The sequence below is a fragment of the Hyaena hyaena genome, unplaced genomic scaffold, assembly GCF_003009895.1.
Source record: "Hyaena hyaena isolate Hyena2069 unplaced genomic scaffold, ASM300989v1 scaffold_563, whole genome shotgun sequence".
In the NCBI taxonomy this organism is placed as follows: domain Eukaryota; kingdom Metazoa; phylum Chordata; class Mammalia; order Carnivora; family Hyaenidae; genus Hyaena; species Hyaena hyaena.
In genome coordinates, this window is record NW_024081197.1 from 1,203,495 (window position 1) to 1,274,543 (window position 71,049).

The 71,049-nt window shown below is 35.5% G+C and overlaps 1 protein-coding gene across 3 annotated transcripts; it reads right to left on the reverse strand.

Moving 5' to 3' along the window:
- Window positions 1-3,565: 3,565 nt before the first annotated feature.
- Window positions 3,566-58,936, reverse strand: HSPA4L (heat shock protein family A (Hsp70) member 4 like). 3 transcript variants are annotated; one of them, XM_039256232.1, is made up of 20 exons: window positions 58,812-58,936; window positions 57,409-57,606; window positions 45,402-45,459; window positions 43,185-43,325; window positions 41,590-41,712; window positions 38,234-38,333; window positions 37,746-37,879; window positions 34,918-35,162; window positions 34,690-34,766; window positions 33,915-34,066; window positions 33,351-33,457; window positions 30,535-30,668; window positions 28,498-28,697; window positions 22,765-22,863; window positions 21,123-21,260; window positions 17,800-17,925; window positions 17,398-17,505; window positions 15,145-15,264; window positions 11,113-11,274; window positions 3,566-9,127 (listed from the first exon to the last, which is right to left on the reverse strand). In XM_039256232.1, exons 2-20 carry the CDS (start codon window positions 57,513-57,515, stop codon window positions 8,936-8,938), a joined length of 2,523 nt encoding a protein of 840 aa, XP_039112163.1. In that variant the 5' UTR covers window positions 57,516-57,606; window positions 58,812-58,936; the 3' UTR covers window positions 3,566-8,935. The 3 variants fall into 3 exon arrangements, with proteins under 3 accessions (XP_039112163.1, XP_039112164.1, XP_039112162.1); XM_039256233.1 differs by lacking the exon at window positions 58,812-58,936 and adding an exon at window positions 58,253-58,307; XM_039256231.1 differs by lacking the exon at window positions 58,812-58,936 and adding an exon at window positions 58,140-58,234.
- Window positions 58,937-71,049: the final 12,113 nt, after the last annotated feature.

The window sequence follows — 71,049 nt, forward strand, 5'->3', positions numbered from 1 at the left end:
AAGTTTGACTACTTCTTTGCCAATTCTGATGCCTTTTATTTCCTTTTGGTGTCTGTTGGCTGAAGCTAGGACTTCCAGCACTATGTTAAACAACAGTGGTGAGAGTGGACATCACTGTCGTGTTCCTGATCTCAGGGGGAAAGCTCTCAGTTTTTCCCCGTTGAGGATGTTGTTAGCTGAGGGCTTCTCATAGATGGCTTTTATGATGTTTAAGTTCCTTCTATCCTGACTTTCTCTAGGGTCTTTATTAGGAAGGGATGCTGTATCTTGTCAAATGCGTTTTCTGCATCTATCGACAGGATCATATGGTTTTTATCTTTTCTTTTGTTAATGCGATATATCACATTGATTGGTTTGCGAATATTGAACCAACCCTATAACCCAGGAATGAATTCCACTTGATCATGGTGGATAATTCTTTTTATGTGCTGTTGGATTCGATTTGCAAGGATCTTGTTGAGAATTTTTGCATCCGTCTTCATCAAGGATATTGGCCTGTAGTTCTCTTCTTTTGCTGGGTCTCTTTCTGGTTTGGGAATCAAAGTGATGCTAGCTTTATAGAATGAGTTTGGAAGTTTTCCTTCCATTTCTATTTTTTGGAATAGCTTGACTTCTCAAGCTATTATGGGTATTAACTCTGATTTAAACGTCTGGTAGAATTCCCCAGGGAAGCCATCTGTCCCAGGGCTGTTATTTGTTGGGAGATTTTTGATAACTGATTCAATTTCTTCACTAGTTATGGGTCTGTTCAGATTTTCTCTTTTTTCCCGTGTGAATTTTGGTAGTGTATGTGTGTTTAGGAAGTTGTCCATTTCTTCTAGGTTGTCCAGTTTGTTGGCATATAATTTTTCCGAGTATTCCCTGATAATTGCTTGTATTTCTGAGGAATTGGTTGTAATAAGTCCATTTTCATTCATGATTTTGTCTATTTGAGTGCTCTTTTCTTTTTGAGAAGCCTGGCTAGAGTTTGTCAATTTTATTTCTTTAAAAAACCAACTCTTGATTTCGTTGATCTGTTCAAGGTTGTTTTTTTGTTTTTGATTCTATATTGTTATTTCTCTTCTTCTGCTAGGCTTGGGGTGTTCTTGCTGCTCTGCTTCTAGTTCCTTTAGGTGCACGCTGTTAGATTTTGCATTTGCACTTTTTCTAGCTTCTTGAAATAGGCCTGGATTGCAATGTGCTTTCCTCTTAGGACTGCCTTTGCCACATCCCAGAGAGTTTGGATTGTTGTATTTTCATTTTTATTTGTTTCCATATATTTTTAAATTTCTTCTCTAATTGCCTGATTGGCATATTCATTCTTTAGTAGGATTTTTCTTTAACCTCCATGTTTTAGGAGGTTTTCCAGACTTTTTCCTGCCATTGATTTCTAGTTTCATAGCATTGTGATCTGAAAGTGTGAATGGTAGGATTTCAATTCTTTTATATTTATTGAGGGCTGCTTTATGACCCAGTATGTGACCTGTTTGGAGAATGTACCATGTGCACTTGAGAAAAAAGTGAATTCCATAGCCTCAGGAAGAGGAACATATTTAGAGTTCTAAATATGGCTGTCAGATCCATTTGGCCCAGTGTGTCATCAGGTCCGTTGTTTCTTTAGTGATTTTCTGTCTAGTTGATCTATCTATTGCTGTAAGTGGAGTATTAAAGTCCCCTGCACTTAGCATATTCTTATCAATAAGGTTGTTTATGTCTGTGATTGCTCTTTGTATTTGGGTGCTACCAAATTCGGTGCATAGACATGTATAATTGTTAGCTCCTCCTGATGGATAGACCCTGTAATTATTATATAATGCCCTTCATCTTATTACTGCCTTTAAACTCCAGTTTGTCCAATATAAGTATGGCTACTCCAGCTTTCTTTTGACTTCGGTAGCATGATAGGTATTTCTCCATCCCGTCAGTAGATGAGGTCCTCAGTTCTAAAATGAAGTCTTTTGTAGCCAGGAAATAGATGGATCTTGTTTTTTTTGTTGTTGTTCTTTTTTAATCCCTTCTGATACCCTATGTCTTTTGATTGGAGCATTTAGTCCATTTACATTCAGGGGTATTATTGAAAAAATGTGGGCTTAGTCATTGTATTCTCTGTAGGATTTATGCCTGTAGTGGTGTCTCTGGTACCTTGTGTTCCTTGCAACATTTCCCTCAGAGTCCCCCTTAGGATTTATTGGTTTATTGGTGATGAATTCCTTCAATTTTTTTGTTTGGGAAAACATTTCTTTCCTTCTATTCTGAATGACAGGTTTGCTGGAAAGAGGATTCTTGGCTGCATATTTTTTTTTTTGTTCATCACATTGAAGATTTCTTGCCATTCCTTTCTGGTCTGCCACGTTTCAGTAGGTAGGTCTGTGTAACTACTCTGATAGGTCTCCCTTTGCATGTTAGGGCCCTTTTATCCCTAGCTGCTTTCAGAATTCCCTCTTTGTCCTTATATTTTGCCAGTTTCACTATGATATATTGTGCAGAATATCTACTCAGATTACATCTGAGGGGAATGCTCTGTGCCTCTTGTATTTCAATGTCTGTTTCCTTCCCCAGATTGGGGAAGTTTTGGGCTATAAGTTGTTCAAGTAACAGGGTTCATTTTCTTAACTACAAATTGTTTCCTTCCGAATTTACTTTTAATTTAACTTAATCCTTGCTATCTCTAAAACCAGTACACCAATCCTTTAGGTTTACACTGCTTTAGCACCACAATGAACAAATAGGAAACCAATGTAGTAATTTGGCAATGCTGTTGGACACTAGTTCAAACTGCTTTCTGGCATTTGCAGACTCTGTGAACCATCTTGAACATTTTTTTTTCTTTTACATTTAAAAAGGGAGAATTGTAAAGGATAAAATCAGAGGTACTTAAAATCAAGACATACTTTCTTCACCTCTGGAAGGCTAAGTCTTTTCCTGTTTAATTACTAGTGACTTTGGTTATATTAAAAACAAAAAAACAAAAACCCAAAGCAAACCAGAAAACCAAACCTAAATCCTATCCAATTCTCCCAGATTCAGGATAAGATGAATAGGAATGAAATGCCAATTGTTAAACCTTCTAGACTTGACTTAACAAGTATTTGAAGTTTCGTATAAAGTGCATGGGGATATAAACATTTTTCTGGACAGAGGGTCTGTTAGCCTTTGAATGCTTTTAAGTTGTTCTATCCCTAAGCACCAGATGCTCTAGACCAGGGGAACTCAATCATTTTCTTACCCTAACACCCTAAACGACTTGACACATTTTTGTCAGTAGTAGCAATTCTCAAACAGAGGAATTTTAAGTGACTCACTTGGGCATAGAACCCCTCTATGCCTGTTGAAAATTTCTAAAATCTTTAAATTCATTTATTCATGTTTTCTCTTTCAGTATACAGTTAAGTTATTCTCTGACAACACATGCAACATTAACAAAATATTTCCAAAATTAACAGCATCTGAAGGTTTGAAAAATTTGCCCATTTAAAGACCCTCATTAAAGTTTTACAGATGTCTCTGATGACTTGTCCAGAAACCACCATCAAGTCACTGAAGTTCAATATGTGAAAATTAAACCTCAGGTGTGCAAAACACATGGTTCAAGGAGCAAGTAAATGTATTTATTATAATTACATGACTTGACAAGGTGCACTGTCATCCAAAAATGAATTGCATTTATTATCAATTGCTATTTGTTCACTAGTATGAAGATGCCAACTTACATACACAGCAAGTATTTTATATACTTTGATCCTGCCATCTGTAAAACATTATTATGGATGTTTGTGAATCAAATTCATATATATTCATATACCAAATATATATTCCTAGAATGTTACCAGTGTAACATCACAAAACCATTCTCAGGTTGGCTCATTGAAACGGAGGGTCTGTTACATGCAAAAATCAGTTGATTATTTTTATAGACACATCACACTTGGTTATGGTTTCTGCATTGCACTGTTACTCTTTGTACTGAAAATAAACTTGGAAATTAATGTAGTAGTTTTCGTAAAAAACAAAATTATTAGCTAGTAAGAACTGAATCACCAGAAATTGTTGTACACTAATGACTAGAGTCACAGTCACCATAGAAATTATTTTAATAATAGTTGAAGAAAAGAAAAAATGACTTGGATGCCATATTGTTAGAAGTAAAACAATTTGATAATTTCATTAAAAAACTGTTTTTATATACTGTAGTATTAAACAATGGCTTCATCCTACCAAGTATAAAAGGTAACCACTTTTAATGTGAGTCTCCTTCCAAGACATTAAGCCATAGAATTTTACTTCAGGGAAAATAATACAGCACTTTAAAGCATTTCCTAGATTTCCCTACCCTCTAATGACATTTTAACACCTTATTCTGGATGGATCCATATGATTTCAAAAGCATTTTGACTCAAGGTCTTGGAAGCACAGAATTTAGGAAATTCTAAAAAAAAAAAAAACAACAAGGAAAATGCACAGCACATGTATGTAAATCAGAAAGCAACAAACAATGGAAGGTTGCTAACCCTTTAACAACTATTTTTGAATTTTTGACCCTTATTTTGTCACAGTGATATTTATATTAAAAATAAGGAATTTTGGGTTTCTTCATACATAATAATTCACAAAACTGACCTTTTTTCGTCTAGAACTACTTAAAAATATTCTAAGGCAATAATACAAAAGAATCTAGAAGCCATTATTAGATTTTAGAGATACTACATAAGGAAACTTAACACGGCTTTCCAGGTATGAATTTAAGAGTCCAAAAATTCTTCACTGTAAGATTTGGTATTCAGAAGGGGATAAAGGTAATGAAATTAGCTATCAAAGTGATAGGATAGCAGTGTAATTATTTTTACAAATCCGCAAAATGAAAGACGTAAAGAATAAAAAAATCCAAAATATGATGGAGAAAACTAGGATTATTTAAGAGCCTAAAGCTGGATGAGAGAATAAATAAATCTAGATGCATCAGAAAGAATAGGGTCATTTCCAGTTTTAGTTGAATTTCCCTTATCTTTGTACAGGATGGGTCATTTTTAGATTTTCTATATACTTCCTTAATAATCATCCTATAGCTTAGGACAGTAAAATATTCCAAAGCAAAGATTATACTATTAATTTTTGTTATGGTTATGGATTTCGACCTGCTTGACGGACTGAATCAAATGTTCATGATTCAATTTTTTTGATTTGAACATTCCAAGTCTTTAATAATGTATTTTAATAGACATACTTTTTCTTTTAATACTTACTCTAACAATATGCTAGAGGTAGCCTTAGGGATCTGGAAGATGGAAGACCCATTATCACCTAATAGGTACTGACCACTGTGCCACAGACGTTTAAGTTTTCTTCTTCTGAAGTTGCTTCATTTTAACATTCTAAAAAACAATTCCAGGTGCCCTTTAAGGTGTGAAGCAAATACCCTTGAATCAGCAAGAAAAAAACTTAGAACATCTGGCTGTAGTATAAACCCAAGACTGTTTTTTAGGAAACACAGGAGTATATGGAAGAACATTAATTAGTGCATTTAAAATTACAGATGTGAAAGCCAAATAGCAGAAGTTTTTTTGTTCTAGTTAAGAGTTTGGTCTTTGTATTATTAATTTCTGGTACTTTTTTATTGAAAGAAAAGATTATGTGCTTCCTGGAAACTTTTAAATTGGTAAAACCTTGAGAAAAAGTAATTTTAAACCTGCTTTTCTTTTTTGATCAAAAAGTCTGTCTTCTGAAATTGATGGCTTTAAGAAGATTAGTTTGCTAAATGGTAGTTAATAAAACATTGTAAAGTAAGGACATATTAGAATCACATTTTAAGCATCCCTAAATACCTATGATATAGAACTTTAATCAGTGCCATCAGATATTAAATACTGATACAATTAATAATGTCTGTCATTAATTTTATAGAATCAGATATCACAAGGCCAAATTCCATTTCAAACTTTCAAAGTCTGACCACAAAATATTAATTTAGAATTTTAAGTATTTGGTTGTAAAATTCTAAAAGGTGAGAAAGGTGAAGTTATATTTGTCTTGTCACTTAAGAATCACTTCTATGATACTTAAGATCAATGCCAAGGTTTCAACCAAATATCAGCTATTAAAAACAAACAAAAAAAAAATCCTAATGGGAATTCTTATAGGTTTATTACAACTCAAATTTATGAATACAGAGGTTGGGTCAAACTGAAGTCAGCTAATTTGATCACTGTATTTGAAAGCCCATTGTCTTGATAACTTTTCAAAACAGTTCAAGATGTGCTAACTTGGACACAATATTTTAATATATTAAAAATTGAGCCCCAAATTCACTTTAATATAGCTATCTAGAAAATAATCATAAGCCAAGAAACTCTGAGAAATCTTTATTTCCTAAGAAAAGTCTAATTAATTACACTCTTTTAGACTGAGATTATCTGTTTATTCCAAAAGCCCAATTCTTTGGTTTGCTGTTTCTAGTTGTTTTAAACTTAATAATTCTCTATACTGTTAAAGGAATTAAAGCATCACCAACTTTGTTATGTAAGCAGTCTTTTGTTTTTATAATCACAATTGGCTATCAGAGGTGGATTCTGAAACCAAGTGATTTATACTTTTTCACAGAGTGAAAGTATATTTGAATCATTCTGTTTTCTACACACTTACTTCATACTTGATTATAGGAAAACATTCTAATTTTCTGTCTTTTCTAAATAACTTCTAAAATAGTGGCTTTTTATTTTGAAAAAAAAAATTTTTGGTCTAGTATTGCATATGTTTTTGTGCAGATTAAACTGAGCCATACCTTCTACCCAAAACTATTAAGGAGAACATATTTTTCCTTATTAACATATTTGATAAATCATACACAGCTTCTGAAAATATTTAAGCTGGATGAGTAGGAAAGCATACATCTTATCTTTGGATGGATTTAACTTATCAGGTGAAGTGTACTATAATGCAAGAATTGGAACATTATGTATCTGACTAAAACACAACTACATAAACCGATTTAAGAAGAAATGGAAGATGTCAGATATATTAGATAATTCAGATGCAGAAAGGGTTATTTCCACATTTGTTTACAAGTTTGGGAGCTATATAGCTCTTAGCAAAGTGGGTGGAGATTTATTTGTTAACTCAAGAAAAAGCTATGAATTCCCTAATGTGTACTGTAGAAATACTTCTTCATAACTTTGATACTGTTCCTGAAATGAACCTATATATTCCACCTATAAATGAAAAGTAACTGATGCTTTAAAAAGAAAGTAACTATTAGTGGATATTTAATTAGTTCACTTTAAGAGTATTAAGACAAAGGATAAGTTTAAAGACTAGAAGACATTAAAAATATATTGGGTCTATATGATTCTTTTAATGCAAAAATGGGACATCTCCCTCAAAAGGATGAATAAAAATCCCTGCAAAATGCACTGCTCCATATGCTCCCCTTTCAGTGCAGACTACATTGTAGAAACAAAATCTCTCTTAAGAGAACTACTTGTGAGAAATGAGGACTATCCCTAAAGATATTAAACTCTCAATTTTTACTATGTAAGAAAAAGTCATTATTAATTCTTCTTAATATAAAGGTTTAGCTTTGGGAAAAAGTGAGCCTTTCAAAACTTTACCTTAGGTCATTAATCTAGTTGATTGGCATGAAACACAAGTGCCCATGCATGGTCTATGCATCTCGTAGGTTTGAAAAGTCATCTCATACTGCTCCCACACTTAAATGGTTTCAAGCCTCTGGACAGAACTGAACAACGTGAAAAAGTCTGGTGATGAAGCACTAATTGAGTCTTAAAATATCGTAATTTCACAGTCCCTTGTCCCATATGATATATAGAAGAAGCACCAAGACTGGAGCCAAGATCTGAATAGATAATGTAACAGCAGGAACTATAATTTAATCACATATTACACTTATGTAACATTCTATATTTTGCCTGTTGATATGTGTAACATAGTTAAGTTTATTACAAGCATTATTTCCTAAGACTTATGGTATAAGTACTTTTCAAGTATTACCGCTTATTTAATAGTGTTTATCTATTTCTTAATATTACGTAAATCAGTGATAAATGTCTATAATGTAATACATTGTGCCATTTCTCCCAACGCTGTGTTCAGATATTAACAAAATCAATTAAGAAAACCAAAACAACTATTAAAACTGAAACAAAGCTATCAACATCACAGATGAATGTCTGAGTTGGTCAACAGCATTTGCGCCTTAACATGAAGGTATTTTCATCAAAAATGCTTTTTTATCTTTAGACTAGTATTACGTTAGCAGCAGCTGGTCTTCAGGACAAGTAGATCAGAAGTTCCAAGTGAAAATGACACTGAATTACTCTGAGGAAACATCAATCCACATTACTAATAAAAGATGCAAACTGCTGGTGTCACCTTAACATAAAAATTGTGTGTTTCCCTTTCAACATGTGATTTAGTTCATTTATGTGATGACAACACTTTGGAGTTCTCATGGCACACCAGAAAAATTATGTTTTAATATTTAAATTATAACTACAATAACGAGAAAAAAGTCAGTGCCTCAGTGGCTCTAAACCACATCAATTTCAATGTTCTTCAAAATGATGATGCAATTAAATCTATGCTTCTGCAATAGTGCAAAACAGTATCATCTCCTGAATACAGGAGCTGAGGTTTATCCAAGTAGAAGCTTTAAATAAGGTAGATTGTTGCCAACTATATATCAGTCTCGCATGTTTGAGATAACATATATTAGGAAAGCTTAAACTGACTTGTAAATCTATACTCAGCTAAAGCTTCACATAAGCAGCAATGAAAATGAACAGAAGTGCACTCAATAAAAAACACTTTTGAAAACTACTCCAAAAAACAAATGACAAAAAGTGGTTAAGAACAACTGAACATATGTTGTGTGTACCACATGTAAAAGGAAGAATGGACCTCGGTGGTTGCTTGCACTGTCTTTACGTGAAGATGAAATTAAGACTTAGTCCACTTCCATCTCTCCAGAAGATTTAGTATGCTGGGAGCTGTCTTTTGTTGTATCTGGTTTAGTTTCAGTCCCACTCTGTCCATCCATTGGTCCATTGTGTTCACTATTAGCTTTTGCTTTGTCTTCAGGAACCTCTACTTTTGGTTTGGGCTTGTAAATGATGGGGTTACAAAAACTGTCCAGTTCCTAAAGACAAGAAGAAAAGTGATTATATCAAAAATACAACAGAACAAGTTATTATTACTGTTCTAAATTCCACATTAATGTGACATTCCTGAATTTATGTTAGTTTAGTTAGATAGCCAAGTTTCTTCAGATACTTCCATGAAGCATTTACTCCTGGGTTAGTACATATTACTGCTGACAGAGAATTCTTCGATATTTAATAATAGTAATACGCTTTCTATCTAATCTCCTTAAAAACTGTTTCTTCATAATTTAAATACAGTTTACTTGGGAAGAAATAATTTTTAATTTATTCCTTTAAGTTATGCCTGATGCTGTTATGAGAATTCTGTCAAATAACACCTATTTGATAAATTGATATTTACATGAAAACTTTAATAAGTGGAATTATAGAACTATGTTGAAGAAAAGTCATGAGTGTAAATGTAACTTAGTAATTTAAAGTAAATACAATGTATTTCCTCTGTCTTTTCTTTTTAACACAGAAATAAAAGACCATTAAAATCTTTCAAGACCAGTGTCACAAAGATTGGGGGGAATGTTTTACTGGCAAACTGCTCTTACCATACTCTATATTTCATCTGATTAGGAGTAAATTACTGTAGCTTCCTTGCAAAACTTTCTCCAAAGGAAAACATTTTGATTTGAATTAAAATATACCTGTTTTCTTTAAACTTACAAAAAACCTGAAAACACAATAAAGTCAACTAAAATTTCATCTTCTATCGAGTAACATTAACATTTATGTCCATGCACACACACACACATACAAACCTACAAATCTATGAACATGCTAATTTATATAGCGAGATAACTTCACTCGATACGTTGGACTCATCTTTGTATCTAAACACATCCTCTATATCTAAAATTATGTAAATGTTGCAAAGTGTTATACAGATGCTTCCATTTATCTAGTTTCTTACTGACATTTATTTGTTTCCTCCAATGTTTTTTCCTAATTTACCAGGAAGGGTATTTATCTTCCTATACTTGTGTAATGATCAATTTAGGATGAATTCCTAGAATTATGATTTCTGGGTTAAAGGGTATGTACACTCCCATTAAATTTCTATACATATACTGATACAAAAGGTTGAAACAAATTCAACCAAGTTGCTCAAGGAAAACATCCATTTCTGCACACCCCTGACAACTTGTGACAAAGATTATGAATGTAAACAGACAACCATGACCAGTGAAAAGAAAAGATGGATGAAAGGAGAGTTAGGAGGATGAGTTATGTATGTCATCTTTTGTCAATTGCTTCTCTAATGTCTTCATTCATTTTTGTTCTTAAATGATAGTCTTTATTATAAAGTTTGTCCAATGTTTTTCATGGTGTTTTCTATGATAATCTTTGATATTTTCACTAATGTTTAGACTGGAAAATGTATCTCAGAAATAAGATTTTATCATAGAATTTTACAGATTTCAAATGATGTCAAAAACCTACACAGCAAAGTTTTACAATGGAGATTTAGAAGTCCTTTCCAGTCAAGAAAGTCTGACATATTTAACAGTAAGAAGTTGTCACATTGCTTTATTTCACTGTGTAGTACCCTTAAAATTTAAAAATCAGCCTCATGTGACAAAATCAAGGAACAGAGATGTCCCACCTAAAAACCTTCTTTTTGAAAAATTTAAAATTAGCCTTCATTTTTTTTCTAAGTTCTCTTGCAAGCTAATATTGCTTCAAGTATGGCTCCTATTAAAAACGTTTAATGGCCTGGGTGCCTGAACGGCTCAGTCGATTGAGCTTCCGAATCTTGATTTTGGCTCAGGTCATGATCCCAGGGTCATGGGATCAAGGCCCACACTGGGCAATCCATGCTGAGTGTGGAACCTACTTAAGACTGTCTCTCCCTCTCTCTCTCTCCCCGCCTCTGCACCTCTCTCCTGTTTATGTCTGCGCTCTAAAATTAAAAAAGAAAAGAAATGCTTAATGGCTTGAACCCATTAAAAAAAATTTTATAGTTACTTACCTTGGACTTTGCAACTATTTCGGAGACTTTCACCACAGGATCTTGAGTGAGACTTAATTTGTTCTGTGCATTCATCTTACTATTTAACCAACTCATAGCTTCACTAATATATTTTTCAACTTTTTCCACTTCAGCAGGATCCAAATGATCATATCTTTCATCCTATTAAACAAAACCTTTTACTTTGTAACAAATTTTTCAGTAAGCATTTATTAATAATTTCCATTTAAAATATTTAGGCTCTTATTGGATGTATACCTCCCACATACCCAAGTGAAGAAACCACATACAAATTACACAACATTGAGGAGACTGGGAGAAACAAACCAGTGAGGGTTTTTAAAAGGAAAGGCTTTCTGAATAAGTCAGGTTTTAAAAAAAAATGACTAGTGCATAATATTCAAGGGAAAAGTACTTAGTCAAGAAACAAACTGCAGGGAATTCAATTGTTACGGAATAAAGAGAAATAAGGGAAGAAAGCATGGTGCAAGCCAGACAGAAAATTCTAAATATATAAAAGAACATGGTAAGTTCTTGATAAAGAGAAGTACATAATAAAATTATGTCTGAAAAACACAACTACAGCTGCCACATACAGGAAGTAATGTAAGTCATGGTTTAGGATGGTAATCATGAGAAAGAAATGGCAATGCAACATACAGAAAGAGGATCTCCTGATGGATTATAGATGGAACACAGAAAATAAAGGGAAAGAGAATGAAAGAGTACTCCAAAGCCAAAGAACTGGGAGAGTGGTGATGCTGTGTTTTACAATTATAAAGCTTCATCACATATTTCTCTTTTGCTTATAGGATCCCATATTTACATACTTAATCTTGAACCCAGGTTCTGGGTCCCCTTATTTTTCTGAATTCCTTTCTACCTCATGGCTCACATCCTATATTCCTTTCCATTCATCCCTTCATATGAATGTCTTAAAAAATTTCTAGACTGAGGCTTTTCCCTGAAATCCCAACTTTATATCCAGCTTCCAACCTGAATTTCTATTTGTAAAGAATGAAATGATCATCTATGTTTCAAAATCCTGATTACACCCCCCACCTACTCTTCCCATTTTCTCCATCTCAGTAAATAGCAACTTCATCCTTCCAGGCCATATCCTTGGAGTCATTTTTGACTCCTCTGTCACATTTACATAAAATCTATCACCAAATCTTACAATGTACAATGTGCAAACATCTATTCCCCCTTCAATATGCAACCTTCAAGTCTATATCATTTCTAGTGTTATTCTAGTAATGTCTAGTCTGTTTCCACATCCTTTAAAAAATAAATCATGTTATTTCTACGTTCAAAAACCTCCAATGGGGGGCACCACCAACTTCATATCAGGTCACGATCTGATAGTACATGAATTTGAGCACATCAGGATCTCTGCTGTCAGCATAGAGCCCACTTTGGATCCCCTGCCCACCTTCCACCTGCCCCTCCCCTGCTCACCCTTTCTCAAAAATGGATAAACACTAAGCAAAAAACCCACACACCTCCAATCAATGGATTCATATCTCAAAGCCAAACTTTTATGATAGCTTACTAGGCACTAGACTCTAATACCACCCCCAATGTTTTAAGCCACACTGACCTCCTTGCTGTTCCTTCAACACATTTTCCCCTTAAGGTTTGTAAATGCTTTCCCTTTTTCTACAACTCTTTTCTTATAGTTGTCTTACGTCTTGAGCCCTCACTTTCTTTAGTTCTCTCCTAACAGTAGATCATCTGCCCTTCTGACAAATCCCCTCCACCTTTGGTGGTCCCTTACTTTTTCAATAGTCCTTTATCTACTTAAAAATATTTTTAACATTCATTCATTTTTGATAGAGTGTGAATGGGGAAGGAACAAAGAGGGAGGGGGAGACACAGAATCTGAAGTAGGCTCCAGGCTCTGAGCTGTCAGCACAGAGCCTGATGTGGGGCTGGAACTCATGGACTGCAAGATCATAACCTGAGGTGAAGTTGGATGCTTAACTGAGTGAACCATCCAAGCACCTTTCCATCTGACTATTTTAAAGTAACTTATGGGGCGCCTGGGTGGCTTAGTCGGTTAAGCGTCCGACTTTTGCTTAGGTCATGATCTCGGGGTTCGTGGGTTCGAGCCCCGCGTCGGGCTCTGTGCTGACTGCCAGCTCAGAGCCTGGAGCCTGTTTCAGTCTGTGACTCCCTCTCTCTCTGACCCTCCCCGGCTCACGCTGTCTCTCTCTCTCCTAGAATAAATAAAAAACATTTAAAAAAATTTAAAAAAAAAAAAAGGAAAGTAACTTATTTACTGTTTACCTTTCCCTACTAAAGCATATTAGAAACAGGTTCAATGTTTTGTTTGATGCTTGTAGTTCCAGCACCTTGAACTGAAGACAGCACGTAAGAAAAATTCAAAATCCTTCAATGTAAGTGAATGTAAGTCTTGCTTTGGTATCTTAAACCTGCATCCTCAAAGAAGAATGTTAAAGCCTGGGGAACATGAGGCCATGTATTGTATGTGGATGTCCAGTGCCATATTTGAAATATTGGTTCTCATTTGTCTGCTTCCTTCTTAACTTTCCATTATCCTTATATTCTTTGTACATGTATGGAGAGTTTATACACTGACAGTGGTGGACACAGTCACAATCAGTACCTGGCTGCTGCTTTTCAGTTGGCTGGATTGTGATCTTATGTTACAAAATTAACAAATCTATTTGTAAAATAAACAGCCTCTTTGCAGAGTGTAGTGAAAAGCAGCATAGTTGATAGGAGTTTGTATGTTAACTTCAGACTGTTCAAGTTTTAATCCTAACTCCGTCATTTACTACCAGTGTAATTCTTGAAAAGTTCCTTAAGTACTGCTGTTTTCTTATGATATATCCTTATGACAATAAGAGATAATCCATGAAAAGTGTTTAAAATTCACTTTTTGGTGAACTTAAGTTATTAAGATAACCTGCCTGAATCTGGTGCTAGCTCCTTCTCCTGCCTACTGATGCAGTTTTAACTCTAATGATAAAAACTGGGGAAATTATAGTGAATATTTAAAGTAAGGGAGAGCAAACTTGTCCTGAAGGCCAAATCTAACCTGCTGCTTGTGTTTTCCCCTGCATTTTTAAATAAAGTTATTTTGAAACACAGCCATACCCATTCATTTTTGTACTGTATATGGATGCTTTCACACTTCAATGGCAGAGCTGAACAGTTAGCCTATAAAAACCTAAAATATTTACTATTTGTTCATTAAAAAAAAAAGCTTGCTAACCTTGAGTTTAGAGGAAAAAATGGTAAGCTGAATTTTGTCAGATTTTACTGTTATATAAATGATATCTCCTTTTGGATATAACGATATTTAAAGCTTAAGAACAGTGGGCAGGTTAAGGGTATATAGATTTGGGTGTGCATATAAAAGAATAAAGGGTACAGGAGACCACAAATGTCTAACAGACTGGAAGACAAAGAGTAACCAAAAGCAAAAGAGGCCAAAGAACAAAATGAAGTCTAGCACTGTCCAGTCTCCAAGAGGCCTATAATAAAATAAAAGCCCAAGAAAAATTCTTTTTCACTGTATTAGTAATGAAATCCCTAGGAAGAAAATGATAGATTTAGTCACTGGGTTGAAGTGTGGTTTAGAGATTTTAAGAGATTAAAGCCACATATCTGCACTGTATTTTTAAATGTATCAGTACCCTTTCCCAATAATTTTCCAATAAAAATATAGGGGTGTCCGGGTAGCTCAGCTGGTTAAGCGTCTGACTCTTTATTTTAGCTCAGGTCATGATCTCATGGTCCAGAGGATCAAGCCATGCACACGGCTCTGCAGTGACAGCACGGAGCCTGCTTGGGATTCTCTCTCTCCCTCTCCCCCTACTCTCTCTCAAAGTACACAAACATTAAAAAAAAAAAAGTTTTAAGTTTAGAGCACAAGGTCTCTGGAATTTGACAGAAACAACTGCTATAGCTTTGTGGCTGAGAACTTCCAGAATTAACCCATCCCACCATGTACCATGATACACATGCCATCAGCAGCAGCTTGCTCTGTGACTTAAATACCTTGTTTCTGTATGCTTCTATCACTTTCATAACAAGTTGAATCTTTTTTCCCAAGTCGTTTAAAGCTTTTGGTCTCTCTTCATGTTCCATGTACCTCATCTGAATAGGCTGGCCATATTTCTATTAAAATTTTTAAAAGAAAAAGTTATTAACAGAAAACAACTTTTAAGAGAAGACAAGTTTTATTGGACCCTTACATGACGATGAATAATAGGAAAGAAAACTGGCCAGATCAAAACATGTCTTCTCCATTTCCCTTTACACGAGATTAAATTCCACTGGTTATTTCCTTATGCAGTCCAACACAGGGATGCCTAACTAATGATTCAGGTCTTTCATTTACTAACATTACCGCTTCTTGATTCCTGTCAAATCCAAAGGCAACACTTAATTCAAGTTGTGTTAAAAATTTACAAACCTATTAACCATAAGGACAGTATCACATGCATAATTCATTTATTTGAATGAAAGGTTTCAAATACTTCTGTGTATAACTCTGTAAGCATCATGATTCCTGGGATTTCCAGATATTTTCTTTTGAATATTATTCATGTTTAATAATTAAATGGAAATCCTGGATCTATAAGTATAGCACTTAAAACCAAAAAAACAAAACTTTGGCCCCTTACCCCAAGTGCCTGGAATGTTAAAATAGCCTCCTGAATTCTGAGGAAGGGGATGCATTAGAAGGATGAATACCCATTTTCTTGAAGATTGTTTATGTACTTTAAAACACAGCTCATTTTAGATTAATTTTAGATTTTTCAGAGAAGTTATAAAGGAAATAACATAGCATCAAATACCTCTCATTACTTTCCTCTAACATTAGCATTTTATATATCTTATATTACCACAATATATACACTTGTCAAAACTAAGAAACCAACACTGATACACTGAACTCCAGGCTTTAAGTGGATTTCATAATTTTCTGTTCCAGGTCAACATATTGCACTGAGTCTATTTACATCATACTTTTTAATGTAAATGTTTCTGAAAAAGGACCAAGTACTGTATTTTTAAAAGCTACCCCCTTCCCTAATAGTAAGGCCTGTGAAAACTTGTGCAACATTCATTTCTATGGTTACTTATATATTTGGGGTGAAATAGTCCATTTTGAGAACTGCTGGGCTTTTTAGTTATTTCTACTGGCTTCAGCTGCCTGGCTGTTCCTACTACCCAAAATATATACATTGCTCTTAAGGAGATGGAGAGTAACCCCACCACCAAGCTAAAATGTGGTAAAACCTAGTTTTGCTATCATTAAACTCAGGCTGTCTGGTTGCTAATTATTCTGTTTAGAAGTAGTTTACTGGCATGAAGGGAGTTATAACTTCCAAGATATTAGCTTTTACTTTTAAATAACTTCTCTTACACTCCACTCCCCCAATCCTAAAAGGCTGCCTTTCTCAATATTCTAGGAACCCTATCAATGTCATCTATGTGTTTCCCTTGCTACTCATAATGGCTCAGGGACCAGCAGCATCAGAACCTCTTAGAAGCTTGTTAACAAGGCAGTATCATAGGCCCATCACCTCAGATACACCAAATCATAGTCTACACTTCAGTAAAAGCCCATGGTAATTCATGTGAACATTAAAGTACTGCTATGATGCACACTAAGAAGAAAAGACAAATTCCTGTAATCCTTGTAAACTGAATTTAAAAGCATTTTTTTCAATACTTTTGAAAGGGTAGGCAAGCAGACAGAAAGGAGTAATAGTGATTGTTTCTTAAAATCATACCAGTGACTTAGAAAAAGGAGACCTGGTTGCCACATCTCCATATTTCTTTGTGAAAGAAATTTAAATTTCTTCACTGGCCAGGTAGTCCGTATCAGGTGGAATGTGAAAATACAAAAGGCAGTGTATATTCCTCAAAATCAAGGCACAGTGAAGGGGGAGAGAAGCAGAGAAAGGAAAGGGTGTATTCTCCAATGGATAAGAAGGGATCAGGTTCACAAATCACTTCTTAATGACATCTCAGAAATAAATGCCTAATGTAAAAGTGGTTACACTCCAGCCATCTGCTACATATTTATATCTATCATAATAAATATGATTGTATATTATTTGATTTCAATTATATAGCACTACTGGCCTCTAAAAATGCTTTTAAGATTAGAGAACACTTATACATATCTTGCCTCAGTATTTTCTAGTGTATTTATTAAAAATAGACTGTGCTTTTATACCATAACTTTTAGAAGAACGATGTTCTATTCAAAATTAACATGGATTTTAAAAACTTTACCTTTAGTTCTTGAAGCTTATCCACATAAATTTGTTTAGGTTGGTCTTCTCCTTCTTCATAAAGCCAATTTTCTGTATCTTCCAATATTGCAGACAGTTTATTCAAGTCCTAGTTATACATTGAAGAGACACTGTCTGAAATTGCTCTCCTTAGGAGGAAGTTATCAAAGAAGGACAGACTATTTCTTAAGTATAAAAGATTAAATTTCAGATTTCTCTGGCTTTTTATTTTAAACGTGTTTTTCACCATACTTCTGCAATTAGGAGAAATAACTAAGAATCATTACTAAATGTGGCCCAAGGAGATTGACAACAGCAACACATCTGGTATGTTTATTTACATAATTCGTATTAACACTGTCAAACAAATAGTTCTAATAAAAAATACATAATTTAGACTTACTTCTTGAGTGATGAATTTTTCATAGACAGTGCCCAGCTTGTCTCTAAAATCATACACGTATTCTTCAACAGCATTCTTAGCATCATTTCTTTCTTTCTCTAATTTATCTTGCATTATCATCTTCCCCTATTCAAAATGTTCAGATTAGCTGTTATTAAGAATATGCACAAGAGTCATAAGGAAATGCATATCAAAACCACAATAAGATTATCACCTTATACCTATTATCACCATACCAAAATGGCTAGATCAAAAAGACAAGAAATGACAAGTATTGGAGAGGATGTGGAGAAAAAGGAACCCTTGTGCAGTGTTGGTGGGAATGTTAATTGGTGCAGTAACTGTGGGAAACAATAGTATGGAGATTCCTCAAAATATTAAAAATAGAACTACTAAGAACTACTGTATGATCCAATAATTCTATTACTGGGCAGTCAGCCAAAGAAAACAAATACACGAATTCAAAAAGATGTATGCACCCCTATGTTTATTGCAGCATTATTTACAATAACCAAGACAGAAAAAACCCAAGTGTCTGTTGATAAATGAATGGATCAAGATGGTGTGTGTGTGTGTGTGTGTGTGTGTGTGTGTGTGTAGTATTACTCAGCAATAAAAAGGATGAAACCTTGCCATGTGCGACAACATAAATGGACCTAGAGTATATTATGCTAAATGAAATAAGTCAAAGAAAAATACCATATGATTTCACTTGCATGTGGAATCTAAAACACAAAATAAATGAATAAACTAAGAGTAGAAACAGACCCATAAATAGAACTGATGGCTGCCAGAGGGGAGAGAGGTGGGGGGATGGGCAAAAAGTGGGAAAAGGAGTAAGGATACATACTTCAAGTTATGGAATGAGTAAGTGATGGGGATAAAAGGTACAGCACAGAGAATATAGTCAATGGTATAGTAACAGTGACAGGTGACAGCTACACTTGTGATGAGCATACCATGATGTAGAGACTGGTTTAATCACTATGCTGTATGCCTGAAACTAAGGTAGCACTGTGTATCAACTAGACTTCAATTTTAAAAAATGCATTAGGGAAATGCAAACCAAAACCCCTTTATACCTAATGGAATGACTAAATCAAAGACATGAATAGTGTTGGTGAGTATGTAAAGAATTTTAAACCCTTGTACATTGCTGTTGAGAATGTAAAATGGGGCAGCTGTTATGTAAACAGTTTGGTGGTTCCTCAAAAAGCTACAATTAAACAAAAAATTACAGTATGACACAGCAATTTCACTCCTAGGTATATACCCAAAGGAATTGAAAACAGGAGCTCAAAACAGTTATTTGTATGCCAATATTCACTGCAGCATTATTCACAAGAGCCAAAAGGTGGAAACAACTCAGCTGTCCACTAACAGATGAAAGGATGAATGAAATGTATATATAAACAATAAAAATTACTCTATTATAAAAAGGAATAAAGTTATAATTTATGTTACAACATGGATGAATTCTGAAAACATGCTAAGTGCACTAAACCAGATACAAAAGGACAAATATGATTACATTCATAGGAGTTTTCTAGACTACACAAGTTCACAGAGACAAAGTGGATAGAGCTAACTGGAGGATAAGGAAAAGGGAAGAATGGGGGTGGTTATTAATGATTACAGATGTTCTGGGGTTATGAAAAATTTTAGAAAATGGTGGTGGTGGTGGTTACACAAAATTATGAAAGTAATTAATGCCACTGAATTGTACACTTAGTTAAAATGGCATATTTTACTAGTCTAAAAGTAGTGTGTAATGTGTAAATGTGTAGTAATGTGTAATATACCAAAAGTCACTGAATTGTACACTTTGAGTGAATTGTATGGTATGTGAATTATATCTCAATAAAGCTTCTTTACAAACTACACATAGACTATGTCATTATATAGAACCCATACATACTTGGGTTCAATTCCCTGACTCCCCATTTAATAGCTTTGAGATCACAGGAAGGTCACTATACCTCTTTAAGCCTCAGTTTTCTTATCCTAAAACAGAGAGGATACTTCTATCTATCTCTTAGGGCTGTTACTAAGATTGACATCATTCACATAAAAGTTTGGTATAGTGTCTAGCATCTAACTCATGCTGAATAAATGTTAGCTCTTAGGGGATTTACTATAGTGGTTGTGATGCTGAGCTCCGGAGACAGACTACTCAGATCCAACCCAAAGGTTACTTTCTGGCCACTAAATCTGGTGATTTAGTCTACCTCTTCCTGTTTCCTCATCTGTAAAACACAGATCTCTTAACAGTACTTCTACCTCATAGGTTTGTTGTGAGGATTAATTAATATATCAAAGTGTTTAAAGAGGTTAGCAAACATGAGTGTCTTAATTAAAGCAAAGAAATAAATAATCTGAGGATTGTAATACTTGAACAAAATTTTCACTTCAACAGAAACATAGTATTTTAAACAGACTACAGTGCACTGACACTATGAATTTAAAATAAACATTTAAAAACTTAAGAAAAAATTTATACACAAAATTTGCCATAGCTGCACTTCCCTACAATTCATTCCTTTGGGAAGGTAAGTCTCAAAACAGAATTATCCATGGTCTTCAGGAATGCTTGCTTCACATAAATTTCAGCCTTTAATAGTTAATGAATAGACAATATAGGTAGTACTAAAAAGAGCAAGCATTGTAAAGTCAAAATATTTCAAAGATAATTCCTAGAATTATGTGCAGCAAATGGGAGAATATGAGGTACTTCGAAGAAAACTGACCTTTAATGCCTGCCAAGCCTATAGAAATTATGGACCAGTACTTAAATAAAAGTTTTAAAAATAAAATTATTTCTTATACAATTGCTAATCAAGAAACAAAACACTTTTCCTTAAAGGACTATAAAAATTAAACACACAGACATGTAAGGAATTTCAAGAATGACAATAGATCTTAAAAAGTATTAAATGGAAGTCAGAAGATATCTGAATAAAGCCTTGACCTTTAAGAACAATACATTAGAAGAGGGGGGCTGCGAATACTTCCCGTATGATGTCTGCCAGGTGTTACTGTTACAGACACAGTAAAAGCAGGTAAGAATCATTAGTACTGGAATGGTCTTTACAGTGAAGACCACACATGTTTTTCACATAACTATGATGAAAGCTACCCTGTACATAACATTAATACAGCTCAATATTTTATCCAAAATAACGTAGTTCAATGATCTATTTAATAATTCCTTCGGCGTTATGGACTAGATCCCCAAACTTGCGGGGAGGGGAATAATCACTGACTTCTATAAAATTTTTAGAAGATACTACCACTTATTTCAACATCAACTCAGATTTATATACCTCATTTTCAATGTAGCTGTTGAGAAGATCTTGGCCCAATTGTCTGCACAGGCTACTCTGAATAGGTAGATCAATACTCTTGACTTTTCCTTTTTTAATGGTCTGGTTTAATCGGTCTTGTTTGTCTGAGGGAGCTGACTGCAAAAAGAAATGTAAGAGAAGTATAAATTTCTAAAACCAGCTTAAAAACAGATTTAGAAGTGATTTCAGATAAAACAAAAGTAAAATTGAACAAAACTATTACCATTCTACTAAAGACTACTTTAATACAGACCATATTTTATACTGTGTACACTAAATCTTTCTACATAAAAAATAACTGAGATGGAAATGCATTTTAAAATCATAAGATGCTACTTCACACCCACTAGAGATGGCTATAATGGAAAAAAAAAACAAAAAAACAAGAGTTTGTGGATGTGGAGAAACTGGAACCCTCATACATTGCTGACAAGACTGTAAAATATTGAACCATCCATTCTGGAAAACTGCTGGGCAGTTCCTGGGTGATGAAGACGCTGTGAAAATGACTGTGATAATAGCTGCAAGACTGTGAATGTATTGAAAAACCACTTAACTGTATACGTGAATGGACTGATTATATTGATTATATGTAAACTATATCTCAAGCAGTTAAATAACTAAAGCAAAAAAAATTAATTATGTTTTCACTCATATGTGGAATCTGAGGAACTTAGCAGAAGACCATGGGTGAAGGAAAGGGGAAAAAAATAGTTTCAAACAGTGAGGCAAACCATAAGAGACTCTTAAATACAGAGAGTACTGAGGATTGATGAGGGGCGGTGGGGAGGGGGGAAGAGATGATGGGGCACTAAGGAGGGCACTTGTTGGGATGACTGCTGGATGTTGTATGTAAGCAATGAATCATAGGAATATAGCCCAAAACCAAGAGCACACTAAATACACTGTATGTTAGCTAACTTGACAATAAATTACATTAAAAAAATAAACTAAAAAATCTAGAAAAATGGGTTTCAGTTTGTAAATTACTTGAGAGCACAGGATTTAAAATTGAATCTTTATAACCTCTGGGAAAAAAAAATCTATATAACTAACCTACACAGATTAAATTCTCAGTTTAGAAAAATCCGTTGAAGATGGTATTTAGAATACGTTCATGATTGGGTCATGGTCTCTCCCTTTATTAGCAATGACTGCTTGTAGAATAATGACTCTCAATAAAAAAGTTACCCTTAAAATTTTTACTTTCAAAAATGTTTATTTTTGCACAAAGCAAAATATTTTATAATATGTAGCAAAATGCTTTAAGTGGTTAATTCTGAAATGCAAGGTTCTGCCAATTTAAGTTTTCTTCATTTAGCTTACTCCATTTCCTATTTTTCTGGGATTATATGGCTTTTAGTAAGCCATAAGGTTACTGAAAAACACATCTTTTTTCCTACCAAAGAGACAGTTTTACTTCTATTATTAAGGTTCAATCTTTTAAAAATCCTCTATAATAACTTACTGAATTGTATTTGCTCTGGTTGTGTCCTTCTATACTTTTCTACAGCTAAGATTTAAAATAGCAAGTTTATTAAAAGAATGCATTATAAAGTGAACACATTAACTCCAAATATCAATCTCAAAAAGACACCATCATAAAAAGAGTAAAACACACTTTTGTTTTGGTTCCTGTATGATCAATTTCCTCTTCTGGGGTGTGTTCAGCATGGCATTTTTGATGTCCTCCTTCTTCTTGGTCAACTTGCATTTTATCCTGGAAAGAAAATATGTAATTGGTACTATTTGTAGTGTCTTCCTTATTTATTTTTTAATAAATAGCATCTTAGAGCTCAAACCTGCTTTGAAAAGTGTGAACGTAGTAAAGAAGAAGGCTATTTTTCAAATGAGAATACAAATAGATTAACAGGTAAGTAAAATAAAAAACCTATTTAATGCAATGTGAATGAATAGTTTCCTTCACCTTGTAGGCAAATAACTGCAAAATAAATGGAAAATTATTCTTAAGTTAAATTCACCAACCAAAACCCACAAACATAAGCTTACAAAAAAAGAACATTAAAATTGGCATGAAACATGTTTACATGAAAAATGTTTACAAAGGTGAGAAAATAAAGATATAAAATATGTGTATTACATAAACTCAATTATATTTTTTAAATGTAGTAAAATACTCAATGCATTGAAACTGTCAAAGTAGATGTCTCCGAATTATAATGTAAACATCAAAGTTTTTAAAAAATTTTTTTAAATGTTTATTTCTGAGAGAGAGAGAGAGAGAGAGAGCGCGAGCGAGCAGAGGAGGGTCAGAGAGAGGGAGATTCAGAATCTGAAACAGGCTCCAGGCGCTGAGCTGGCAGTCAGCACAGAGCCCGACGCAGGGCTTGAACCCACGAACCATGAGATCATGATCTGAGCCGAAATCAGAGGCTTAACCGACTGAGCCACCCAAGGCGCCCCTGAACCTCAAAGTTTTTTAATGCTAGAAGACAAATTCTCAACCAAGAAGATAGTCAAAATAGACTCTCCTTGGTAAACCTGTTTTAACCTTATTTATGACCTTCTTCCTAACAAGAAGAAAGCTTGAAATTCAGGAAATCAGTATGATTTAAGTTTCCTAATATATCTGGAGTTAAGCAATACAAAATAACCAGAAGGAGATGACGAATCAATTCTTATTTGTGCCAAAGAGAAAAATAAGTTGGGAGATAATTTATACCAGCATTCTTCGTAGTTAAAAGGTCAATTATTTCTGATATTTCACCCGCCACCTCACCTCTAGCCACCTTTCAACTGTATAATTTCCCCCACCCTGATTGAAAAGAGGTGAAAAAAGTGATAGTGGCAAGTTGGGGTAATATAGTAAGACACAAATACACTGTTAACTTTATTTCATATAATAAGAAAGATATGCTAATTAAGTGGCCAAAATGGTTGATCACTTGGCATTTTTACTTTATACTTAATGAAAGAACTCTTCTACTGTGAATATATCACTGAAGGATAAACCATATAAAGTGGTTATGGTGTTTCTAAAACTTCACATTCAGAATCCAACTCTTTCAAATAAATTCAGTTGTCAATGTATTTGTCTACACAATATTTTCCTTTGTGCCATCAAAGGCATTAGAGTGTCCCAGCTTTTGTTTAAAAAGGTTCGGTCTAGGTATGGTCTGTAGTATTTTATTATAAGCCGCTGACACCTATCATGCAAGTTTCATTAGGGTGTTTTATCTACCAAAAGGAGTCAGCAGATTGTTTTCAGACAACAGCCAAGAGAATTCATTCCTTGAATGGTCTTTATTTATTTTTTTTAATATTTTTATTTATTTCTAGGATAGAGAGAGACAGCGTGAACAGGGGAGGGTCAGAGAGAGGGAGATACAGACTCTGAAACAGGCTCCAGGCTCTGAGCTGGCAGTCAGCACAGAGCCCGACGCAGGGCTCGAACCCACAAACCGCGAGATCATGACCTAAGCGAAAGTCGGACGCTTAACCAACTAAGCCACCCAGGCGCCCCTTGAATGGTCTTTAAACAATTTGTTGATGGAAATGTCAAGGGGATGCAATTGCTTAATCATACCAATGGGAATAGCAACCAAGTTCACACACATACAGGTAATGAGAACTATGTCACCATTACTACCACTGGCAACAGCATGTAAAAGATATCATTTGCAAGACCTTCCCTAACTTCAGATATATTAAAAAGTGGGAAACTGTGCATCTCACAATTAATTTGAGAATAACTTGTTAACCTTTTAAAACGATTTAATAAGGTTCATAGGAATATTATCCATAGTGGGGAATTAAATAAAGGAAGTGCCTCTAGACTCTGGCATCTCTTAATAGATTTTAAATTTGATGAGGATCGTTTTTCTGTTCACTGCTATATCCAAACACACATCTTAGTGCTTCTAGTTATCTGCTGAATGAAAAGCACTTCAGAATAAAATCCATAGTCATTTTCATGAACTATAAAGGCTTGACCTGCCCCTTGATCTACCTTCTTAAATTTTTTTTCTGGCCACTCTCCACTCCTATATCTCATGTATCAGCTACCCTTATATTTGTTACAACAAAGAATACAAAAAGGAGCTTCCAGCCCCAGGGTCTTTATACTTGTTTTTCAGTCTGCCCAGAAAACTACCTATGTATCTTCAAACTGCTTTTTCATCCTTCAGGCTGGCTTACCTGTTCTTCCTCATAGGTGGCTTCCCTGGTCACTATCACACAGTTAATTTCCACTTTGCATCCCCCTCTCCTTTAATTTCCTTTATACAGTATCTTGTTGCTTCTAGCTTGTCTTTTCCCACTAGAATGTTAAGTTACAGATGGTGGGGGACATTTTCTTCTTTGCTTACCACTGTAAGTTTAAGTGTAAAGTGCCTAAAACAGTGCCTTATATGTATACGTAATAGGTACTTATTATGTATAAGTAGAGTTTTTCGAAAAGTAAATAAAAAGATGAACTACTCAAATGGCCAACAGTTGGGGAATAGTAAAACCAAGATATAGTAGTACAATGAATAGCATATAGTCTTTCTGATCTCGGACTCTGTGATAAAGCCTAGGCTGCGATAACTTTTTAGGATGACTATGTATTAATTAGTATACACCAAGAAGTATCAATTTAATTTTCTGACACATCTCTATATTGAAGAAAAGTTCACAATGTGTTATTATTTTTCAGGAAAAATCAAAGCTATCTTAATTTTTAATGAAAAAATGAAGCCAATAATTTCATAAATTGACTCCTGTGCAAAAAAAAAAGAAAAAGAAAAAGAAGACTCCTGCTGCTGCAGCTCACTGGGTTTCTTTATATCAGATTCAGCAGTGTCAGCAGCTGAGGTAGAGTAAAAACTTATTTTCTCCTCCAAAACTTAAACAATTAGCTTCCAAAGTCTACTCTGAATTGATTCACATTTTGGGGGAGGAAGGGGGAAACAACTTTATAATGTAATGTAAGCCTTATGGTTTTAAACTTTTGAATACAGAATTAAAGAAAAAAGTCCTAGAGAGAACCATTAACAAATACAGTATATGGGATGTTTTCTACACAGGATACTCAACATCACCCCTTGTTGGCAATGATTCGGAAACAAATGTATTCAATACCTACTTTATCAGCTATGGTAGGGATTTAAAAGGAGAATGTGCTTGCCAATAACACCAAGGATAGGTCCATAAAGTTAACCTTTCTTTCTCCTTGATTACATGTATCGTAGAAGGAGTATTCAGGAACATCTCACTTATCTAGAAGAAATCCCTTATGTGGGTACATCAACTACTTGGAAATGTTCCAACAAGGCAAAACACTTTTGATAAACAAGTAGTAAGTCTCTGAGGAGCTAAAGCAGATGTCATTATTTCATACCCTTTATTCAGGGCTGAGTCCTTTAAGTCCACATCCAGATTATTCCCAAGGACTGACTGACTAACCTTAAAGCTCACAGACAAAATAAAAGCATATAAATGCTAGAGGAGGCAGAAAAAAATGGGTGCCATATTATTGTTTTTAGTGCCCAGGAATCACGATTAGAGAAAACTAAAGGTCTCAGCAGAGGTGAAGAAAATAGAAATGGTTATGAAGAATTCATCCTTGAGGCATAGAGAGTGCTCTCAATATTAGTAAAAATAAATCTTAATGGATTAAAATTTCTATGTATGACTTAAATTAATGTGAACTACAATTAAGAAAACTAACTTTTATATGTCTGACAAATTACTATGAACTACAGTTAAGAAAACTTTTCACCTATTATTCTTACATTAATTTATAAAAAACTATCTTCACTAACAGATTAGGACATTTCTTCTCACTTCAAGGAAGGTTGTAATAGCAAAATAATACATGGGAAGAAGAAAGAAAATGCTATGATCCTTAAAATAAGTACCTTAAAGAGGATTCTGATCAACGTGGAAGATTTTAGAGTAATTATTAATAAAAACAGAAAAAATGACAACTCCACAGAAGGGAAAAATGGTCTTGAAATTTAACAAAAACCATTCTTTTTTAAAATGTTTTTATTTATTTCTGAGAGAGAGAGACAGACAGACAGACACACACACAGCCTGAGTAGGAGAGGGGCAGAGAAAAGAGGGAAACCCAGAATCCAAAGCAGGCTCCAGGCTCTGAGCTGTCAGCACAGAGTCTGATGCGGGGCTTGAACTCACGAATCACAAGGTCACCACCTGGGCTGAAATCGGACACCTAACTGACTGAGCCACCCAGGCGCCCCACAAAATCCATTCTTAATATGCACAAATACACAAAAAATCTAGGGCAGATCTCCAATTATGGTTGGGAAAAAATGCCATTAAAAATAACTTATAATAGTATACATATAAAAAGGTAAAATCTCTATGTAATAGAATATAATCATGTTCACCTACGATTCCTGCATCTATAGTACACCAAGAGTGAATATAGTGCTAGGGTCACATAACTCTTTCAAAAAGAAATTAACTGTCATAATCTGTATTGTTATTGAAAATGTACAGCACACTCTTCTGTTCCACTGCCACAGATACCCCTATGCCCAGAAAAATTCTTTATTAAGCATGTGGTTTATCAATCTAAGAATAGGTACATGTAGGGACGCCTGGGTGGCTCAGTCGGTTAAGCATCCAACTTCGGCTCAGGTCATGATCTCACAGTTTGTGGGTTTGAGCTCTGCATCGGGCTCTGTGCTGACAGCTAACTCAGAGCCTGGAGCCTGCTTCCGATTCTGTTATCTCCCTCTCTCTGACCTTCCCCCTGCTCATGCTCTCTCTCTCTCTCTCTCAGAAATAAATAAAAACATTTAAAAAAAATTTTTAAAGGTACATGTATAGTTCAAAATTTATCAGTCTGAATTGGTTTTATCTGTAAACTAAAAAAACTAACCATAATACGTGTTTTTAATGGAAATAAAGAAAAATTTAGGAAAGAGGACTCCGAACACACATGTGTTTCATATAAAGCTATTAAAAAGATGCAAAACCTCTAAAGGGTTAAAAATGTGCAAGATGTAGAGCATTTAAAATTATTCTTTGATGCTTTTATTTAAAAAAGTTTATACTGATCCCTACAATAGAAGTTTAGAGCAAAACCTCAGATTATTTTTTATTTTTAAGATGTAAGTTATGATTAAGAAATTATATATCATAGTTTTTCATTTTTTAAAGTTTATTTTGAGAGAGACAGAGAGAGTGTGACTGGGGGAAGGGCAAAGAGAGAAGCAGAGAGTAGTCAGCACAGAGCCCAATGCAGGGCTCGAACTCACAAAACTGTGAGATCATGACTTGAGCTGAAACCAAGATGCTTAACTGACTGAGCTGCCCAGGCACCCCTTGAAGCTACAAAAAATATTTATTAGAGGAATCTTGCAATAGGATTTCTACATACCACGTCATCTTTGCTTTCATTCTTAAATGAAGCTTCGGTCTCCATAGGAGCATCACTGTGATCACCTTCTACATTTTGCTTCTCAATTACTGATGCACTGGCCACACTGAAGATTCCATGGATGTTAACACGAACTTTAACCTTCACTTTTGAACTATCACCATCAGACTGTGGAAATACATTCTGAATAGTGAAGCTCCCTTCAGGAAAAAAGAGCTTTCATCAGTACATGGGCCTCTGATTAACTTATTCAATTCACTCATTCAATAATTTGACTATTATCTCTTAGATGCTGGCAAACAATCATAAAATTATCATCAAATCCAGATTAATTACTGTGGGAAAGGCACTGACCCAAGATCACCTTTTTTTTTTTAAATAGCTTAAGAAACTTAATACTAAGTTTCAGAAAAGGTTAAGCAGCCTGTCAAAATCTTCAATGCTAGGACAAAGGTAAATTGGAATTTCAACCAAGGATAATCTGACTCAAGGCAATATAACTTTAAGTATTTTCTCATATTCCTATTCTAAAACCAAAATAACAATTCAACCTGAGTTTGAAAACCAAATGAACACTATACTTTTGCTATAAGCTTTGGAAAATCATAATCATGTTGGTAATTTCTAAATAAAGCAGTTTTTAAAAATTCTGCCCTATAGAAAAACTGCTGTTATTCAGACATTAATAACTACAGAGATGTTCACTTTTCACTTTAAGATGTTTTATTTTGAAAAATCTGTAATATACAATGATATCCACAGTGGAAGGAAAATACTAGGTAGAAAAACCGAGAACTAAAAAATCTGGTTGATCTTTGTTACAGGTTGAATTGAGACTCCCATTCCCACATTAATATGAAATCCCACTCTCTTTTTTAAAAAATTTTTTAAGATGTTGATTTTGCTTTTGTGAAAGACAGAGCATGAGCAAGGGAGAGGCAGAGAGAGGGAGACACAGAATCAGAAGCAGGCTCCCAACACTGAGCTGTCAGCACGTAGCCCGACTCAGAGCTCGAACCCATGAACCGTGAGATCATGACCTGAACCAAAGTCGGACGCTCAACCAACTGAACCACTCAGGTGCCCCATGAAGTCCTACTCTCAAGTACCTGAGAAAGTGACCTTATTTGGAAGACAGGGTCTAAACAGAGGTAATATCAAGTTAAAATGAGGTCATCAGGGTGGATTCGAATCCAATGACTGGTATCCTTATTTGGAGACAGATACATATACAGGGAGAATGTCATGTGAACATGAAGATGGCCATGTACAAACCAAGGAGAGAAGCCTGGAACAGATCCTTCCCTCACAGCCCTCTGAAGGAACCCTGTCAACACTCTGATTTCGTACTTGAAGCTTCTAGAACTGGAAACAATACATTCTACCGTTTAAGCCACTAAGTTTGTGGTATTTTGCTACAGAAGCCCTAGCAAACTAATTCCACCTTCAGTAATTTTTTTATTTTTACTGCTTTAAATAACATATTTGAAATATTCGTATCATTTTTTCTAGCTTATTAATAAAAGCAGCACATATAAAAATTTTAAAAATAACAAATGATTCCTTCTTTTAAATGTTATAAAAATCATACTTGTTTTATATCTCTGAAAAAGATTACCTAACTAAAACAAGTATTACACTCCCTGATTCTCAGCTGTATTGCTCCAATGATACTCATTCACACTGTTGCCAGGGAGCATAAATTTAAAGTCAGAATATACAGTCAGTCTGGCAGCACAATTTCAACATACTATGGGAGTTTTTCCATAAAAAAAATAGCCCTCACCCAAACCTTTCAGGCAGATTACAGAGCATTTTAAATACAGAAGTAAAAATGAAGTAAAAAGTACTCAAAACTTGCTGTTATTCCAGAAATCCTATGAGCATTAAAAGTGCATGTTTAGAAGAAGTATGAATACCTTTTTCTAAAAATCCAGTGCTTAGTTCAAATATCAATTTATTTACTTCCTTGATTTAAATATTAATATATTTACAAAAAGCAAAGGTTTATGAAATTTTTTTCTTGATTTCTCTTACCAATTCTTGGATCAGGATAAGGCACTTCATGTAAATTAGTATAAAATGCTTCTAGTTCAAATGGTTCCCTCTTGTGGAAGGTAATGACTTTTGAGAATGGAGCAGGATGGTTCTTACAGAATACTTCACATTCCCTAAAACAGAGTGGGAAGACAGTTTAAAGTAGAAAGTTACCTATGAATCTAATTATAAAATCCATGTCATTCCTAATTCAAAAGTAGCAACTGTGAAGACCTCTATGTACAAATATAAAGAAAAAGAATTACTGGTTTGGCTATGAGCATGCATTTTGGTAGGTCTATGGCTCCAAGTTTTTAGAATGTCTGTCAGAGTAAGACAGAAAATCCTATCTTATTAAAAGAAAGTAACTGACATTAGGTATATTGTGAGGCTAATACACAGGAACTAGTTTTTTTGCTCACATATGAGGACCAAATGTTATTCATTAGTTTCCAAAATACTTGTTACATGTAACCCTTTATATTTTTGCTCCTGTCTATAAGTTTGAAATTATTTCCAAATAAATGTTTTGGGTTTTTTGTTGTTTTTTTTTTAGGGGAGCTAGGGGGAAAAACAAAACAAAAAACGGGACAAGGACCAAAGGACACCTGTATATATCTTTTACCTAGATTTACTGCTGTCAGCATTTTATTCCATTTGTTTCTTCAACACACTCTGGGCATGTGTATTTTTTTCTGAACCAATGGAGGATATTAACATACATTATGGCTCTTTACGCATAAATACTTTAATGTGTATTTCCTAATAGAGATATGCTCTAACAAATAATGACAGTACAGCTGTCAACTTTATAAATTAACACTGATATTTTAATACAATCCATATTCCAATTTTTACAGATATAATAATGTCCTTTATAGTATTTCCTCCTCTCTGTTAGAGGAAGTTTTAACACCTACGTGACAACTCCTATTCCTTAAACAGTATAACAGAAACTCACTCTATAATACTATATCATCACTATAAGGTTTGAAAATTCCACACTCATGGACCTTTCCCTCTATTCTAGTTTTTAAGGACCTACACTATCTTTTACTTTTTTTAAAAGTTTTTTTGTTGTTGTTTGCTTGTTTCCTTAGAGCACAAGCAGGGGAGGAGAAGGAGACACAGAATCCAAAGCAGGTTCCAGGCTCTGATCTGTCAGCACAGAGCCCAACACAGGGCTCAAATCCACGAATGGGGAGATCATGATCGGAGCTGAAGTCAGATGCTTAACCAACTGAGCCACCCAGGCACCTCTGCTTTTATATCCTATCACTAAGATAGGTTTATTTTTCATTTCAACTCTTCTATAAGTTTCTTACATAATTTTTTTCTGGATCACTGTATCTTAACTGAGATTAACTTTAAGAATTTATTGATTTAAGTAATCTCTACACTCAACATGGAGTTCAATCTCACAACCTCAAAATGCAGAGTCTCATGCTCTGACTGTGCCAGTCAGGCACCCCTGAAACTAACTTTAAGGAACAGCATTTCTTGCCTCAAAATTGACATTAATACATGCCATTTAAATGCTCTGCAAAACATTTCCGATCAAATTCATAATTTGTATTTTTACAATTTGTGCAAAATTTTTAGTTTCTTAGGGGTGGGAATATATATATCACAGTACAAAAGTTTAAAAGCAACTTCAAAATCTAAATACAGGTTTATTTTATTGTATAAATTATATGTTTGAATAGTAGTCAAATATATTATTTGAAACACAAATTTTTATTTTGGTAAAATAAATTATTTAAATCCTGGCCACTTCATGGAAAATGAAACATAAATTTCGGTAAAAGCATGAAAAGATTGTGGCTCACAATAGTCAGAAATACATATCTAATAACAAAGTACTTATTTTCACTTTCAGGATTTTATGTTTAAAAGTATAGGAGGAAAAATGCTGTAACAGACAATCCCAGCAATGTTAAAAGGAATATAAATTAGTATAATCCTTTTAGTGGAAAATGTGGCAGTACTAATTAAAATAATGTTCATATCCTTTGGGTCAATTTTAGTCTTATACAGTTATCTTACAGATATACCAAACACAACTAAACAAGAAGACGTGTACAAGTTAAATTATGGCACACACAATTGCTGAGAAAATAGTCACTGTTGACATGGAAAAGTAATAAGTAACATATTTTAAAAAGCAAGTTTCACTAGAGACATAGAGATGATCATGTATGTATTAACCAAGTATATGCTTTTATTTTTGGATAGTCAAAGAAAATGACTAGAAACATAGAAGCCTAGCTATTAACAAGTTACCTCTGTAAAATGTGCTGAGTAGCAGTTGGGGTACAGCAGATGCAGGTTTTTAAATTTTTATAGTTCCATACTGTGATTTTTATTTGAAAGAAAATTTACTTTATAATAAAATACTAATTAAAAATATGCCATGATAGTTTATAGATTATATAGTGTTTTATATAGTTCCTTTCTTCTAACATTTTATTTAAAAGTATTTCAGACAGGCACCTGGGTAGCTCAGTCAGTTAAGCATCTGACTTCAGCTCAGGTCATGATCTCACGGTTTGTGAGTTTGAGCCCTGCATCAGGCTCTGTGCTGACAGCTAGTTCAGAGCCTGGAGCCGGTTTCAGATTCTGTGTCTCCTTCTCTCTCTGACCCTCCCTGCTCACGTTGTCTCTCTCTCTCTCACAAATAAATAAAAAACATTAAAAAAAAAAAAAAAAAGGTACTTGAGAGTATTAAAAGTGTAAATTCCTCTAGTTTAGGAAACTAGGTTCAATTGGTTATTTATTTACAACAAGCTCTAACCAAGGCTTTAAAAGTAACTTACCCAGTTCCATCTTCAAAAGAGGTCTTCCATCTTAATGTGATTGAATAGGGAACAAGGTCTGTTATAGAAAATTCACGCACTTTAAATGCTGGTGAGAGAATCGCACACTGAAAATAAGATGTATACCATATTTAAATCAACAAACACAAAACATACTGTAGGCTACCCTGATTGAATTGCTTAATAGAGTCCTTGTAATAAAGTTATGTTTTAAAAATTGTCTTTTCGTAACAGCTAATTAAAATTTACAACTGTCAGGGTTTATGACCTTACAGAAATATAAAATGTTTTTAAATCTCAAAAAAGAATTTTAAATGGGAATAATTACAAGAATTCATAAAGTAAATGGCTTTGCACTACAGTACACTTTTTTGCACTACAGGCATATTGCCCTAGAACAGCTTAAAAACATAAATTGGAAAGACACAAGACTTATTTATCAGAAATAATTTCAATTTATTCTTTGTCTGACAAATGGTTGGAACAGATAAAAGGTCCCCTTAGGCCTATTACCACATTTCTGGCAAAATATACATTCTAAACAAAAAGGATTACTAATCATACCTGTAATGCACATCCTCTTGCAACAGCTTCATCAGCATTTAATGTGGTACTTATGTCTTTAAGAAAGAACTTAGTGATTTGTTCTTTCACTGCAGGAATTCGTGTTGCTCCCCCTACAATTTCTATACTACTTATGTCTTCACGTTGCAAGTCTGGAAAACAAAATGTATTTAATTGGTAAGAATAAGACAGTCTTTATAAAAATATGAACAAAAGGCCTTGGAAAGTACTTTTTTAAAAAGTGGGTGTCTTATTTGCTCTAAACAAGACTAAAAGGAAAGAAGATAAAAACAAATTTTGGAAAAAGGTAAAGCTTAATAAATACTAATTATCTATGCGTCAGGCACTGCACTTGGTCCAGATGACAGAGTGACATTAAGAACAGACAACTACCTCATGGGCTCTTCAACTTTCTACCTGCCACCTCACAAATGCCCACAGAAGGTACAAAAACCTTAACAAAAAGCAATCATGTCCCCTTTCCACATTTTATTTTCATCTTAGACTTCACTATATGCTTACATGTAAACACCGCCAAATATAACTAGTATCAGACTTACAATGCAAACAAGAACATAAACCAGGAATTGCTCTCATAAGCCCAAATTCACAGTGCCATTACTCTGAGGAAGTTACAATCTCCCTCTCTAAAATCAGAAATACAAATCTTCAAAAAACAAATGAAGTTTTAATTGCTTTTACCATGTCCTACCCTATTAAAATGAGTTAACACCATTATACAATTTTGATGGTTAGTCTAGTAATTTACACTTACTAGCTTGTTCCATTACTGCTTTTAATGGTGGCTCAACCCTGGTGAAGAGGGAAGCACATAATTGTTCAAACTGAGCCCTGGGGGGGGAAATGAAATAAAATTCATCATTTTGGGATATAAAACTCAAGTGTATCTTCTAACATAACAGAATGAAAAAAAAATCAGACATGATCTAAACATACAATAACATGCCAACACTTTGAAAACATACATGCTACCTGTTCATACCTGTTCATTTTACTAGAAACATCAAGGTCATTCATGAAACACTCGATGTTCAGTGGAAGATCTGATGCATTTGCACTCATTAGCTTCTTCAGTTTTTCACATTCCTGATATAAGCGCAGTAAGGCCCGAGAATTTTCTTTCACATTTATCTTATATTTGGTCTTGAACTCCTCACAGAAGTAGTCTACTAAAGCCTCATCAAAGTTCCTGCCACCCAAATATGGATCAAAGGTGGTAGCCAAGACCTGTTTAATCAAAACACCAGAAATGAATTTTCAGAAATATATATGCTTTCAAAAAGACAAAAACCAAAAAGAAAACACCTTTTAAAATTAAAGTAAAATCAAAGCCGAAGAACTTGTCAAAAATCACAAAGCTGTCAAAACTTGCTATCACTTACAGTAATCATCACTTATATTTAGCCAGCATACTCACTCACTCTGAATTATCTGCTTTGGTTTGTAGTTGCATATATCATAATTATAATTATAATTAATTTTATTTCTCAAATAATTGAGTTATTACAATTAAAATTTAATTATCTCACATCTGTTGGTTCTACAATGGCACTGAACAGGTAGCCAAAAACTAAGTTTAAGACAGCAAATAGTCCTAAGCATGTAACCATAACAAAACAGCCAAGAAAAGGCAATCCAAAGATTCAATCTAGGGGTGCCTGGCTCCTGATCTTAGAGCTGTGAGTTGAAGCCCCAAACTGAGTGTAGAGATTACTTAAAAATAAATCTTTTTTTTTTACTCCTTTTTTTTTTATTTATTTTTTTAAAATTTTTTTTTAATGTTTTATTTATTTCTAGGAGAGAGACAGAGAGACAGCATGAGCAGGGGAGGGCCAGGGAGAGAGGGAGGTACAGACTCTGAAACAGGCTCCAGGCTCTGAGCTGGCAGTCAGCACAGAGCCCGACACGGGGCTTGAACCCACAAACCGCGAGATCATGACCTAAGCGAAAGTCGGATGCTTAACCGACTAAGCCACCCAGGCGCCCCTCCTTTTTTTTAATTAAAAAAATTTTTTTTAAATTTATTTCTGAGACAGAGAGACAGTGTGAGCAGGGGAGAGCCAGAGAGAGAGGGAGACACAGAATCCGAAATAGGCTCCAGGCTCTGAGCTAGCTGCCAACACAGAGCCCAACGCAGGGCTTGAACCCACAAACCGTGAGATCATGGCCTGAGTTGAAGTCAGACGCTCAACCAACTGAGCCACCCAGGCGCCCCTACTTAAAAATAAATCTTAAAAAAAAAAAAAAAAAAAAAAGATTAAATCTAAAATACTACAACTGGTAATTTATAGGTCGGGAATTAGGCTTTCTGACTACTATTTATAAAAAAAAAAAAAAAGCCCAGCCATTTTTATAAAAATATATAAGGAACAAAAGAATACATGAAAAACCAAAAATATACAACAGAAAAAAAGAGGAGAGACAAGAATTTGATATAATAATATAACATAACATAAAATAGATAGATGAAAGAAGAGCAGACAAGTCACAGAACTTCAGCATTATAGCTACTGAAAACACAGGAGCAAGACATCTAGTTGCTCTCCTGAGGATACAGGGCAAAAATGCTTATTTACAGTAATCACTGTTTTTAAAAAAAAAAAAAAAAAAAAAAAGGAACCCCACTGCTGGTGTGGTTCATCAGGTTTTTCTCATAAGGATATGTGGTAGAACAACAGTAAGCCCTATAGAAGGTTTAAGTGTAATCTGACTGAGAGGTTATCCCACAGACTAGCATAGGGAATCCATGGATAGACTTCTCACTAGGTCTAGTACTACCCTGAATCAAACCCAAAACTGTGTTGGTATGTGATTAGTGCCAATCTGAATTCTCCTGGACAGAAGGGATACTCTAAGGTATCCACCAAAAAGGAAAGTGAATGTTCTTAAATTAAAATTCAAGACTAAATGCTAAAGATTAAGCTAATTTACAGAAAACTACCCTATATTCATTAAGACTCATTTCCCTTGAGTTTTCTGATTACAAGGATGTTACTACAAACTGTGTGACAAAAGGCTCTAAAAGGTGGTGGATCACCCAAAGCAGTTCATCTTCTAAATAAATTCTACACATGTGAATAATGGAGAGACAGAGAGAACATAAATATGGATAAGATAATCAATATAAAAATGAATATAAAATGAAATACATGGGTGCCTGGGTGGCTCTGTTGGTTTAGCATCCAACTTCAGCTCAGGTCATGATCTCAGAGTTAGTAAGTTCAAGCCCACATGGGGCTCTCTCTGCTGTCAGTGTAGAGCTCACTTAGGATCCTCTGTCTCTCTCTCTCTCTGACCCTTCCCCGCTTGTGTGTGTGCACATTATCTCTCAAAAAATAAACATTTAAAAAAATAAATAAATACCAACCATAAAATGATAAGCACTAGAAGTAAACAATGCCACACTACAGAAACTTATGACTAGAACTCCTGGATAGGAAGGTTTATAAAAACAAAGAGAATCATTTTAGAAAATGTTTCCTCAGTACATTTATGGATAGGGTGTAGTTAATGTTCCCTGACAGCTGACTTAACACCTTGACAATAAAAATAGCCAATACATATTACAGGATCTACTAAATGGCATTCTAAGCATTTTTTATACATTAACTCATTTGTCCTCAAAAATTGTGAGGTAATTAGTGGTATTATCCTAGGTGCAGAGGCTGAGATTTAAGGTTAGTAACTTGCTCAAGGTCAGTTTTTAGGTGGCAGAGCCAGGATTTAAACCCCACGCATTAAGGTTCTCTATATAGTCTTACATGCTCCTAACCATTAAACTTATATACAGCAAATCATTTATTTACTTACTTTAAGTTTTCCTTTGTTAAAAGCACAAACTGAGACCTGGTAGGCAGAATGTCCCATATCAATAAATATTACATTTCTTGGTTTCTCATCTAATGGCGGAAGATCCTGTTTATAAATTCCATATGCTAGCGCAACTATGTAAGAACAAAGAAATTAAGTTAATATCAAGATAGCAATCACTTGGGAAAAAAGAGATAAGTCACTTTGATAATGCACTTTAACACACAGAATAATATAAATTATTAATTTCAAAGTAAATTAACTTTTCATAATTTGATTTTTATTTCTTTTCTACCTGTAACTCTATAACATAAATGCTTCTTATTGCATATATAAAGACATGTTTAACTTCTGCCAAAATGTTATACTCCTAAACAAAAGGTTACAGGAACTAGCACATAACAGAGTTAAAAGAAAAAATTAGAACAGTATTTTTCTGATAAATAAATTCCAAATAAATTCTGATAAGTAAATTCCAAAGTGCTCACCTGCAGTAGTTTCATTCATCAACCTTAAACAATTTAAACCTGCAACCTGGGCTGCAGCCATCACAGATCTTCTCTCAGCATCAGTGAAAAAGCTAGGAATCTGGTATTTTAAAACACTAATATATTAGTTTGATGTAACAGATTTTAAACATTTCATCAATTAAAAATGTAACTGCTCTAAAACTCATGTACAGCTTAAAGCAAAGAATGGTGTTCTAATTGAACAAGGAAAAAAACCTACTTTCTTTCTTTTTTAAGTTTGACAATGTCTATACTATTAAGTGTTGATCTAAACTATGAACACAAATGTAAAGCAGTTAATTAAGATGATAGGAATAATGCAGGCTTTCCAAAATATGTTCCTCTAAATCCTTCTTGTGTTGGTCTGCTCTTTGAAAAAAAATATGTTGGTTCATCTTTAACAATGAAAGACTGAAAACCCAAGACTATTAAAACGAGATTGGTTAAATACATCACGGTAAATCCATATAATGGAATCTTACATAGCTGTTAGAATCAGGCAGATATGAATTGTCATGGAACACTATCTATACTACATGAGAAAAAAGGACATGTGTAACATGATTTTTGTGTAGGTATAGATTACTCAGTTTACAATGGCTATGATCTCAAAAGGAGAGGGAAACAATACCACAAGGGACTTACAAGGAACATAGATTTCTTTTAAAATCAGAAAAAACACTAAATGTATTTCTATTAAAAATAAACTGAGACTTAAATTTATAGTTAAGATTTACATAGTTCTAGGGGTTTCTGGTTGGCTCAGTTGGTTAAGCGTCTGACTCTTGATTTTGGCTCATGATCTCCTGCTTCGTTAGTTCAAGCTTTGTGATGACACCTTAGAGCCTGCTTGGGATTCTCTCTCTCCCTCTCTTGCTTCCCCTCCTCTGCTTGCTCTGTGTCTCTCAAAATAAATAAGTAAACATTAAAAAAGAAAAAGATTTACATAGTTCTATCAAAAAAGAAGCACTTTGATTTGTTTCTACAGATTTCTAAGAAGCTAATTAAGTATACTCATGTACAAAATGACTTGGAGTTCTTCCAATTATAAGTAAATTGTCTCCTCCAATTTTATTGCATTATGATGTTAGAAATTTCATTTAACTCCTATTAACAACAGGAAAAGAACTTGAATTTCAATAAACTTGTTTATCCTAATTTTGGTATTATCCTTCTGACAAAAATCTAAATTGTAATACAGGCTTCATTTAATACTCATGGAGCGCTTATGTACTTTTCTAGCCACTTAGAGACACTGCAGTGCATAAAACAGAGAAAATACTTCCCTTGTGTAGTTCACAATGGGTCTACTGCATTAACTACAAAGTAAATAGCGGCTAAGAAGTTGTTCATAATGCTCTCCTCTGACACTGATTTCTGATGTGAAAATATTATCGCGTATAGTTAACAGGGATAGATTTGAATTTAAGATGGATTTTAAAACTGATACCACTTTGATGTATACTTTCAAATAGCAGTGTAATGGAAGAGTTATAAGCAGATGCTTGGGAATAAACTACCTGGGTCTGAATTCTGGCTCTACCACGTATTAGCTCTGTTGATTTGGGGCAAGTTATTTAACTTCTCTGTGTAGCAGTTTTTTTATCTGTACAACTAGAGTTAAAAATGTCCCATCTTCAGGGCACCTGGGTTGCTCAGTCGGTTAAGTATCTGACCTCGGCTCAGGTCATAAGCTCATGGTTCATAGTTTGAGCCTGACATGGGGCTCTGTACTGGCAGCTCAGAGCCTGGAGCCTGCTTCAGATTCCGTGTCTCCCTCTCTCTCTGCTCCTTCCCTGCTCATGCTCTGTCTCTCTCAAAAATAAACATTTAAAAAAATTTTTTTTAAATCCTACCCTTACAGGGTGGTTCTGAGGATTAGATGAGTTAATACATATTAAATGCCTGTAACAATGCCTGACCAATGGTAAACTATTATTTGCTATTACTAAATGTCTGGAAAACAAAATACTAAGCTCCATTATTTTTCTCTCAAAAAAATTCTAAATACCTATAAAAAATCCCATTACTAAATTCACTGAAGAGTTCATAATCTGGTTCTTTTATCCTGATGACACGTGATTCTTAAACTTTAAAAAATATTTTTTTAATCTTTATTTTTCAGAGAGAGACAAGGTGTGAGTGGGGGAGCAGGGTTCAAGCAATACAGGGCTTGAACCCACGAACCATGAGATCATGACCTGAGCCAAAGTCAGACACTCAACTGACGGAGCCACTGAGGCGCCCCTAGACTCTAGAACTTTTGTAGAAGGTTAAAATAGTATTAGAAATACATTCACATTTAGGTGATGACAGGTAAATTTAAAAAGTTATCAATATATAATAGGATCTCATGAGATAGAGTAAATGATGAAATGTTTTAAGAATCCTTAAAAAAAGATCTTTCTGAAAAATACTGTATGATCTCACTTATATGTGGAATCTATAAAAGCTAAATTTACAGAAGTAGAGAGTAGAGTGGTGGTTAGGAGCAAAGAGGTGGAGGAAATGTGGAGATAGATACTGGCCAAAGAATACAAAGTTTCAGTTATGTAGGATGAATAAATTCTAGAAATCTAATGTACAGCAAGCACATAGTGTCTAAAGTTAGTAATACTGTTACTATGTACTGGAAATTTGTTAAGAAAGTAGATCTCAGGTGTTCTTGCCACCAAAAAACAAAAACAAAACAAATTAAACCTAGCTACTGGGGAGATGAGTATGTTAATTAGTTCAACTGCAGTAATTATTATCACTTCACCATGTATATGTGTGTCAAAGCATCATGTTGCACACCTCATTTGTAAACAATTGTCCTTTTAAGAAACGCACAAAGGAATTCTGGGGAGTGATAAATGTTTATCATACTAATAACATGATGGTTTTGTGTAAGCATGTCAAAATTTCTTAAAGTATAATAATGTTAAATATATCCAATCGTTTTAAAAGAGTTTTTCTTTCTGATACATAACATATACTATCTCAAATACCTAGCTGGGAATTTTCAACTTTGCCATAAAATATTAAGGTCCCTACAGGTGAGAAGTTTACGGCGACCAGGAAATATTCTTAGGGATAAATAGGACAGGTACAGCAGTCACTAATCACATACATAGGTTTTTCTTTAAGATTCACTAATTATCACAATGGACTTTATAGGAAACTCAATCCTAAACTTTACCAAATAAGGTGGGCTTTTTTTAATGTAAAAATAAAAATGGATTTACTAATTAAGATCAGAAAGAGTAAAGAAAAAGGAAGAAAAGAAAAGGAAGAAAGTATTAATATACTAGAAAGGAGGATTTAAAAGTATTCACTATTGAAGTAAAACTTACTGATATCACACAGTCGGCCACTGGTTTCTTCAAAGCATTTTCTGAAGTCTCTTTAAGTTTGGCCAACAGCATTCCAGTGACTTGCTCAATTGCAAAAGGTCTCTCTTCTTCTAGGTAACGCACCTAAAACCACAAGTTGAGATATTTATTAAGTCATTTATTCATCTAACATGTATTTTGTAATCATCTACTCTATACATGATGGATAGACAAAAGTGAAAAAAGGCAGTCTTTGCCCAAGGAAGTTATATTCTGAAAAGATTATTCTAATATTACAACCTCTCATTTCTAAAGTTCAAGTGCCTTACACAGATTAATATTAACCAAATTGTTTCCAAAAATGTCTTTCTGCATTAGATCCCCACCTCTCACAAAAGCAATTTTTATCATTCACTTTCCAAGCACATAATGAATAACAAAAAGATCAAGTAATCTTTCTTTTGAAAGTCAGAACTCTTCCTGGGTTTAAAATGAAAGCTTTAGTCATAGAATTTTAGGTAAAGGAAGGAAAAAGAAAAATTCCTTATTTAAATAAATAAATAAATAAATAAATAAATAAATAAATAAAAGAGGGAGGCCTGGGTAGCTCAGTCGGTTGAGCATCTGACTCTTGATTTTGGCTCAGGTCATGATCTCACAGTTTGTTGAGTTTGAGCCCCATGCTGGACTCTGCACTGAGAGTGTGGAGCCTGCTTGGGATTTCTCTCTCTCTCTCAAAAGAAATAAACTTAAGAAAACTTTACAGTGCTTAACAAAAGAATACTAGAAGCTGTGTGCTTTAAATAATCAAGCCCTTTAATAATAATAATGAATACACTTATAAGCAATATAAAGTTACCTTGGAATCCATACAATAACTACAGTTACAGAGGAAAAACTGTCTAAATAATATTCCACTGTATAGGTACTAGATTTTCTTTATCCACTCAACAGCTGCTAAACACTTGGATTGTTCCTGATTTTTGGCTACTATGAATGTTATTGTAAATAATCATGTACAAATTGTTGTGTGCACATATCATTCAATTTACTGGTGTATACACTTAAAAGTGAGAAAGCTGGGTCACATGGTAACTCTATGTGTTTTGAGGTATTGTGTTAGTTTTTGAAAAATCAACAGAAACATGTTTTTGTTAACCAATCTGTAACTTACTGTCTTGGGATGTAGAATTAAAAACTAAGAATCCATCTCTTACGTTGAAAAAGTTTGCTTTAATATAACAATTAACATAGTGTCGGGGTCTAGTTTTCTAAATCACTTATGCCTCTGCCTTTATTGCTTGAAACTGAAAACAGTTCACTTCTAAAAGTTCTCCAAATAATAATCATTTTTCCTCGACAATAAAAGTATTATTTGGATTTGAAAGATTATCTAATTAGAATTTCTTGCACTCACTAAAGCTTTCTACAAAAACTGTCTAAATGAAAGTGTCTTACTTTGTAAATGGCCTATATTTTAGGAAAGTGATTTTTTCTTAACTAGAAAGGTACATATGTACTGCATTCAGAGAAAAAGAGTTAAATTATAAATAGGAAATATTTTATTTGTTTTATTGAATTTAAATATGTTTGTACTCTGGGAATATAAAGCTTACCTTAACTCCTGCACTTCCATTAGGCATCTTCTGCAGCTCATAAGGAAGCCTGATCCTTTCAGTCTGCACAATGGGATCATCAAATGATCTCCCATGAAGCTTCTTGAAGCCATGAATTGTATTTCTTACATTCGTGACTATCTGTCAAAAGTAAACGCTTTTATTTATCAATTACTTAATGAATGCAAAATAAACATTATGCTATACTTTAAAACCACCAATTCTACACATTTAAGTTTAGAATTACACAAAATCATTCATTTATCTGGCTTACAGCTATTAGTAAAATTATACAATAAGAATGTATGCACCTTACTGGTGCCTGGATGGCTCAGTTGAATGAGCGTCTGACTCTCTTGATTTTGGTTCAGGTTATGATCCTAGGGTTGTGCAATTGAGCCCTGCACTGGGTTCCTTAAGATTGTCTCTCCCTCTGCCCCTATCCCCTGCTCATGCTCTCTCTCCCAAAAATAAAATTAAAAAAAATTTTTAAGAACGTATGCATCTTGACTATTGGCCCTCAAATTATCCTATCCTATGAATGTAGGCCCAAAAGTAATATCTTCAAAAAAGAAAGAACGAAAGTGTAAAGCTTTTCAAATCATACAGTGAAAATCAATCTATAACTCATGTCTTTGGTTTTCCTCAACACTTTTGCTATTGTGAATTAGTACTTTTGATTTCTCTTCCTTCTACTTTCCTTACTGTGTTTTTATTGAAACTATCTCCCTTATTGCACCATTTTTCTTTTCTTCTCATTATCTAGTTCTTTGTGAAATTCCTCATTGTTGAGAATTACTCCTAGGCTAATAAATTTAAACTCCTTCTATGGAGGCATGATGCTAAATTAAAGTGTATTAATTTGTAAATGGCTTATATTTTAGGGGAGTAATTTGTTCTTAACTAGAACATGTAGTTCAAACTATAAAACATTACTGAGATCCAGTTGTTGTCCTCTTAGTTAAAGCCAATTACCAGATAAATGCTATGGGGATGCTCAATTAACACCTCGGACTCTTTATAGGAATAACATTAGTTTGCTTTCTTCAGAGACTCTGATATCACTCATACACTTAGAAAATCAAACAGAATATAAAATGTAAATTTTAGTGAAGAAGTCATTTTGACACAAACTTAACATTTGTTTATAGACAGTATGAAAGTAGAAGAGAAGATAAACATTTTCATATACAGGTCAATTAGAAGACAACTTTGACAAAAATCTTAAGCAGAAATTTCTAGATAAATGAGTTAATTACTCCTACAATGTCATGAAGAAAAAAGTCCCATTTAAAAAAAAACAGTTTATTGTCAAGTTGCTTTCCATATAACACCCAGTACTCATCCCAATAAGTGCCCTCCTCCATGCCCATCACCCCCCTTCCTCTCTCCCTTACCCCCCAAAAAAGTCCCATTAAACAAAGTTATTTTATGAGGGAAAAAATGACTCAGGTATACATGAAAATGTTAAGAAGTAATTGTTAAGGGCTTTTGGTTCAGGGAAATAAAATCCAAGGAGAATGAACCCATAATAAGGAATATTAAAAGTAAATGTTCGGGGCGCCCGGGTGGCTCAGTCAGTTAAGTATCTGACTTGGGCTCAGGTCATGATCTCACGAGCCCCAAGTCTGGCTCTGTGCTGACAGGTCAGAGCCTGGAGCCTGCTTTGGATTCTGTGTCTCCCTCTCTCTCTGCCCTTCCCCAACTCACGCTCTATATCTCTCTCAAAACTAAACATTAAAAAATTAAAAAATAAATAAATAAATAAAAGTAAATGGTCTACTTATAAACACTTCAGAAGCCTAGAAATATGGATACTTAAATTGATTCCATGTACAGTAGCTACACTGGGTTACTCTAGAAATTAGTTCTTCATCTTTACTACCTTCTTTTCTCAATAAGACATCACTTACTTATTGAAGATTATATAATAGATAGGATACCTCATAGAAAAGTGACTATACAGGGAAAAAGTGGTGTCATATGGTAGCAATACCCTAACTTCACAATTATAAAAAGGCTTTTTTTAAAAAAATAAAATTTAAGAAATATTTTGCAACCTCCAAAGCAAACTAGATCTACTAAAATACCAAGACATTAGGGTCTGTCCAATTTCCCTTCCTCTTTTTTCACTCTTAACTACATAAAATCAGAGCTTAATTACCAAGATTCCATTAATTCTTCCTGTAAGTCAAAACACCTACATTAACAATTTACCTGGCTCTTAGCTGCATTTCCAATAGCTCGAGTTCTTGATCCCAAAGATATACAGGCCCTAAACAGGAGAAAAACACAAAGTTTATTTTCATAGTATGTTTACATTACTATGCCTTTATTCTGCTTCTCCTTATGAAAAAATGAGTTAAATGGATTAGCATAACCATGTATATTCTAAAAATAGGTTAATGAACACCAGAAATTTGCATATTTTTGTTTTGTAAGTAATGGAACAGTGGTCAGAATGTTAGAATTTTTAGAATAAATGTTGCTAATATCTGGCAATAATGCTATGTTGGCCCCCAAAATTATTTTTCAAATTCTATTGGTTATGACCTACTAAAAAAATTAACTGTGTTCAGTAAGGCCAGGTTGCATGGATTTAAATCCAGGCTCAATTACCTTGTAGAAATTACCTAACCATTATCTGTCTCCACTTCCCATCTGGAAGATAATGATGATAATAATACCTACTCACAGGGTAGTGTGAAGATTTAATGAGTGAATATAGATAAATGCTTGGAACGCTATCACTGCTATTTTTCTGCATTTAGATATAATTCTAAGGCAAGTGTAGAGCAAGATTTTCATCAAAATATCATTTCATGTTATAATTTAAGAAAGTGTTTCTACGATTTTAGTTGTAACTACATTCAACCAACAGCCAATAAAGTCTTTTCTGGTCTGGTCTTTGGCTGCTCTACCCTGTAAATTCAATCTAGGCACACCAGTCTCCTTGTTAGTTCTAGAATAAGGCAAGCACACTTCTTCCTCAGGGCCTTTGTACATGCAGTTCCCTATTTCTAGAACCCTTTTAAATACATCCATATGGTTTGCACTCATTCTCATGTTGTTCAAGTCTCTGCTCAAACATCAGCTTATTCAACACCTTTTCTATCTTCTATAAATAACATTTTCTGCTCCTCCCCAACATACACATCTCCTACTGTTTACCCAATTTTATTTTCCTGCATAATGTATCACCATCTGATACAATTTATTTACCGACTATATCTTCACACCAGGGCATAAACTCTATGACGGCAGATAATGCATGCCCCATTCCCTTGATCTACATTATCCAATATGGCAACCACTAGCCGTCTGTAGTTAGTAAAATTTAACCAAAATAAAAAATTCAGTTCCTCGACATTATTCACATTTCGAGTGCTCAACAGTAAACTTTCAAGGGCTTAACATGTGTAAGTGGCCAGCGGGTATACAGAAAACACAATACACACAGAACAAAAGAGATATACAGAATACAAAGTTCTATTGTATAGTATTGGCTTAGATCATTATCTGGCAATATACTAAAGATACTTATTGAATGAATAGACAATAGTTCCTAAGGGTAATGCTTATTTAGAGAGCAGGGGGAATACAACTTGGCAGTTTCATTTGACATTTTGATAGATACTTTCAGGGTCAGATTATACAGGACCTCAAATCATAGATTATAAATTTGAAATTTATTTCAGTAGGTAAAGGGAATTCAGTAAAGTCATCTGAATAATGGGGAGAACATTTCATGCTCATAAATAAGACCAAAAAAAAAAAAAAAAAGAGGAAAAGATCCCAGGACAGTGTTGTTTTTTGTTTTTGTTGTTGTTTTAACATTTATTTTTGAGAGACAGAGCATAAGCAGGGAGGGGCAGAGAGAGAGGGAGATACAGAACCCAAAACAGGCTCCAGGATACGAGCTGTCAGCACAGAGCCCAATGCGGGGCTCAAACCCATAAACTGTTGAGATCATGACCTGAGCCAAAGCCATATGCCTATTAACCCACTGAGCCAGCCAGGCACCCCCCAGAAAACTGCTTTTCAAGAGTTGAACAATACACTGTTATATTGGGGACTACTGTATCTTCACGGGGGCAAACCGTTAAATTCATTTAGTTAATTTAACACATTCTGGTTGAGTAATTATGTCTGGCACTCTTGTTAGAGGGATATAGTAAGGGGGGAAAATGTGGTTTCGGCAGAACCCCCACCCCCACCTTTCCTCTGCTAGCACTGTCTCTTGTCTCTCTCAAAATTAATGAGTACACTTAAAAAAAAAAAAGGATAGATAACAGAAGCAATCTAAGAGGAGGAGAATCAGGAAAGGCTTACCCAAGGAAGTGATGAGATTTCAAGAAAGATTAAATGAGGGGCGCCTGGGTGGCTTAGTCGGTTAAGCGTCCGACTTTCGCTTAGGTCATGATTTCGCGGTTCGTGGGTTCGAGCCCCGCGTCGGGCTCTGTGCTGACTGCCAGCTCAGAGCCTGGAGCCTATTTCGGAGTCTGTGTCTCTCTCTCTGACCCTCCCCTGCTCATGCTGTCTCTCTCTCTCTCCTACAAATAAATAAAAATATTAAAAAAAAAAGAAAAGAAAGATTAAATGATGATGGGGGTGGAAGTAAAGGAGATTTGGCACAGATCATTTTGGCCACAGTGTGACCTGTTGGGAGGATGGCTAGGAGTTATTAGTAATCTATATCAGGGTGATGGCAGCTGACACAGGAGGAGAAGGAATTAAGAGATATTTAAGAGGTAACACTCAAAGGAGTTGGTGCTAAGACAGTATCTTCACTGTCCAATATTGTAGCCACCAGTCACATATGGCAATTAAGCCGTGAAATATAGCTGGCATGATTAGAAATGTACTTATTTTACATGTGAAATAATACTCTGGACTTTGAAGATTTAATATTTAAAAAGGAATTTAAAAAGGAATATAAAATATCTCACTGATTTTAAAACACAGAAATAAGACTCTGGATATATAGAATTAAATGAAATAAAATTAATTTCACCCATTCTTTTTAATGTAACTACTAAAACATTTATGCATGTGGCTAACGTTTGTACTGAGCAGTGCTGAAATAGGTAAGAGCTCTGAAGAAGCAAGTATCAAGATTAATGTCTAGGTTTCTCATTTGCATAAGATAGTAGAGAGTGGTGCCATTAAAAAAATTTTTTTAATGTTTATTTATTTTTGAGAGAGAGAAACAGAATGCAGCAGGGAAGGGGCGGAGAGAGAGAGGGAGACACAGAATCCAAGGCAAGCTCCAGGCTCTGAGCTGTCAGCACAGAACCTAACGTGGGGCTTGAACTCACAAACTGCAAGATCACGACCTAACTATGCCACCCAGGTGCCCCATGAGTGGTGTCATTTAATGAGCCAGAAAACACTGTAAGAAGGACAGGTTTGAGGATGGACCATCACAAGTGCTAATTTGGACATGCTAAGACTGAGGTACGTTTGAGACATCCAAGCAGATCATCACTTCCAAATAACTCAATTTACCCCACCAGAACAGATTCTGCATACCCGATATGGTTATCTATGTGGATCATTGGCAGTCCATCCTTAAGTTCATCAGAGAAAATATAGATTTGCCATCTCTTAGCGTACTTTATTATAATCTTTCTCTCAATTCCATTATTTGGACACACTTAAGAATACTTTTAATTTTTCAATATTAGACTACTACCACTTAAGTGCACTGAAAATCTTATTCAGTTGATTTTTAATAAGTTATTTTCTGTTAGAACACTAGTGTCAAATAATATTGATTCAACTATCATTTACTAAGTGCTAGATTCTTTGAACTATGCTGTACACATACCACTTCACAGAAAGCTGAAAAGTTATGATTATTATTCTCGGAAGTTAAAGTAGACAACTTTAAAGTTTAAACAATTTAGTGTTACAACTTGGAAATACCAGTTACAATATGCAGAAAACCTTCCTCACATAGCTAAAAGGCTTCAAATTCCTTCCTTTAGTTTCTTGCAAAAAGATTCTGGAATACAACCATTAACTAAATGCTTGCTAAGTATTTTCAGAAAAATCAAAATACCTATATCTCTCAAAACTTTTATCTGACTTGACTAAAACTAAGAGAAATAAACACATTATACCATACTTTACGCTGACATATAAGTTTTCATAAAATAGTTTCAACAGTTTAATATTCAGTAGTTTACCCAAATGTATACTGTATAATTTATTTATATTATACTTTCCATAGTTACTAAACTGCTATTTAGAAATTCCACTTTATACCTAAAAACAAAAAGAAAAAGAAACGGTTTACAATAGCTTAAATCTTTAATTTCCAACCTGATACTGCCACCACAGCAGTAGTCCCAGATTCTCAGAGAACACCACAAAATTCTAAACAAACAAAACTTTAAAATGTCCTACGTCACTTTTAGCAAAGGAGGGGTAAAAAAAACCAAATGACAGCTGTTACTTTAAGAAAGCTGTTTTTGTATTTTCCCTTAAAACTAAAGATTAACTTTCTTTCTCTCTTATAAAGCCTATTTTTATAAGGCCAAGCAAAATCAGGTTGGAGAAAACACACACTGCCAACAGACTATAAGACTTCTCACCTAAGAGGTCAGCACTCTCTAAATTTGTTACTTCTTTGTCAACCTCCATTAAGAATTCAAAGCCTCTTGATTTTACCACTTTGATTTAAAAAATAGCCCTATTTTTTTTTTAAATTCCAGCTTTCCCTCGCTTATTTCCATAAGATCACAATTACTATCTATATAGCCTATTCTGTTAATCAAGTACATACTATGAAAATAATGACTTAATTAATGATGCTACGAGAGGGCAATCAACTGGCTTAAATCAGGGGTTTAGCTCCTGAGATGGCAGAAGCACTCCCCTCCCCCCAATTCCTCACCCCCAGAGTGACAACCAAAATGCATCTTTAGATATTATCAGATGTACCCTAAGGGGCAAAATCTCCAACTGAGAATCACAGCCTTATAGCACCATTTCCCAAATACTGTTCTGTGAAATATAATTCCTTGGAAGTTCAAATAAATTGAGGAAAACATTCTTTCCTTGTAGTGTTTCAATGCCTACAAACAAATGAACACATCTGAGAAGTTCTGCAGTAAACATCTGGTTATCATTTCCCAAAGTTAACTATCTGGAAAAAAAATTGCCCTAGAAGGAAGCGGAGAAGGAATGTTCTCAAAAGGACTTATGGTTGCCATTTGCTTTCTAGCTTGCTACTTAGAAAAATAAGACTTCTGGGCATATATGATTTATTAGTAACAAAAACTTTCCAGTCTTTCAATATGGACAATGGATAAAAATTTTTTAACACATAAAAAATAATTAAAATGTAAGTTTCCAAATGCTTTTAGTATGGACACCTAGTTCATAAATAAATTGGTTCACAACTTGAAACTATTAACAGAATCACATGAACACTTATAGTTGAAAATACTAAGTTGAAAAATACTAAGAAAATTGTAAGAGAGAAAATATATTCATGGTCGTGTATTGTATATGTCAAAAAAAACACATTAAGAGGACATATACAGTTCAAACTCATATTGTTCATGGGTCAACTGCACGTAGGAAGACATATTTAATAACTAATTAATCATATTAAATATATTTAACTGAGATATATTTTAAAAGCTGATTATCTTAAAACTCAGGTCAAATTCTAATAGCAATGCACAATAATTTTAAAGTTCTTTCAATTTCAAACGCCTAGACAAGGGATTTTCAAATTATCATTTGCCATCTGTTTTTATAAATAAAGCTTTATCAGAACACAGCTATGCTGATTAATTTGTTTTATAGTGACCACATACTAAAGAACACCAATAGCATGTTAAAACACCTTAAACTCACAATAAATAGTATGTAATTTGTACTTATCATCTCTTGTCTTCTAGAAACTTTTCAGAATTTCTCACCCACAAATTCAAGGCAATAACTATAGATTGATTTTATCAAAGAAAATATTTAAAAAAATTCTGTAATCCTAGCTTTGGCCATGCTAATGTACGAGCCATCTGCCTTTCCACTTCTCTCCGTACAACTAAAAATAAAAAAGGCAAAAGTATTCATTGAATTTTTGTTTTTGTCAACAGTAAAATAATCATTTGAAATGTCCAGTAATGTAGTGCATCAATGGAATGCTGTATAGCCATTTAAATGAATTAGGTAAATTAGGTCAGAAGAGCTAAAATTAACAACACAAGAAACAACAGGTGTTGGAGAGGATGTGGAGAAAGGGGAACCCTCTCATATTGTTGGTGGGAATGCAAACGGTTGCAGCCACTCTGAAAAACAGTAGAGAGGTTCTTCATAAAAAATAGAACTACCTTATGACCCAGCAATTGCACCAGCAGGTATATACCCAAAAGAGCTAGAGAGTATTTTGCTAAGTGAAGCAAGTCACTCAGAGAAAGATAAATACCATTACAATTTCACTCATATGTAGAATTTAAGAAATGACAACAAAAATGAGCAACAACAAAAATGAGCGTAAGAGAACAAAAGAAAAAGGCAAACCAAGAAACAGATTCTTGACTACACAGAAGAAACAGATGGGTTATTAGAGGGGAGGTGGGTGGGGATTAAGAGTTGTGATGAGCACTGGCTGTTGTATGGAAGTGCTGAATTACTAAACTGTACACCTGAAATTATATTACACTGTACGTTAACTGGAAATTCAATAAAAACTTTTTTATAAAAATATTTTTATCTTTTAAAAAATTTTTTTAAATGTTCTGTTTATTTTTTTGAGAGAGACAGATGGACAGTGTGAGCAAGGGAGGGTCAGAGAGAGAGGGAGACACAGAATCTGAAGCAGGCCCCAGGCTCGAGCTAGCTGTCAGCACAGAGCCCGACACGGGGCTCAAACCCACGAACCATGAGATCATGACCTGAGATGAAGTAGGACGCTTAACCGACTGAGCCACCCAGGCGCCCCTAAAAATATTTTGAGGTAATTTAGAGGTAAATTGGAACCATAGGCACAAATTTGAGATGTCCACACTCTATTCTGAAAAACAAAACAAAACAAAAAAAAACAACTACAAAATATAATGTAATTCTACTTTTGTTAAAAAACAAATAGGGGCGCCTGGGTGGCTCAGTTAGTTAAGCATCCGACTTCGGTTCAGGTCATGATCTCAAGGCTGGTGGAGCCCCACATCATACTCTGTGCTGACAGCTCAAAGCCTGGAGCCTGCTTCAGATTCTGTCTCTCCCTCTCTCTCTGACCCTCCCCTGCTCGCACTGTCTCTCTCTGACTCTCAAAAACAAAAAACAAATAGAAAAACATTGCAGTTGTATATGCATATTCATACATTTGCAATAAACCTAGAAACATACACACTGAACTGAACTAGCTGGTTGGGAAGAGGTGAAGAAGACTGACTTTCTCATTTGCATTTAAAATACTTTTAATCAAAGTTAACCTAAACCATAGTAAAACATACAAAGCCAATTCATATGGTACTAGAGTATTTAAATAAAATGTAAAAGCCATCCCTCCCCTTACCCCTCCCCCCAACTGCTATCATCATAAAAAGCGCTCCTACCCAACTATCTACCATTAACCTTTGGAGTTTGACATTTCCTATCTATAAAAATGTATAAAAATGTTTATTTTTAATACACCAAAGTAAATGATTTCTACATGTGTGCATTGAAGAGGACATCTCAATGTAATATATAAATAATATATTCCTGTATTTTCAGATTCATACACTGAAAAAGAAATAGGGAAAAATAAAGACAGAAAACTAAATACTAAGTCTGATCATATAGAATTTATATGAACTACATCTAACGAAAATCTCATTTCATCTTAAAAAGTCCATTTTTCTTATGGTAAAATAGGTTCATAAAAATTCAAAACATTACCGACTATGTATTAAAAGGATATCCTCCTCAATTCTAACCAAAGGAAATATGCATTATTTGCAGTTTATAGTCATCCAGACTGCTTTCCTCCATATGCTTGTATTAACATATTTTGTGTTGGTGTACAATTTTGTGAATTTTTTAAATGAAATAAGATTTTTACATGCTCTTACAATAAAAGCATTTTAAAACAGTATTTCTTAGAAACTAGCCAAAAATAGATGGATTTACTGGTATAAGAGCAAAGATGCTTCTCAGCCAGGTAATTTGTTCCTTTGATTGTTATTCCTCATTAGGTTAATATGGATATACAATCCTTGGGCCAATGGACAGTTGGAGGACACTGGGGTTCTGGGGTCAAAGAGACCTGAAATTGAATCCATTTCTTTGCTTACAAGTTCTTGGCAAAATACTTAAATTTGCTTTAGGCTTCTAAAGGGAAAAAAAAAAAAAAAAGCTAGTATTTTTACCAAACTCAGAGAATCAATGTAGTATGGATAACAATGGAAGCACAATGCTTGGCACATACCAGTCACTGTTATCAACAAAGGCAGTATGTTTTAGCTGATTACATGCTTTAATCTAATATTGAATGAGGACTGTTGGCTACAGTTTTCTTTTCCCCTCTAAGAAACTAATCATTTTTGTATAAGTAAGCCTGGGATAGAAATTCCAATTCCCACATCTATACGCTTAATTGAATAATACAAACTTATCTAAAAAAGTGCATATTCAGTAATCCTACTTCTAAGAATTGAAGGAATTAACGATCAAAAATTTAGTTCCAAAATAGTTACTGCAGTATGGCTTATTTAAAAAATATTAAAAACCTGAATGTCCAAAAAGGGATGGATTAAAGAAATGATTATCCAAACACTGAAACTAATGGTATAAAATAAAAATATATTTTACATAGAAAGAGGTTGCCCAACAGACTATAAGCTACCCTTGAAACACTGAAAAAATAATCTGGAAGTTTTATTCTGGATGAATTATAATTTTTACCTTCATCTTTTAATATGCCTATATTTTTTTTTTTTAACTTTTTAAAAACGTTTATTTTTGAGAGAGCGCGCTCACGGATGAGCAGGGCAGGGGCAGAGAGAGGAGGAGACACAGAATACGAAGCAAGCTTCAGGCTTTGAGCTGTCAGCATGGAGCCAGATGCGGGCTCAAACCCACCCACGGACATTGAGATCATAACCTGAGTAGAAGTCCGAAGCTTAACCAACTGGGCCACCCACACGCTCAATAATGTGCCTGTATTTCTACAATGAACATGTGCTATTTGTGTACTTGTTTTAAATAAGAAAATGTCCTGAAATTAATTTTTTCTCTTCAACTTATGCATGTTAATTTCCTTCTCCCTCTTCAGTTTATGCAGGAGAGAAGAGCAGCTAGTACAAGCACTCCAACTTTATATAAGTGGAATCTGAAGAATGGGTTAAATTACTTGTTCTCAGTCCCTTAATTGTAGGGATTAAATTGCCTACAATTAAATTGTAGGGAGTAAATTGTAATTAAATTGCCAAATTTAATTACCTTTTCCATTAAACTGTCCTTGGTTTATCATATGGGACCTTCCCATGTATACATAATCAAAGTCTGTTAAAGAATGAAACAAATGTAAAAAAGTATAAATGCCAAAACCAACTAACTTAAATGGAACATTTCCTTCCTCTTTCTGCAAGAAATTCTTTCCTCTTTCTGGAAATACCTATGTCTCACTACCTTGTTGTCAGCAACTGGAATATAGAAAGAAAGCTTTTGAAGAGCTCCTTTATATATATTATTAAATACTCTAGCGTTTTAGAAAAGTCACAGTTTCTCTAATAGCTATGCTCTTTGCAAGATAAGTATTCAATAAATAAAGGTCCAGGGATCTAGAAAAGCTATTTTCACTCAATAATTTAAGCTCCACAAAATAAGTATAGTCTAAGAACAGGCTACAGTGATGTTTTAGTTCGGTAACAATAAAAGATCCTGAAGTAAATAACAGTATACAGCCATGAAAAAGAAGGACAGCATTGCTGATGCAAGCTAAATTAAAAATACAAAACTTCCACCTGAGCAATTTTCTCATTTGGATTTGGTTCATTAATCTAGATATTAGTAGTGGCTCTTACACACAGATCAGAAATATCATATTAAATCTCAGCCACACAGAATTAGCCAATGTGCCTAAGAATAGTAGTAAAGAGACTTCTAGAACATAAAAATGAGCAGCCTAATTTTTAAAGAACACTGTTAGGTCTGGCCAGGTTCTTTAGAGAGTCATGGACTCACTACTAAGACTTCTGAGCCAGGAAATACAGTATGCCTTACAGTTCTAGTTTCTGATCTTTTAGGATAAAGCTTTAAGGATTAGGGGAATGTCCATCTTACTGCTCACTTTTTCTCCATGGGCTAAGTCCCTGAAGCCAGAGACTGCCCCCATTAAACCTCTACTTGACTGACAACATGGACGGAACTTGAGGGTGTTATGTTGAGCGAAGTCAGTCAAGCAGAGGACAGATACCATATGTTTGCACGTATAGGTGGATTAGGAGGAACTCACTTAATGAAGGACCACGGGGGAGAAGAAGGGGAAAAATAGTTGGGGAGAGGGAAGGAAGCAAACCATGAGAGACTCTTGAATGCTGTGAGCAAACTGAGGGCGGATGGGGAGAGGGGAAGGGGGGTGATGGGCAAGGAGGAGGGCACTTGTTGGGATGAGCACTGGGTGTCATATGGAAACCAACTTGACAATAAGCTATTTAAGAAAGAAAAAACCTCTACTCCGATGAAAGAGGACAGTGGAATTTACTGCTTCTTTTCTGGCAGCTTCTATCTGTTGTGGTGCTAAACAAGATCTTACAGACATAAAGTCATAAAGGAATTCACAATTACTACCTCAGTCTCTCATTGTGCATAAAGGTTTGAAAAAGATGTAAAATGAAGCAAGTGTTGTAGCAGTACTATGAAGATTAGCTGTCCTATGCTCATTTGAGAATTTAAACATGCAAAATTTACATGTATATACATGTACAGAATAAAATGTATATATCTAGAATAAGTTGGTATAAAACCCTTTGGAATAGTCTTTGAAAGAAACCAAAGCACAGACTGCTTCAAGTAAGCTACTCTTCAACATCTCTTGGACATATTTTTAAATTATTCATAAAACTACAGTAATTTTATCATTTAAAGGCTTAGTTTAACACTGATCTTAAGATCTATCTTATATTTATATAAATATTACATTTGGGGCCATTTTGGAGCATCGTATTAATGATTACTTTTCCACAGAAAGTGAGACATGAATAGTTGTTCATAAAACTACGGGTAACAGAAGCCAACAATAAAAGGCTACTTTTTCATATCCCTGTCTTAATTATTCTTTGTCTAATTATCCTTTACCAACAAACTTCGCACACCAAACAATGGAACGTGTGGAAACATGTTTCCTGACATAATGCCACTCCTAAGTCTTTCATCAAGTGTTCATAAAAGAATCACTCCACATCATGTTTATACAGGACGGCCGCCTCTGATTCCTCTACAATTCATTCTGTAGAAATATGCTTCTAATAGGTTCTAGCCGCACCACTTTCCATTAGCAGAGGAACATTACCAACACAGGAGGTCAACAACTCCCATTCCTGATTCCCTCCCTACTAATGCATCATTAACATACGCCACAGGAAATCGGCTCCATTACCCCGAATTTTCAAGGACATTGGGGTAAAATGCTGCACACTTTAACAACTCCCCCGCCCCATAACCAGATGAACCTACAACTCATCTTTCTGCTGTGTGCAGTCTAAGTTTTTATTTCTTACTTTTCTGAAGCAAAAAGACAAGGGGAAAGGAGGAAGGGCAGAATGAACGAAGAATTCTTTACTGAGCTAATAGGAGATGACCGCCCGCGGCCGATAATCTCCGGCAAGCCCCACGAGAGGTAACCAGACGTCTTTTCAGAAATTCGTTCAGGATATCGAGATGGTTCCGCACGCCCTCCCCCCCCCCCCCCCCCCCCCGCCAAAACTAAGCAGACCTGGAGAACAGAGGCAGGGAGGGAGTGATGGGGGAGGGGGGGGCGTGTGTGGTTACAGAATGCGCCAACTATGGGAGTTAAGATCCTTGTCCTTTAAGGAAAAGCAGCTTTGCCGTCCGGCTCCCACCTGGGCCCGCCAACCTGCGGTCTCTAGAGACTGCAGCTGATGGGCTGCACCTGTCACCACAAGGTTCGGCTTGCATCAGAAGAAACCAGCAGGCAGGACCACATCGTATGGTCTAGAGAAAACGTTTGATAGGGTTGGGGTTATGAACAAGCCAAGACACTTACGGGGTACACCTGTCGCTGTACTCATTGGCGATGGTCTCGATGCCGCCACTCCTTGCTACAGCGATGTAGCAGTTGAGAAAGCCGAGGTCAATGCCAACCACAGACATCCCGCCGCCTAATCGTCGGGGTGCTGGTGCTGAAGCCTTCTGTGCAGGAACCGCGTCCTCTTCCGAGCTCTTGCTCCAGGAATTGGGACTCCTAAGAGAAGTACAGGAAAGATGACCCGAAGTCACTACGCATTAAATCTAGGGCAGCGCGTCGGAGAGCAGCGGCGGAGATGGAGGCCTCCCTGGCCGCTGCCTCCGTCGCCTGGATCTCTCTCCACTGCGGTTCGGCCGCCTCCAACCGGCAGTTACAGACGTCTGCGCCTGCGCGCTCGGCCGCCGGGGAGGTGCGCGAGTCGCCGCTCCGCGCCCGAGGCTGTCCCCCGCCTAGACTTCGGCCCCTTCCGTCAGTACTCGGGCAACGGCTGCCCAAGGAGCTGCGGGTTCGAGAAAGATCTGGAAAATGGAGGCGGCTTAGGCAGCCGGGAGTGGGAGGGAGAAGGCGGAGCGGGGAGGCTCAGGGAGGAGAGGAGGGGAAGCGAAGGCAGATTGCTCGCCATCGCGCGGCAGCCGGGAGCACTGCGGCTGGGCTAGGTAAGAGGCAGCCCCGGCCCCGCGCTTTGCCCGTGTGTTTGAAGCACTCCTTCTGGGTTGTTTTGGTAACTGGGGGCACGCCTCTTACAGCACCTGGTTACTGCCTAGGCTTGCCCGAAGTCTGTAGCGCAGGCCGGCAGGCGCTGGCTTGGCGCCGCCTCCTCACTCTTTCCCACCGAAGGACCAACTGCAGCCAGAGCACCCACCCGTCGGCCTCGCCGCCCCGAGGGGCCCATGTGTCTCCAGCCGGAGCTCCCGCAGTCTGGCCGCGAGGTCCTGCCGCCCGCCGCGCCCGCCTCTGTGAGGTGGCGCCCATTGTGCCGCACGGCGGCCGCCTCTTCTCGCCTGCCTCCAGGGGCGCTGCCGTTCCCGGGGCGGGGGAGAAAGGAGTCCTTTTCATTTCACTAGCTACAATTTCTTGTGTGAAAGCAGCTGAACAAATTTGAGGGTTTTAGTTTTGCTTACCAGGGCCTGAAATGCCAAAACACAAACTTAGGCCAAGAAACGGACTTTCCCTTCGTGTAACTTCTTTCCACCATCACATAGATGCAGTCTCTTCCACTAACTCTCACCTCAGAAAACCAGTTTTACAGGAAAATGACCTTATGTCTGTGTGTCACTATGACACCAGGCAAGCCTGTGCACTGCCTCCATACTCTGCCCTTTGGTCCGCAAAAAGGAACCTTCTGTCGTCCAGTGTTTGCCTTCGTTTGATCTGCATTTGTTGTCTATCTGAAAGTTAACCTAGTTATAGTTTACACTTACGGAGTGTGGCTGTCCTGTTCCTCCTTGTTCAGTTCTTTGAGGGTTTCCTGTTCCTCCTGATTCAGTTCTTCGTGGGTTTCCTGTTCTTCCTGATTCAGTTCTTCGTGGGTTTCCTGTTCCTTTTCACCCAATTTTTTGTATGTTTCTTGTTTCCTATTTGTTTCCTTCTTGAAATAGGCTTTTTTACCAGATTTTTTAAAACTCTTTTTGTTCCTATTTGTTCTCTTCTTCAAAGAACTTACACTTTTTACTATTATCAATGCTGCAGCCGCAGCAGCAACAAGTGTGAATATAGCTCCTGCTGCTGTTGCTATGAGGAACACGAAATTCATTTTCAACGGTAATACTAAGGAAACTGGAACGTATGGTATTGCTTTGAATCCAGTCTTTCTATATTAAGGAATCACATCTCTCTACCGTTTCAGAAGCACACAGGAAAATGTGTAGCTCTCGGTTGACGCTGTCCTCCGTTCTTTCAACGCAGCTAGACTGGGTAGAGCGGCCTCCCAGCAGGCAGTGCGTGAGCAGAGTAGGGATTGGGTACTGCCGCCCCCAGAAGAGCCCTGGGCCCCCAGCTGTCCTGGGCATCTCATGGCTTCCATCTTTCCTCCTCTGTTGCCTCTTCTGCTATCATCCTCTTGACCCTGCCACCGTCTAGATTTATTCCAGATGTATTCTGAAACTCCCCTAGGACCGTTCATATATCTGTACTTTCTGTCTGTAAAACCTGAGGGTGTGAGAATGATTTTTCTCTTAACGCTTAAAATATTAGAGTAAGAAAGAAAAGTAGAGGTCAGGAGCGAGGGATTATCATCACATTCTTTACTATTACTAGGAGGAAATCCTAGTGGCTAAAAGCATGACAGGCTTTGAGGTCACACAGACTTGAGTTGTAGTCCCAGGCTCACCTAACTTATAGCAGTAGGATCTTGCTAAATGACTTATCTCACCAGGTTCAAAATCTGTTACAATAAAGACAAATATACCTAGTATGTTGTTTTTTTATTATTATTATTTTTTTAAATGTTTTATTTTTATTTATTTCTAGGAGAGAGAGAGACAGCGTGAGCAGGGAGGGTCAGAGAGAGAGGGAGTCACAGACTCTGAAACAGACTCCGGGCTCTGAGCTGGCAGTCAGCACAGAGCCCGACGCGGGGCCCGAACCCACGAACCGCGAGATCATGACCTAAGCGAAAGTCGGACGCTTAACCGACTAAGCCACCCAGGCGCCCCTGTTGTTTTTTTATTATTAAATAATGTAAGCATAACAATAGTGCCTAGCTGGCACCACAAAGGCCAAAAAAAAAAAAATGGAAATTATACTTAGCTGTTGCTAGAATATAAGAATCATATTGATTTATTTACATTGATCCATATACACAGCAACCTTGCTATACTCTCATAATTCTAGTATTTATAAACTTCCTTGGATTTTCTGTGTATAGAATCATGTGACCAGGGATATAACTATTTTTTTTTTCATTTTTAATCCTTTTACCTGTTTTTTCTTAATTATGTTGCCTAAAGTCTCTAATATGATGTTGAATATGAGCAGTAGTGATGAGCATTTTTATCTTGTGCCTGACATTAAATACTTCCATGTTTTTGATGTAAGAAGTTAAAATTATTCTCTTTTCCTAGTTTGCTGTTTTTCTCATAAGTGGACATTAAAACTTAACAAATGTTATTTATCTATTGGTATGATCTTTTTCTTTTCCCTTAATCTGTTAATGTGGTGAATATTAATAGATTTTTCTAATATCCTTGTTTCCTGGGATAAACCAACTGTGTTATGATAGTCTGATTATTTTTAGATATATTGGATTTGGCTTGTGATTATTTTCTTTAGAGTGTTTGCATTTTTATTTAGAAGTAATTAAATTTTCCTTTCTTTACTCATCTTGTTGATATCAGTATATACTAGCCTCATAGAAGTTGAGACGTTTCCTCTCTATTCTTTTGCAAAGTTTTGGTAAAATATGCCTGTAAACCATCTTGACCTGTGGCTTATGAGGTTTATGACCACTGGTTAAATTTTTTAAGTGGTTATAACCCATGTTTTCTATTATTTCTTGAATTAATATTGATTTACCATGTCATCTAAGTTTTCACATTGGCTGTCATTAAGTTGACTATTCACTTATAAGTTTTGAAAATCTCTTCTGTAGTTATATGTCCATTTTTTTTTCATTTTTTTAATGTTTATTTTTGAGAGAGAGGGAGAGAGAGTGGGGTAGGGGCAAAGAGAGAGGGAGACATAGAATCTGAAGCAGCCTCCAGGCTTTGAGCTGTCAGCACAGAGCCTGAGGAAGGGCTCAAACTTGTGACACAGTGAGATCATGACCTGAGCCAAAGTTAAGCCCTTAGCCAACTAAGCCACCTAGGTACCACTCCATTTCCTCATTCTTAATATTGTTTATTTTAATCTTTTTTTTTCCCTTGGTTCCTATCACTAGTGCTTTGTTAGAACATCTTTGTTGCCTATTTTATCTGCTGTTTATTATTTCCTTCTATATTTTTATGTTTACTTTGTTCTTTTTCTAATCCCCAAAGTTTAACACTTCACTCATTAATTTTCAGTCTTTCTTGTTTTCTAATACATGTATTTGCAGGCACAAATTTCCTTCTAGATACTATTTTAGCTGAACCTCTACCTTAATTTTCAAACAACTGAGATAGAAGAGCAGGCAATGGAGATAAAATATCAGCATGATTACTAGTAAATCTGATATTACAGAAATGGATGTATCTATAGGCTTGTGATTATTGCACCTCAGAATTAAGCAGATTTATCTAACTAGTTATAGTAGAACACCTAGTTACACACTGAGGACTGCCCCTCTAAAAATCCAAGGAGGAGGAGACCAGAATGTGTGTAGGCTCTCAAAAAAAGTGAGAACAAGGCCAAATTATTCCCCAATTCATCAAGTTAAGTCACTTTTCCCATGATAAAGTCTTTTATAGACAGTGCTTATTTAGGTTTACCAGTGTTTACCGACTTGTTTACTTTGTTGCTTGTTGCATCCCAGTCCTTTCTGGGTTCAGTTTTCTTTCAGTAATTTATTTAAATAAAGGTCTCTGATTGAACTTATGTTTTTGTTTTTCTCTGAAAAATCTTTTCTTACTCTAATTTTTGAATAATAATTTAGCTGTGTGTAGAATTCTTGACAGTTACTTTCCCTTATTTTTTGGCATCCATTATTATTGAAGAGACTAAATAGTGTTACTTTGAAAATCACAAGTTTGTCTTTTTTTTCCTTTGATATTTGGCAGTTTAATTATAATGTGTTTAGGTGTGGATTTCTAAAAAATTATTCAGAGAGTTTTGTTAACCCGAGGATGAATGGATTTTTTAGGATCTGGAGAAGTCTCAGACATTATTCCCTTGATTATTGCTTCTCACCTCTTCTTTTCAATTTCTTCTGGATCTATCAGAATGTGTAGGGTCTCTTTATTCTAACCTCTATGACTCTTATTAGCCTCTCTTTGTCGTCTGTTTTTACTTTCAAGCACTCTACCACTTTTATATGTTCATTTTCAAACTTGTTCTTTCATACTGTACTGTTTTCATCATTTCTAAAAAATCTATTAATCACCTTAAGCATTCTGATTTTATAGTCTTTTTTATCACATTTTTAGTTCTTGGGTGCTAATTCTTTTAGCCAACTCTGTCACATAATGCTTTCTTGTTTCCTTGTATGATTTATAATATTTTGACCATAAATTCACCTTCACTGAGACTACTTTTTCTGTGGGATTTTTGTGTATGCTGGGTCATAGGAGTATCCCAGAGAGATTTAGTATTTGTCTTTCTCAGAACCCTGAGGAGTCTCACTGGTCCTAGAACAGTTTTAATTTTTCAGTTTGGAGTTCATATACCATATAGATAGTGTTTATGTATATAGTACAGTTGACCCTTAAACAGCATGGATTTGAACTGCACAGATCCACTAGATGTGGATTTTTTTGGTTAACTACAGTACTGTACTGTAAATGTATTTTCTCTTCTTATGATTTTCTCAATAAGATTTTTTTCTCCAGCTGTTAATCAACTATTTATCGGTAAAGATTCCAGTCAATAGTAGGCTATTAGCTGTTGGGAAATCAAAAATTATACATAGATGTTCAACTATGTAGGGGGTTGGCACCACTAGCTCTCATGTTCATTAAAGGGTCAACTCTACTTTGTTCTGACACAAGTCTGTGTGTTTTGATTTCCCATAGATGACTTTTTCCTACTCACTTCTTTGAAGAGGTTGTCAATCCTCTTGTCTATTATCATCTGGTGTATTTTCTTAGTCTCTCTTCTTAAAATAAAAATAGGACTCTCTCACTCATATGTGCAATTTCAGAAACAAAACAGATGAACATAGGGGAGAAAAAAGAGAGGCAAACTATTAAAGAGACTCTTTACTATAGACCACAAACTGAGAGTTGCTGGTGGGGAGGTGGGTATTAAGGTGGGCACTTGTGATTGAGCACTGGGTGTTATATGTAAATAATGAATTACTAAATTCTCCTCCTGAAATTAATAGTACACTATATGTTAACTAGAATTTAAATAAAAATTTAAATAAATAAAAAACATATAGTCATATGCTTAACTCTTTGGAAAACACAGCACTCCTTCCAATCTTTCAGTACACATGATGGGTTCAGTTTCAGTCCCCTTACTTTACTAGGGCCCATGCTCATAATTCCTTTTTACATGTGCTAGCACTTTGTATCTTTCTTTCTTATGATCTTTTTTACATTGTCTTCCACCAGTTATTTGTTTTGTCCATTTTACTAGATTATAACCTCTAGATTATGATTTTTACAAGATTATGAGGGTATGGAATGTATTTGTTTTTTATACTTCAAAATTAGTCAAGGCCTTGAACTAGAGAGTACCAGTAGTTATAAAATAGGTAGGAAATTCACCCTAATAATAAATGCTACAGTAGAGATTTGCACTGAAGTCTAGAAGCTTCTGTGTTTGAAGGGCTAGAAATGGGACACTTGTCTGAAGGCCAGAAGCAGGAAGATCTTCACAGAGGAGGCAACTTTAGAATTATGCTTTAAAAAATGAGTAACTCTCAAGGTAGATAATGAAAAGGAAGTAATAGGCAGAGGGCGAAAAAGTACAGAAAGGCAAATGACACTGAAAAATAAGGTGTAGTGACAGAGAGGCATCTAATAGCATGCTATATTTGGGGAATCAGAGGTTACTGGTAAGCCTACAATGCCTAGGACAGATATGATGTACAACTGAAGTCTAGAGCTAGATCACAAAGGATATTGTATGCCACACTAAGAATAAGAAGTCATTTACCTTGGAGGCCAGCTGTTTACCTTTTCAAGAATGAAGACACTGTGTTTTATATTTAAGTTTGTTTATGTATGTATGTATATATGTATGTATTTATTTATTTATTTATAGAAAGCAGGAAAGGCAGAAGAGAGAATCCCAAGCAAGCTCCAAGCTGTCAACGCAGCTTGATCTCAGAAACCATGAGATCATAACCTGAGCAGAAATCAAGAGTCAGATGTTCCACTGACTGAATCACCCAGGTGCCCCAAAGACATGTTTTTAATGTACAAAAGATTATGCCTCCCAAAGTAACTTTTAAAAGCATATATTGAAATAGTATGTTCCTGTATTAATATGAGTTCAAGAATACTTCAATATATACTTGTATTTTGCTAATCTTCAAAACTTGTACATGTATGAACAAAAAAACTGCTACATATACATAAAATCGGACTTTAAAATTCCATTTTCAATTTTAATTGGAATATGGACTCCTAAATTACTTGCAAAAACTGCTCTCCAACCTCACCCAAACTGGATGACCTACAAGTCAGGAAGTATTACTATATTTAGAAACACTGAAATAGATGGAGACTGACACAATCAGATTGTGAGTTTATTTTTTTTTAATATTTTTATTTATTTCTAGGAGAGAGGGAGAGACAGCGTGAGCAGGGGAGGGTCAGAGAGAGGGAGACACAGACTCTGAAACAGACTCCAGGCTCTGAGCCGGCAGTCAGCACAGAGCCCGACGCGGGGCTCGAACCCACGAACCGCGAGATCATGACCTAAGCGAAAGTCGGACGCTTCACCGACTAAGCCACCCAGGCGCCCCCAGATTGTGAGTTTAAAAAATACTCTGGTGGCAGCGTTAAGAATGGATTAGAGCAAGGCGACACTGGATACACAATGGTCACTTAGAAGACGGTGGTAGACTACTAGTTATTTTTTAAAAATCTATTTTTTGCCTTGTACACATGGTTGCTCAATTGCAGACTATTATTTTTCATCTGCTCTATAACAGACCATGTGACTAAAGTCACCAGTGTGTATATGTAGCATGAGCAACTTCCACCTCACCTGTTTAAAATCCCTTCCACCTGCCCTGATTTAATTTTCCCTTTTCCTATAAATGGGAACACAGATTATCCAGGGACCCAACTTTGACAATGCAAATGAGTACAAAGGACAGAGGTTCTTTACCTGCAGGGGGTCCCCATGTCCCCAAGGGATCCATAGACAGAAATAAGGGAGAGAGGTCTTAAACTAACCTTTTACTAAAAGTTAACATTTGTTTCAATCATGAATATAGGCACAAATCCTGTAGTATTTATTAGTACGTGACTTTTCCCCATCAATAGAAATCAGATATTTTCATGACATAATTGTTGGATATATAATTTCAAACATTTATGGTCATCAATACTATGAAATTATGGTAATTATTAGACCACTGGGACTTGTTATGTGTTAAAAAGAAAGCACATATTTCTGTATTACAAATTTATATTTTATATATTTTAATAACCATATTTCAAATATTGTTTCCTTTGTAATTCTGTGTATTTTATTTTATTCATTTAACACTATTACAAGGGATCCAGAGGCTTTACTAGATTGCCAATGGTACCCACAGCATAAAATGGTTAAGAACCCCTGTTCTCAGATAGCAGAACAAAAAGTCTGAAGGAAGGTGGGTCTCTGAAGGAGTTCATAGATCAGATAACCCTAATAGCTTAGACTACTCACCTCCAATCTTGCTTAAACAGCTACGTTTCTGAGTCTCTTTGTTACAGAATCTTAGCCTTTACTCTCACTAAGCTTATTAAAATATCTTGCAATAGTGATAATAAGTCCTCAATTAAGGAAATGACAGTCAAAATGGAAAACAAAAACTTATAAGAAATTTTTAGGAAGTAGATGTTATAAGAGCAAGTGATCTATTTGGTTTTTGAATTGAAGTAGAAGGTGGTACCCAGGATTCTAGTGTGGGTGACTCAGTAGATTGGTATGTATTGTTAATCAAGATAGGGCTTATAGAAAGAGAAGTCAATGTGATTTGAGACAGTGAATTAGGTTTTAGAAATGCTCGATTAGAGAAGTTAGTGGTACAGAGAGGAAGGGGTACAACAGACAGTAAGAATTGCATCTGGAACCTCTTAAGAGGAATCTGGGCCAGGCTAAAGAGAAAATCTTGAGTGTAACTGGAATACAGATGGTTATCTGAAACTATAGAAGAAATGAACTAGGGAGCATATATAAAGTAAGAAAAGATCTTCAGACAGGCCCTTGGAGAATACTAACATTTAAGATATGATGGAAGAAAAGGAGTCCCTTTGAATTTACATTTAAATCAATTAACTAAAGAGGGACAAAGGTATTATTTCCTATTTACATACCACAACTTTCATTTATAAACAAAGGAACTATTTCAGAAGTTTTATTTAAGCATACTAAAGTTCTATTAATGAAAAACATCAATCCAGAGTAGGAATATAAAATAGTAAAAATTTCTCCAGGGCCTTCAGGATTCTTAGTACATACTTTTTGTTTTATCTTTTTTTTCTTTAACAAAACCTGCTGTGAGAAAACAATGTAAAATTCACCAAAATAGGTGTTGTCTTATAAAATATAAAGGACTACAAATTTAAAAGGTTATATTTTTTATGGAGGATGTATTTTAATAAGTAAAGATGAACTAAAAGAATGTAGCTCTAAGGATGAAATTTTCCGTATTATTTGGACATACAGTTTCAGGGTGGGAAATGAATACTCCTACCCAAGATGACTCTACTCAAGGAGATGCAGCACTAGTAATTTAAGATGGAAAACTGTACACATTTTATTTATGTATTTATTATTTTTTAACTTTTTTTAATTTAAATTTTTTTGAGGTGGGGAAGGACAGATGGAGAATCTTTTTTTTAAAATAGTTTATTGTCAAGTTGGTTTCCATACAACACCCAGTGCTCATCCCAACAAGTGCCCTCCTCCATGCCCATCACCCATCACCGCCCCCGCCATACCCATCAGTCCTCAGTTTATTCTCAGCATTCAAGAGTCTCTCATGGTTTGCCTCTCTCCTCTCCCCCTCTATTTCCCCCCTTCTTCTCCCCCACCGTCCTCCATTAAGTTCCTCCTAATCCTCCTATACATGCAAACATATGGTAGCTGTCATTCTCTGCCTGACTTATTTCGCTCAGCATAACACCCTCAAGGTCCATCCATGTTGCTACACATGGCCAGATTTCATTCTTTCTCATTGCCATGTAGTATTCCATGGTATAGATAAACTACATCTTCTTGATCTATTCGTCCGTTGATGGACACTTAGGCTCTTTATGATTTGGATATTGTTGAGAATGCTACTATGAACATTGGGGTACATGTGCCCCTATGCATCAGCACTCCTGTATCCCTTGGGTAAATTCCTAGCAGTGCTATTGCTGGGTCATAGGGGAGTTCTATTGTTAATTTTTTGAGGAACCTCCACACTGTTTGCCAGAGGGGCTGCACCAGTTTACATTCCCACCAACAGTGAAGGAGGATGTCCATTTCTCCGCATCCTCGCCAGCATCTAGAGTCCTGATTTGCTCATTTTAGCCACTCTGACTGGCGCGAGGTGGTATATCAGTGTGGTTTTGATTTCTATTTCCCTGATGAGGAGGGATGCTGAGCATCGTTCCATGTGTCTGTTGGCCATCTGGATGTCCTGTTTGGAGAAGTGTCTGTTCATATCTTCTGCCCATTTCTTCACTGGATTGTTTTTTGGGTGTGGAGTTTGGGGAGTTCCTTATAGATTTTGGATACTAACCCTTTATCTGATATGTCATTTGCAACTATCTTTTCCCATTCTGTCAGTTGCCTATTAGTTTTATGGATTGTTTCCTTTGCTGTGCAGAAGCTTTTAATCTTGATGAGGTCCCAATAGTTTATTTTTGCTCTTGATTCCCTTGCCTTTGGGGATGTGTCAAGTAAGAAATTGTTGCGGTTGAGGTCAAGGAGGTTGTTTCCTCCTTTCTCCTCTAGGGTTTTTATTTTCTTTAAATTTCTTTTCATGTCTTTCATTTTGAGAGGCAGAGACAGAGGGAGCAGGGGAGGATCAGACAGAGAGGGAGACACAGAATCTGAAGCAGGCTCCAGGCTCTGAGCTGTCAGCACAGTACCCGACGCAGGGCTCTAACCCACGGACTGTGAGATCATGACCCGAGCCGAAGTAGGATGCTTAACCAACTGAGCCACCCAGTCGCCCCTCTCCTCTAGGGTTTTGATGGTTTCCTGTCTCACGTTCAGGTCCTTTATCCATTTTGAGTTTACTTTTGTGTGGTGTGAGTAAATGACCTAGTTTCATTCTTCTGCATGTTGTTGTCCAGTTCTCTCAGCACCATCTGTTAAAGAGGCTGTCTTTTTTCCATTGGATACTCTTTCCTGCTTTGTCAAAGATGAGTTGGCTATATACTTTTGGGTCGAATTCGGAGTTCTCAGTTCTATTCCATTGGTCTATGTGTCTGTTTTTATGCCAATACCATACTGTCTTGATGATGACAGCTTTGTAGTAGACGCTAAAGTCTGGGATGGTGGTGCCTCCCATTTTGGTTTTCTTCTTCAATATTACTTTGGCTATCCGGGGTCTTTTGTGGTTCCATACAAATTTTAGGATAGTTTGTTCTAGTTTTGAGAAGTATGCTAGTACAATTTAATTTGGATTGCATTGAATGTGTACATTGCTTTGGGTAGTCATGACATTTTAACTGTTTATTCTTCCAATCCATGAGCACGGAATGTTTTTCCATTTCTTTGTGTCCTCTTCATTTCCTTCATAAGTTTTCTATAGTTTTCATCATACACATCTCTTATATCCTTGGTTAGGTTTATTCCTAGGTATTTTATGGTTTTTGTGCAACTGTGAATGGCATTAGTTTCTTGATTTCTGTTTCTGTTGCTTCATTCTGGTGTATAAAAACGTAACCAATTTCTATATGTTGATTTTGTACCCTGCAACTTTGCTGAATTCTTGCATCAGTTCTAGTAGGCTTATGGTGGAGTCTGCCGGGTTTTCTATGTAGAGTATCATGTCGTCTGCAAAAAGTGAAAGTGACTTCTTTGCCAATTCTGATGCCTTTTATTTCAGATGGAGAGAATCTTAAGCAGGTTCCATGCCCAGTGTGGAGCCTGACATAGGGCTTGTTCCCATGACTATGAGATCATGACCTAAGCTGATATCGAGTTGGACACTAACAGTAACCAAGTGAGCCTCCCAGGCACCGCTGTACACATTTTAAATATACTTAGCTATGCACTTTTCCAACATTTACATTAACATTGTAAAAATTATTTCCATATGAAATCTCCATTATGATTTTGCTTACTTTTACTTTTTTAAAAATGTTTATTTCTAGGAGAGAGAGAGAGAGACAGTGTGAGCAGGGGAGGGTCAGAGACAGAGGGAGTCACAGACTGAAACAGACTCCAGGCTCTGAGCTGGCAGCCAACACAGAGCCCGACGGGGGGCTCGAACCCACGAACCACGAGATCATGACCTAAGCGAAAGTCGGACGCTTAACCGACTAAGCCACCCAGGTGCCCCTGATTTTGCTTACTTTAAATCACCAATGGCTTGGGGTGCCTGAGTGGCTCACCTGACTTCAGCTCAGTTCATAATCTCACAGTCCGTGGGTTTGAGTCCCACATTGGGCTCTGTACTGACAGCTCAGAGCCCAGAGCCTGCTTCAGATTGTGTCTCCCTCTCTCTCTGCCCTTCCCCTGCTCACACTCTGTCTCTCTCTCTCTCTCTCTCTCTCTCAAAAATAAACATTAAAAAAATAAAAAAAGAAATCACTAACAGCTTAACATAATATATGGTTTTCACTCAGTCCAGGATAACAAGTAACATTTTATTTCCTTTTGTCCTAAGTATACATCTTCTAGACTTCAAAAATAAACTTTCAGGTCTAGTGATTTAACAGTTAAATTTTTTATTTAAGTTTGTTGACTTATTTTGAGAGAAAGAGAAAGAAAGCATGAGCAGGGGAGCGGAATCCCAAGAAAGAGAGAATCCCAAGCAGGTTCTGCACTGCCAGTGTGGAGTCTGACGCAGGGCTCGAACTAACTAACCGTGAGATCATGACGTGAGCTGAAATTAAGAGACACTTAATCAACTGAGCCACCCAGTTGCCCCTAATAATTAAATTCCTGTTTGCCCTCTAGTCAAACCATTCAGGAATTTAACGACTTGTTTCCTCTAAGCATGTCTCTGTACACATTTTTATATTTTTTTGGTTATCTTTATCTGGAAGATTATTCCTAATATTTTATTATTTTAGTTGTTTTTCTGTGGGCCATCTTATATCTTCCTTTTGTTATGGCAAACACAACTAGCAAAAGTGTAGAAGGAAAGGAAGATATTTTCTACCTTTTTTCTATAATCTTCTGTGTTATGCTGACCACTGAAAGAAATCATGTTGAGAGTTTTCAATAGTTAGTTTTTTTCCTCATGTGATAAGACCAAAATATTTAAAAAGTATATCCTGGATTATTTTCCTTAAAATATACTTTTTCCTTTGTGCAGGAGGAAATTCAGTTACTTCATTTCTGCCCATTCACAGCCTCTCAAAAACCTCTCTGTAATTTATCCCTGCTAGCTTCACATTCCTTTACCCACTAAAACTGTAAAATCTTGGAGATTTCAAAAGTTTTATCTTCTACAACACTTCTGAAAAACAAGAGAGACTCCTATACAAAACCTTGGAAACCCTGTTTTCTGTCTTTAAGTCAGTTCCAAATTCTGACAAAACTTTTGTTACTCTTTGCTTATTATTGAAGTTAGGATAAAGGAGGAAAAAAATCTCATATGTAACAGTTTTAAACTTTCTTTATTATCAATACAGAGTACTCAAACCAATTTTCAAGAGTATATTTTTTGTTCCAAGACATATTTACATTAGT

Bases quoted from the DNA above. Each gene is read 5' to 3' on its own strand.
- HSPA4L (XM_039256232.1), bottom strand. From the start codon at position 57,515: ATGTCTGTGGTTGGCATTGACCTCGGCTTTCTCAACTGCTACATCGCT. The intron at 41,713-43,184 runs GTAAGCTTTATA...TTGTGGTTTTAG, and splicing joins ATGGAAGTGCAGGAGTTAAG to GTGCGTTACCTAGAAGAAGA. The intron at 30,669-33,350 runs GTAAGTTACTTT...ACTCTGTTTTAG, and splicing joins TCTTTTGAAGATGGAACTGG to GGAATGTGAAGTATTCTGTA.